We start from the raw sequence: 72,089 nt of genomic DNA, 5'->3' as shown, positions 1-72,089 counted from the left end.
ACACTATTAAACCAGAATGGAGAAGAAATTACATGATTCAACCAAAGCAAAAAATGTAACATGGATCAGCCAGAAGCATGTTTTTATGTAATTTGGAATCTACCTGATTCGAATTATGCAAGCAAGTTGACCCAGGGTAGTTCGAATTACACTCATTCGAATTATAAGAGATGCAATTCGAATTACACTAAAAAATAAAATTATCTAGAATATTAGACCAACTCAATGTTAATCAGATTTTTTATTTCTATTATAAAATATAAAAAAATTAATTCTAAAAAAATCATGTTATTTTTTAAAATTTGTTTTTTATTGTGTTTTCATAAAGTTTGTACAAAATTCACCTATCACATCAACTAAACTTATTTATTTACGTAAAGTTTGTTTATGATCTCAGCAAATTTGTTTAAGTTGTAATACGATTTAAATTGTATTAGTATATTTTTTTTAATCAATTTAATTTTATTTAAATAATTAGATTTTTAAATTATAAAATTGGTATTAGTTTGTAATTTAAAATTTAAATAGATATAATTTAAATTAATGATTTATAAAATTGTATATACTCGTATTATTGTACTCATATGATTAATTATATTTATTCTATTTAAAAAAACGGTTGTTAATTTTTAATTAACAAATAAATACACTTATATTATTTTTAAATTAAAATTTTTTAAATAAATGTACTGTTATTATTTTAATTTTTTAATTTAAATGAACATATTTAAATTATTTTAAATAAAATTTAAAATTAATATAAGTAAGTTTATTTAAAATTTAAATTTTTAATATTTTAAATAAACATACTTTTATTATTTTAAAATTTTTTAAATTTAAATAAACGTACTTATATTATTTTAAATAAATATATTTTTTAATTTAAAAATAATATGAATGTATTTAAATAAAAAAATTAACCACGGTTATTTTTTAAAAATTGAATAAATGTAATTAATCATATGAGTATAATAATACGAATACATACAATTTTATAAATTATTAATTTAAATTATATCTATTTAAATTTTAAATTACAAACTAATACAGATTTTATAATTTAAAAATCTAATTATTTAAGTAAAATTAAATTGATTAAAATTTATAAAAATATACTAACACAATTTAAATCGTATTAAAACGTAAGCAAGTTTGTTGAGTCTATAAACAAACTTTAGGTAAATAAATAAGTTTAGTCAATGTGATAGGTGAATTTTGTATTTATATTACTCCACGCATAAACCGTGGTAATTTAAGGAATTTTATAATTATACAGACTACTCATATACCGTGGGAACCTAGCACGGTTTTTACCCACGTTATTTATGCATAATCCGTGCTTACTTCCCGCGGTTTATGCTCATTTTGTTTCATTCGTAAACTGTGGAACCTAGCACGATTTATGTGTAAAAAGTAAAACGTGGTAATTTACAACGGTTTACATAATAATGAATTAGAACACGCAAGTAGTAAAAGAATTGCAATTGTTGCATTTGAGTAAATATTTCTCCCAACCATTTTATTTAGCTAAATTGCCCATCAAACAAACAAATAAAGTTTGAAATTATTTTGATATTAATTAGATTGAAAATTTACTAAATACTATTATCAACTTTTAATTTTCTAAAATTAAAAATAAATAACTCTAAACTAAGTAATTTGTTTCTTATTCTCTTCATAGTTTAACATTTTATAAGAAAAATAATATCTATATTTGGTTTTACAACAAATTAAAACTAAGCTAATGAATGAGCTCATTTATTTGTACTTTTATAACAAAAGTACTTTCTAAAAAAAACTTATTGTTTGAGCTTTTGTTCTCTTTTTAATAGAAGAAAAAAATAATTAATTTCACTTTTTTCAAAAACAATTGTGTTAGTTTGTGTACAAATAAGTATGTGTGTATAAAAATGTGTATTGTATCTATTTAATATTATTATTAAAACAGAATAATTTTAATTAAAGTTTTAAAAATATAATATATTTATTTTTTACTAATAACCTATGCAACTGTTTTATTTTATTGAAATAAATAAATAATATAAAAGATTTTTTTAAAAGATTTCATAGAATGTGTAAACTAATTTTTGCATTCCATGTGACCAAAATGATAATTTTATTAAAAATATTAGTTACATATTTTTTATATTCAAATAACTTACTTTTTTCTGATTCTAATAAAATATACTTCAATAAATATGAGTAAATGTAAAATAACTTTTTATTTCTACTTTTATTTATTTTAAAGAAAGTACTTCTCTCAATCTTACTAAATGAATTTGGTATTCCTTTTCCCTTCCCCATTTTCATCTACCTATTTAAGTTACTATTTATTCAAGTTACTTTAATCTATAAAATGTACTATTTGAATTAAACAGTCGACAAATTTCTTATACAATAATAGAAATAAAATTTCAAGTTATAGCTAATCGATATTATTAGAAAATAAACGAAGATGCAAATTAAAATAGTTTAATTATTAGGTTTAATTTGGATAAATAATTTAATTAAGTTTATTTTAAAAAAATAGTTTAAACAATAAATATTTATATTAAAAATAATTTATAAATAAATTATTTTTTTTATTTTTAGTTCTAAAAGTGTTTATTTTTAAAGAAATGTAATAAAATAATTTATTATCAAAGAAATTTTTTTTTTAATTTTTCTATAAATATTTAAATAATTTTTAAAAAATTATACTAAATATTAATACTACTATTTTTTCAGAAGCTCAAAAAAATAATTTTTAAAATTTCTCAAATGAAACTTTAGTCTATTGCTCATACATCTAAAAATGTTTGTCAATTTAAGACTTAAAAACATTTTAATTTCAATAAATTTAATTATAATTTATGTTTATATAAATATAGTGAATTATCATTTATGAACGTAGTTTCATTGTTATCATCAAATAGAGTAAAATATTTTAATCATATAAGTACTTTATCTGTAATAGCTACTAGCTAGGCTACCATTCATGTCTTCATCAATTTTTTTTACGGTATTTTTTTTGGACTAATTCATAACGGATTAGAGGTCTATTAAAAAATTATTATAGATTAATAAATTAATGTATATATAAGATAAATTTTAAGATTTTATTTATTGAGTAATTATTAAATTAATTTTTAAAAATTTTAAAAATATATATTTTAATTTTTTTTAAAAGATAATATATAAAAATATTTTTAAAGTTTTACTTTATCAGATAAATTAGTCTCTAGTTTATTTTTCGACAGAATAATTATCCAAATCAGTCATAAAAAATTTTAAAAGTAGACATTTTAGTCTTCAAAAAACTTTTTCGACAGAATTAATTCTCAAAGTTTTTTTTATCAGATATAACAGTCTTTTGTCTAAAAAAACAAAAAAAATAATTATTATTATTAATTATACAATAATATTGTACCATAATTTTATGTTTTTTTTGAATAAAATAAGGATACATTTATTCATTAGATTTTTATGTATGTATTTATAATATAAAAAGTGTATATAACTATATATAGTCACTCAATAATAATAATAATAATAATAATAATAATAATAATAATAATAATAATAATAATAATAATAATAATAATAATGTTCAATAAAATTATTAGAGATTATTTTACAAAAAATTTAAAATTAAAACTATTTGATATTTTGTATTAATATAATTAAAAAATATTTTATTTTAAAAAATATGTTTGTATTAAAAGAAAATATTTTAATTTAAATTTTAAAGTATTATTATTCACCTTATTTGTTTTTAATGAAAAGAGTACATTAATATGTTAGTGTTATTGTCTACATGAACAAAACTAAGTTAATAATAATAAAAGTTGACATATAATAAAAATAAAATTGAATAGAAAAAATTGTCGAGAATTGATCTGTGTATTAATTTTTTTTAAAGATTAAAATATATGCTTTTAAAATTTTTGAAAACTGATTTGGGTAATTATTATACTAGAAAATAAACTAAAGATTGATTTGTTTGTCAAAGTAAAATTTGAAAAATAATCTATGTATTAATTTTTTTAGGACTAAAATATTTACTTTTAAAATTATTAAAAATTAATTTAAATAATTTTTTATTTATTTAAACAGACGAGTGAGTTAACGAGTGATCCAATCTACCTTAGCCATGCCTTCATCTATTTATTTGTTTGTGATTGCATAGAGAATGAGGCACTAGCTATGCATAACCTTCAATTATCAATAATTTAATTACGATTTTAATTTTTAACAGCGAGGTATTAAAAATGACAAACGGAAGTTTAGTACTTGATTTAATGCGAAGACAAAATTTGACATCTAAACCAATACTTTGTTGCCAATTATAAAATGATATTAAACCTCTAATTAATGAAAGGTATGGTAACTATATAGAATATGATTCATGCATGTAAAAGGAGATGAGTTAAGAATCGGATTAATGGTGGAATTAATCTTTAAAATATGAGTATTTTTTAAATTTATTTTTAAAAAAATTTATTAATCAAATCAATTTTTTAAATATTACAGATTAATTATTTTTATCTTTCTTTCATTTAATTAATATAGTTTTTGTTAATAATTAATACATATCTAATTAGACGTTGAATAAATATATTTATAAAATTTTATCAATTCAGTCTATTTTTTCAATTATATAAACTATAATCTTAATATAACTTAATGATACTAAATTGATAAATTTTTATAAATATATTTATTCAGTGTTTAATTAAATATTTTAGGTATTATGTATGATATGAGTTAATATTTCATATTAATTATTAACAAAAATTATTAATTAAATGACTAAAATTCATATTTACAGGATTATATATTCAAAAATTTAATTTAAAATTCATATGAGATTTATCACTCTAATATTTAGTCTTAGTTCAATTTAAATTTTATATTATTTATTTATTTTTAATTATTTCATTTAATAAATTATACAATTGACATCATTTAATTGATCTTTCTTTAATTAAAATGATATGGTTTTTTATGATATTAGTCTCATTTTAAATATTATATTCAATATAAATTTTAATTTTAAAGCAATTTAATTACTATAGATATTAAAAGTAATACCCAAAAATTATTCTATTAACGTTGTTCTTAATGGCTCTAACCGCCCGTTTCCAAATGTGAATGAGAGTGATCTAGCCGCCGGCTACATTAGGGCACGTGCTACAAATTTTTTTCTTAACTATAAATTACTCGATCTATTTTTTTCTTTTCTTTAGTTAATTTCACGCATCATTACTAAGTATTTATTTTTTTAGTTTAACTAACATGTATCATAAAAATATACGTTAAAATTATAATTAATAAAAATTTTAAATTTTTAAATTTCAATAAATATGTATAATAATTAAATATATTAAAAATTTAAATTTTACATCTTTTTCATAAGAACCTTTTTAATTGTTAATTTTAATGACATATTAACTAGATCTTTATAAAAATACTAAGATAAAAAAACAAAAATATTTTATATATATATATATATATTAAAATTAACTATTAAAATTAATCATAATATATTTATATATTATTTAATTTATTTTTAATATATATTTTATATTAATAATTAATTTTTATATACATCTATAATAATTTAAAAAAAAAACTTAAAAAGAAGAACTAGATTATTTGTCGGTTGGGGTAGGAGAAGAGACGGACAAATAAAAAATTGGAAAATTAGTGCTAAAGACTATTAAAAAATTTTAATTAACAAAAAGATTAATCATCAAAATTATTAAAAATAACTAAATAGGTATTATATAAAAAATATCAACAAATAAAGTTTAAAATGATAAAATTATCTTATTATTCTCTTCTCTTCTTTATGTTTTTTGCTCTATATTTTCTCCTTCTCCATCATTTTCATTGCTATTGTGCTTTCTCTTCTTCTTTTTCGGCATATCTTTTTCGTTTTTGTCAACTTCATCTTCTTATGTACAGAAGTCTTTGCCACATTTAGATAACTGTGTTTTATTTTTGCCACTGCTTGAGAATCTTGCTAGAGAATCTTCTGATAGATTCTTTTTAATTTCTAGATTTTTCATGAATCCATTTTCTCATATGCATCATGCAACTTTTGTCAAAATTATTAATTTTTTTTTATGTTATAGATTTTGATAAAATTTATACTTTATTATTTGTTTGAATTGAATAAAGATACTTAGATTTACTTGTTTGTCTATAGTAAACAGAGAGAAGTATCACCAAAGACCTATCACTACAAAAAATTTGTTAGATACTGTCGAATTTACTAAAAATATTCGCCAATAATCTGTTTATCATCAGATTTAGCGTCAGAATAAATTTAACAGCATAAACCTTGCCGGTAATTGTTTATCAGTTGATTTTTTCATTGCTAGGTTGATAAATTACTATTTCATAGTTTATCTTGTGCTCAATTGAGTGGTTTTTATTAACTCTTTACCCACTTATTCATACTATTTGCATGGTTTTACAATTCCTTCCCAGAATTTGTGCTATGATTGAAAACATGCTTCTTTGGGCTTTAAATTTGCTATGTTTAATCTTCCCTTATTACCATTCGATACTTTGATATGTGTGTTAAGTGATTTCAAGGATTACAGGGCAGCTATGGCAAATTATATATCGTTGTGAAGCTCCGAACGTTAGCTTTCTAACGCAACTAATTATCGTTGAAATATTTTTGCTGGTAATTTTTACCGTCAGATTTATCCCCTGATAAATCTGATGGTAATATATTATTTAGTAATACTTAAATTAAAAATCACATAAATCCAAGATTGAATCACAAATATAAATTATAATTAAATTAAAAATCATAATTAGAATCACATTAACCGAAACTACAGATTAACCTAACATTGAATCAGAAATATAAATAATGAATCAGAATCACATTAACCTAACTCCAGATATTATAACAAATCAATCAAAGTAAATAATGAAAATCTTTGAGTTCACACTTCACAGAGTTAACTTACCCCGACAAAAAAAAGGCAAAAACCGACGATTTACCTGTGAAGACTAGCGAAGACGCGACGAACGACGAAGATGTGACAAACGGCAACGACGAGGAGAAGACGATGTTCTACTGCGACGAGAAAAAGACGACGACGAAGATGCGGTGAGGGACTGAGCCACTAAAGGGGTGGGAGGTGGCGTTGAGGGACCGAGCGAGTGAGAAGTAGCGGTCGACAGACGGCGGTGTTCGAGAGAAGAGAGGCTGAAGGTTTGACCGTTTGACGAGAGAAGAGGAGAGGAGAGACTCTGAAGCAGTAAAGCTTTTGAAATTACTGATGGCTAAGATTGGGTTTTCATTCTCATATATGCTATATATATATGGGAGACATTTTAGTCTTTTCATATAAATGGAATCCTTGCTTTTGTTCCGTTTATTATACGGGACTCTGTTCCCCGTCCTTATGGGAGGTAAATCGCTCCGCGGGTACCCGCCCTACCTGGGTTTTGCCATGCCAGTGTATGGTTCATTGGCTAGGTACATGCATTACTGCCACTGTTATGTTGAAATGGTTAATAATTTAATTCCACCAGATGTTAGCAAAAATGATTTCACAAACTTAGTTTTAAATACAAGAAGCACATGCCACAAACTTTTTTTTGTTTGTTAAATATATAAAAGGTAACTGAATGGTAATTAAACACCAAGTTCAGTCTTTAATTATTACAAACTGCAAACAGATTAAAATAGACAAAAGAAGACATAAGCAGAATGCAAACAACTAACAGAGGGAAATTAAACAACATACATATAATTATTAGAAGACTAATTAATTAAGACCGAATAACACTTGAAACGTAACATTATTTATCTAAGCTTTCGGCAGTTCTCCTCGTCCGTATTAAGGATCATATAACACACCAGGCCAATAGAGAAAGCCAACTTTAATTTTGTCCCACACACATATATATATATATATATATAACAGAACATTTATGCATGCTAGATGATGATGGGATCCAGAAGGAAAGCCGCGACGTGATCTTTTAGAAGTTCATTGTTTGTGTATTTATCCTCGAAGTTTTCATAAGCCAACTCACTTGCACGTGCCAAGTTAAGAATGCAGTTAATCACAGGCTTTGGAATAATGTCATGTGAGTTCAGGCACTCTTCATTTATATCCTTCCAACAATCACTTATTTCCTTGGAAATGAAATTGTAGGCCTCTTCCTGTGAAATGCCATATTGTTTCATGCAACATTCAACTGCAGATGCAACATGCTTTCTTTCCTGCTCGACCTACAAATTAAAGAGTGCATGTCACATCCAAAAGTTGAATAACTCACTTATCATGTATCTATATATATTTTGGGTTAAACAAAACAGAGCGCTCATGTAATATTGGTTAAAATAAATATACATTTAGGGAAAAAAAATAAGACTCAGAAAAAAAAAAAAAAGCAATTTACCTTAGTAACTAAAGTCTTGCTCATGCGTAATATACAATTATTTATATATTTTAAAATATGTAACTTATGACATAATTTATATCTTCTAAAATTTGAAATATATAGTTCGATATCCTAAATTTATCAAATGGTGCATAAATGACATTATTGCACTCAAATTTTTTTCTTCGAAATTATTACATATTTTATTAACAAGAATATCACATGCCACTAGAAATGGATGTTGTCAATTATTTTTCAATTATTTGGTAAAATTTGATCTTTCATATTATATTTTTTAAATGAGACAAAAAAACGTGAAAGAATGTATCAAATGATAAAAGATTACACTTTACAAAATAATTAAAGAGGAAAAATCAAATTTCATTCTTCCAAAAACTAATGAAAAAAATATATAAATAATTATATTTTTAATACACCCCTCACGTAAAAGTGTTTTTTTTTAGTTTTTGCATGAATTTTAGATATATGCAAAAATTCACATAAATTTAAAAGAAACTCTTACGAAAAGGGATATGTTATTTATATAATTATTTAAGTATCTTTTCCTATAATTTTAAACGTTTGAAAGAAGTGATTTTATGAAAAAAAATCTCTTAAGAATAATAGTTTTTAAAAAACAATGATAAAATCTCCTATATTATTAACTATGCTAGATGTATATTAAAATAAACCATCAAAATAGAATACATCATGTTAAAATATAAAATACTCATTAAAAATAAGTTAAACTACACATATTTTTGTACACAAATATACAGTGACTGATTTGGTAACTGATTTTAGTATGCAAATAATATTTTTGTTTTATTAATGATTTTAAATTGAATAAAATAAATTTATTAAGAATGATTTCCACCTTATGTAAGGATAAGTCATTTCCAAGTCTGATAATAAGTGAAACGGCATTTATGATTTTGGGATTACTGAAGTTCCAATCAAGCATCTCTTTGGTAGCAAAGTCTTTCATAACAATAAAGGTTGTTAGCATAAGAGGGCATATACTCGTTTGAACTCCGTTAACCTTGTACTCATCGTATGTTGGAATATGTTGCTCATGACACCATTTTGCTTCAATTAAGAAGGCTTGTGCCAATGTAGATATCTGCATTAATAATAATAATAATAATAATAATAATAATAATAATAATAATAATAATGTAATTATTTAAATTAATGAATGAATTAAGTAGAGCCTACAGCTTGTTTAACATTTTCCAACACGAAGCTTGATCTTCCACTCTCTGTAGTCAGTGACACTATATCGACAAAGAATTCTTCTACAAATGTATTAAAAACCACTTTGAAGCACTCTGGTAGAGGAGCAATGTAATTAATATCCCATCTCATGAAAATAGAAAATAAATAAATAAACTTTATGTTTGGGTGAAATAATTAATAATGAGATTGGCCTAATCTTATTATATGGGAAAAGTTTGGTAAATAATATAAAATTGGTGGTTAAAGAGAATAGAGATCAAATGAACCTTTTGATTGCCTCAGTCAAGAGTTGAAGCTCTTCAAACGTGCCAAAGACATCATAAGTATCATCAAGAAGAGATATACATACAAGCAATTTGACTAATATCAATCTCCAAGTACTATATTTTGGCTCAGAAGCTATGCATACTACCCCAAAGAATAACTCAACCACCCTATCTCTAGCATAAGTAACCTTTGTCGCAAAGCCTGTTTTTTTGCACCACCTGATGAATCAAATAACCAATACAGGTCAATATACAAATAAAATGCCCCTAAATCTTGAATCTTTATGTTCTGTTTTTAGAACATGTGCTTTAGTTAATTTTGGCTTGTATTTCCTCTTCTTTTTTTTTTTTTTTCCTTTGGGTTTTCTGTGAAAGATTTTAACGACGTTCTATTTAAATGTATCGAGCATTAGTACATCTCATAATTAAAAACTAAAAATACTTCTTCACTTTGATTTCAATAAATTTGTGAGTGATAATACGATTTACCTGGTGATATTACCAATTTCTTTTTGATGTAGACTTTGTAGCATATTGAAATCTAATTTCGCAAGAGCGAGAAGAACTTTGTCATGGGAAGGATTTTCTTCGTAAAATGACATATATGACCTTGCTCGTATCCTTGAAAATGTCTTGTGAAGAGGCAGCCTTAAGCTTTGATTGATTTGGTCAGCAAGAGATGGATTCAATTGATTGATCATGGACTTAAGTTTATTGTATGTGAATTCATGTGCTTCCTCTAATATATCTTCTCCATGAACCCTTAATTGTGCAGCTTCATACAAGCTCCACATTCCTTCAACATCTTGAACAACAATTATTTCATCGAATTCTCCCTTTTTATTCTTGAATTTGTTGAAAACATCTGTATAACTCACATATACTAACTAATGTGAATCTATTAATAATTGGTATGGATTTTTTTAATGTAATTATATATAAGATAAAAAAAATAGTTCTATACATACCTGATGAAATGTAATATCCTTTTTGTCGCAGCAGACGAAAAAATAATGCAGTAAAGTGAAGGTTACGTTCTTCTATAGCAAGACTATTGTTGGTAAAATTATTATGGATTTGAACTAATATTTCATCGATTTCATCTTCAAAATGAGAAGATATACTCAAGCATTGAATTGAATCAATTAAGCTTAGTTTTTGTAAGATATTGCTGTCATTAGAAGACAAATTCATTTTCACTTTCTCCTTATGCATTTGAACTTCTTGTTTCATGGTTTCACTGACTTCCTGCAAATGCTTTCAGTTTAATATTTAACTCAAAAGAAAGAAAAATCAGCAAATTAGAATATGTTATTTGTCTCTATATATGATCAACTTAATCTAGAGTTGTCATGATGCAACTTTTTTTTACTGTTGTGGGATAATAAAAAAGATTGAACTCTAAAATTTTTTTATCATAGAAGATTTGATATTATATCATAATACTATTTCACTTCAAATTTTAAACAAATAAGAGAATAACTTAAATTATTATATTTTAACAAAATTATTATATGATAATTTGTTGAAAAACTTATCAGTTTGATGTATTCTATTTCAGAGAATGCATGCTAGGTAAACAATGATTATTTTGAACAACATGAACAACCACCAATCAAATAGAGATACATTACATCCTAATTTAATGCTACTAATTTAAATTTACTCTTTTAACCTTATTAATTCACATTATTCACACATTGTTCAAAAACGTTGTTGGTTACCTATACTTTTCCATTTCTTAAATAAAATCTGATACAAATCAAACTGGTAAATAATGATTTATTTTTCGGTTATTTATATAATTTTTCAATTTGGTTAATAAATAAACTTTTAAGTTTTCAAAATTAAAAGTTAATATAAAAGTTCCATTTTTAAAACTATATCGTCCTAGTCATCGAAAAAAGAAGACTGGCTTGATAAGGAACGTATCCAGAGATCGCATAAAGGAAAGATCAAAATTTAGAAATCATATTTGAAATCAAAAGAAAAAAAAGGGAAAAAAAGTAGTATTACTCGATAAATGTTATAATATGCTAGTAGTTTTATCGATACCATACATGCTTATTAAGTTATTTTTTTAATTACTAATATAGAAATTAATAAATTTGTATTGACTTCATATTAGATGAAATTTGCTTTTCAGTAATGAGTTAACTTCAATGAAGTTATATATTATTTTTGTTGTTATGAAAAAAATAAAGTAAACGATTGAAGTTGTGCCATTTTAATATAATAAGTAAGGAAGAGTTTTTATTTGTTTGATAAGCATTTTGAGTCTCTTACATAGAAATAATCAGATAGATACTATCTCTATTTTGAATATACTAATAATTCAAAAAGATACTACGATAATATATGTATAACAACAATATTCATATTTCATCGTACAAAAAATAAATAAGATACCAAAGATTTAGAATCAGCATATTTCAAGAAAGTATTTTGCCAAATGCTAGGAGCAAAATTTGCAGAGCATCGCTTTGAGTTAGATGGGATGTGTGGAATCGAAGTCATCACTGGAACCGAAGCTGAAAAAGACATGGTGGTTTCTTGATATGTATGGTATTGAGCAATGGACAATGTTGAGTTAAGAACAAATCACTATATAGATGTGATTTCTAACGTGTCCTTCACTAATTAGAGGGTTTAATACCCTCCATTGTTGGCAACAAAACATTGGTTAAAATGTTAAATTTTGCTTTCACATTAAATTTCATATCAACATCGGCAACAATTTACTGTGCTACCCCCAAAATTGATGAGGGATGAGCTAAAGCCAACATTACACCTCAAAATTCATATAGCTCATAAAAATAACTCTTAAAAATATAAACGACAAATAAATTTTTAATACTTTAAAAATATAATAAAAATAATAAAAAAGAATTTTATAAATGATAAAAAAAATATTATTTTTAGCAAACAACTTATGTATTTAATTTTATCCAAATTTTCATAATGACATTTGGATAATTATTTAAAAAATACACGCAGAAAATTAAAATAAAATTTAATTTCTAGACCTTTATTTTCATTTGAAAAAAAACTAGTTATTCACATAAAATAAAATTTATTTGAAATATAATATAAAAGTTTTTATATTAAAGTTTTTAATATATAATATATTTATTCTTTAATTAAAGTTTTTATTCTTTAATATAAAATTTAGTTTCTAGACCTTTAATTAAAGTTTTTAAAATATAATATATTTATTCTTTACTAATAATCTATGCAACTATATTATTATAAATAAATAATATAAAATATTTTTTAGCAAATTTCATAGAATGTGTAAAATAAGTTTTGTATTTCGTATGACCATAGTTATAATTCTACTAATTAAAAATATTAGTTACATTTTTATATATAAATAACTTAATTTTTTCTGATTCTAATAAAATATATACTTCAATAAATTAAATATGCCTAAATGTAAAATAATTTTCTATTTCTTCTTTTATTTTTAAAAAATACTTCTCTCAATCTTACTAACAAATGAACCCGATATTCCTTTTCCATTGTTCCCCACTTTCATCTACATATTTAACTTTAATAGTAACTTAAATAAAATTTACTATTTGAATTAAACAGTCGACAAATTTCTTATACAATAATAGAAATAAAATTCCAAGTTATAGCTAATCGAGATTGCAAAAAACTAAATGAAGATGTAAATTAAAATAGTTTAATTATTAGTTTATTTGTAATAAGTCTAAATTTTTTTGTCAATTTAAAACTCTGATTCATTTAAAATTTAATAAATTTAATTAAAATTTATAGGGTAGAGTACTAAATTAGTCTCCTCCTAAATTAGTCTCCTCCTAGATCTGGGCATAATTCTGTTTTGGTCCTTAAAGTTTAAAGTGTCCTATTTGAATCTAAAAAAGTTTCATTTAACTTCAATGTAGTCCTACTGTGAGATCAAAGTTAAATAATTAACGAAATGTTCTACATGATAGCAGTACAAAAACAAGGTCGATAATCTAGAAAATAAGTATAAGTTTCAGAGGCACAAAATCAACCATGGATGCATCAATATATTTATTTATCAATTTTTTATAATTTAAATGAAATATTTTTCATAAAACTAAGGAAAATAATAAATAAATATATTGATATATTTACAGTTGATTTTGTGCCTCTAGAGCTTGTATTTATTCTCTAAATTATCGACCTTATTCTTGTACTACTGTCATGTAGGACATATCATTAATTATTTAACTTTGATTCACGGTGGGACTAAATTGAAATAAATAAAACTTTTTTTTATTTAAATAGACTACTTTAAATTTTTAACACTAAAACAGGATTACGTGTAAATATAAAGGATCAAGTACTTTATCCTAATTTATATTTAAATAAACATACTGAATTATCATTTATGTTAGCTACATTATTTTCATTAAATAGAGTAGAATACTTTAATAATAGATGTCCTGTAGCAGCTATAGCTAGGCTGCCGTTCATGCCTTCATCAATTTGTATATTTGTGATTGCATAGAGAATAAGAAGTTAGACATACGTAACCTTTGATTGCCAATAACCTAGTCACGATTTTAAATTTTAACGGTAAGGTATTAAAAATGACAAACGGAAGTTCAGCACTTGATTTAATGCGAAGACAAAATTTGACCTCTAAACCAATACTTTGTTGCCAATTATTAAACGATATCAAACCTCTAATTAATGAAAAGCACGTACCTATATAAAATATGATTAAGGTAGGTAGTTGTGAAGGCATATTAGATTGGATCAAATATAATTAAAATTTTGATTCGATTTATACTAAAATAATTATCAGATTGAATCAGATTTAATATTTATATTATTTAAGTTTGGATTTAATTTAATTTGTGTATTTGTAAATCAGATTTTAGATATATTTTTAAGGGGATATTTCGATAAAGACGTCTAAAACGTCTTTTTTTTAAAGATATTTTTTTATAATTAAAATTTATTACATATAATCAATTAAATCGTATTATTTTTGTCAAAATTAGGGCAGATAAATTAATTTGATCAAAAAATGGTGAATCAAATTTTGAAACGGTCTAAATTAATATTATTTTTTATAAAAAATGACTACAATACCCCTATTATAAAAAATGATTAAAATACTCTTATTATATATATTAATTTTAAAAATTCTAAATTTTAGCTTTTTTCTTCTCTATTGTCATAGGGTTAGGATTTAATTTTCAAAATTAATATATATATATATATATATTAGTTATTTTTTATAATAGAAATATTGTAGTATTTTTTATAAAAAATATTAATTTATACCGGTTTAAAATTAAATTTATTAATTTTTGGATAAATTGATTTGTCCGATCTAATTTTAATAAAAAATAACACAGTTTAATTAATTATATGTATAAAATTTTAATTTTTAAAAAATATCTTTAACAAAAGATATTTTTGATATCTTTATGTGAGTAGTTCTCATATCAATAAACATAAAAATGTTTTAAAAATTTTAATTTTATTAAAAATATCAATAAAATCCTTTTTTTACTCTTTTAAACATATTTATTCTTAAAATATTATTAAACATATTTTTTAAAATAATATAAATAAAATAATACAACATATATAATAACTATTAGTTAAAATAAACTATAAAAATAATATTTATTTATTTATTTTTGTGAATCTACAAATATACAGATATTTATATAAAATCCATCATCTAATTCTATTAATGTGCGAATCTAATCTAATCCAATAACTTTGTAGATTAGATCAATATCTGTAATTTTCAAATCAAATTTAAATAAATATCACAAATATATAGATTGAATCTGATCTATAAATATTTTTAACTGAATTTTTAAAGTGATCCCTAATATTTATAGTATTTATTAATTTAGTATCTTAAATTCAAATATTATTATACTAATTTTTTAAATTTATTTTTAGATATTATTTTACACCATTAATCTTTCTCCGTCAGTAAATAAAGTATTGAACTAATCCAGTCACGTTAAACGCTACAACAATTTGATGTGACAAGATTTGTTTTAATACCTGTTTTAAAACCTACTCTTTTTTTATAAGTATCAAATTTTTTATAAGTATATTAAATATCTTCAAATTAGATGAATATTTAAAAAAATATTAAAAAGTTTAAGAGGTGTAAAATAAAATTTTCGAAAGATAAACTGATTAAAATCGAAAAAGGTTTACAATAAATTTAAATAAAGTGATAAAAATACTTTCGATTGAATTAAAGGACTTTTGACGTGAAAATTAAAGATACTGAAATGTAATTGGGCAAAGAAATTAAACATTACTTGAAATGTAAATTCAACAAGAAAAGTAAAGTTTGTTGAAATTGTAATTTAAAAAAAAAATAAAAACATGAAAGGAACCCTACAGAAATCGAACTCGAATGCCGACTCAGGAACTCGCTGGAATATGAGTGTGCTTGAGTGTATTTCTGGAGAAAAGTTCCAACCTTAATTCCCTAATACTTTCTAATATTTATAACCCTTTTTTATAACCGACCATTAATGACATGATGCCCCCTTGTGTGCGAAATTTTGGGTAACCGTTCCTGCTCTTTTACCCAACAGCGTTACTGAAAATCCCTAACTCTAAAAAGCCTTCGATTTTCTTCATTCGAGTAACTACTCGATTCTTCATTCGAGTAACTACTTGATTTACCATTTCTATCGAATCCATGCTAAACAATTTCCACTTAATACTTGCACGTGTACTCTTTTGATCTCTGCTTGCATTTCGAAACTTTATCAACGTTTCGAATCAGCTTAACTTTCGAAAGTAATTATTTTGACTAACAAATTGCCCCATAGGATTAATGTATTTGCTTTCAAAGTCACTCCTTGAAAGACAAAACACTTAATCGTAATTCAGTATATAATTACCTTAACTGGTTATAATTGCCATTTACCTTCTCCATTAATTTTGACCCGTTTGACACGTTTTTCACGATCCACAGTCTCTCTCTCCATCACTTTGCCTTCTTTGCAAAGTTACCTCTTTTCTCTTTGAATCTTCCTCACAAAAACGGTTAGGTAGAGAACTTTATTGAAATTGAACTTCTCACCATTATCTTTTTCCTTTCTCGAATCTTTGCTCCTTAAACCCTTGCATTCTGTTCCATTCTCCAACTGCTATTTTTATCTCTCGCTTTTCTCTTTGTTCATCAATGGCGTTCTCATATTCTCACACTGCTTAAGATAAGGGCAAACGTCCAGCCATCCAACAACCAGCTCTTCTATCTTTACACATCTTGAACCAAATCAATGACGAAATCATTGGATACCCCTAACTTTAACTCGATGACCCCAGAATCCTTATTCCTTTCACTGTAGGTGACGAAACTCACTATTTTATTGGCCTTACTGACAACCTAGAAAGAGCTAACAGATGACTTCATCTTTTTCCAAGCGTTCAAGGGAAAAATTTATTGATCAATCAGGACCTTGACATCTCTTTCTTCACCAACCCTAAAACCGCTTTTAGAAATAATCCTAAAATCATCTCCCGAGGGACTGCTTTATGACTTGGCACAGACGTCTCACACCAAAGAAAAGCGCTATCTGGAGTGCTCTTGGAATTCAAGATCTCCTTCGTCTCTCCCGTTTTGCCCCCTCTACACATCCTTTGATGATTGGGACTGTGACTCACTTCTGGAACAGAACTACCAACAACTTTCACCTTCCTTGTAGAATGATGGGTATGTCATTCCTTGATGTGACTGCCATCACAGGGCTTCCAATAAAATCTCCTGAGTTCACCTATGAAATGATTCCTGAGTGATGATACCACAATAGGTTCTATGACTTCCTATAGTGAATTTATTGCCCATCATAAGAGTGCAGACAATGAGCCTATAACAGATGATAAACATGTGGTATTTTTATTTTATTGTCTAAATGTCATAGTCTTCTGTTCTCAAAGTGTTCAGATATAGAAGCTTTTTTATCCCCTTGCTGTCCTGTTGCATGAGGGAAAAAACTTCAACTTGGTGAAGTTGCTTCTAGGGCACATTTTTGAAGAACTTGGCCAATTTGTCAATTGTCTTCGAAATAACTTCTTGATTGGCATGGGAGGTCCTCTCTGGCTTCTCCAACTTTGGCTGAACTCTGTTTTCGAAAGACACATGATAAAGCCTAGAAATATTGGATCTGACATGCAACACATTAAAAGCTTTTGATTAGCCACTTTCAAGCCACACTTTTCAGAGGCTCAATCAGATGAAGATAAATTCTGGACTATTTTTTCTCTTCTCCATTCCTGTAAAAACTTCAATAATGATGACCTCAATTTCTCCTCCTTTTTACATAGAAATTGTGGTCCTGCTTGACTTGAACGACTCCTTTTTCCAAATGATAATCAAGAGGATGAAATTGCCAAAAGGACTTGGACAAATTTATTGGTTGTCCAAGTGATCCGAACAGGGCTGCCACAATACAAAAAAGAACGTTTCAAGGCCACCCTTTACGCACCACATTATGCAGCCAGGTGACTAGGCTTTTCTTAGGCAATTCCAACTCCATTTCCCCAAAACAGCAAGCCTCTTTGCCATGTTAACCTGGTTTCGAAGGAAGCACTTGATGCTCTTCTTCTTTCGAATCAGCAGCACAAAATGGGATATCATTATCTCGTTTGTGACCGTAGTTCGTTTATTACCAAATCTTACTTTAATTGGTGGACTATATACTTTTCAAAATATAGTCGCACCTTCAAAGAAATAAAAAATTCTGCCATTCGAACTGCATCTGCTGCTAAAGGCTCTCCAAAAAAACCTTCAAAAAGAAAAGGCGAAACATGTGTGTCTTTCAGGCAACCTCAAAGAAAAAGTCGACAAACCCCCACAAAAACTTCCAGAAGGGTATATCGATTTCAATTGAATTCTTTGAAATCACCTTTATTTGAACTTGTCCTAACCTTATTTCTTTTCTCAATTACATATACAATCATCGAGCGAAAGCTCTTCTGAAGAAAATGAACCCTCTGTCCAAAATCTTCCTGCTGCCCCTCTAGACTCGGATGATGATGATGAAGCCAACCCGGCTTCTCAATTGATTCAAAAAAAGAGACAACACATTTTGGTAGATTCTTTTTTTGAATATATTAAGTCTATCAGACTTGCACTCAACAATCTTATGCTGCTTATTTCAGATCGAGACTGTTGCTCAATCAATTTCTCCTGCTTTTGTCTCTGATTAACCCATACAAGAAAATCAACCAAGGCCAGAACAACATGAATTTCATTCACCATTCCGAACCATTACACTTGCTGAACCCACTCGGATAATTCCTCCAATTTTAACTAAAACACAAGTGATCGATTTATCAGAGGAACAACATTCAACATCTCAAACTGTAGCCATTGATCACACTCCTTCACCAGTTCAAGCTAGAGCCCTTTGTTGATCTCAAGCGGCCCCTTACTCTGACTCTCCTCCCCAAGTTCCAGAATCTAATTCTGACTCACTTTCTCGAGTGCCGGAAACCATTGCTCCCGAATACAATTCATCTACTCGAATTCAAGAAACTATTCCTTCACCACAAAAGTCTTTCAGTTCACCCAGAGGTGCTGGATTTTCAACTTCTCATGTCTTGGAACCATCTTCCGGAACTCCTGGGATGATTCCCCAACCAAATGACGATGATCTAATTAGATTGGTTAATTAATATTTTGAACCAACTTGTTCAACAAGACAAGGTACCCATTTCTACACCAACACCTGAAGGTACTATAACATTTGGTCTCCCTCTTGAACTGAATAAAAATACTCAAAAAGAGTTGATAACTCTCCTTAGGCTCCTATCACATTCTCCTTTTGAATAGACTAACCCATCAGGCTTGCAATTGATCTTTTCTGAAATTCTAAATTCTCCTCTTGAGTTTCAAATTCTAGCTCAGCATTCTTCCAAAGTCACGAAATTCATGAAGATTGCCAATGACTATGTTGCTGCCCAGAACAAGTTACAAGAAATTAGAGAGAAAACATCCACACTCAATTCTGAAACAGAGGACCCTAATGCATCTCTTCAACCAAATGAAAGCTTCTTGAAAAGAATTTAATCTAAGGATCTCTCAATCCTCTACTGCTCAAGCCCATTATGTCAAAGAAAAAGAAGAACTCGAAGCAGAATTAATTCGGATCAACCAGAGGATTGCTATAGTTGAAGAAAGAATAGCTGTTCTAGACCTTCCTCTTACCACTGCTCAGCGCAAACAACAGCAACTTTCAAGGAGATACATACTACTGAAATCAAACAAGAGGAACATGGCAGGCAATTTGAAAAAATTCAACATGAAAAATATGAGCATACCAAAATACTCTCGGCCTTGGACAGTGAGAGAATTCAACTGTATTCTGACTTAGGAAAGCTCCTAGCACCTTTTATTTCTCCGCCTTAGAATATCAATTATTTGTAATGACATCCTTTTATTTCCAGACTTGCATTTTAACTTTGGTTTGACAGACAATGGTATTGCTTCAAATACTTTTCATTTACCGAATTAACTATATCCCCAGATCGATATCTTTGATTCAATACGCATTTTCGGAATATAATTCGATAATTTGAAAAGGTCCCTCCCAAGTATGGGACCATTTGCTAAGAAATCTTGACTTTTTTTTCATTGGCAAAATAACTTTCAAAATCAACTCCCCAATATTGAAGAATTTCTCCCTTACTCGACGATTATAACTTCGAGCAACACTTTCTTTTTGTCGGATCATATTTTCAAGCGCTAATATACGCTCTGAGTCTAAATCATTTAACTCATCGAACATTGCGTTCCAATAATCGTCAATTGGCAAATCATCTTGCTTCAACACTCTCAAAGTACTAAGATTAATTTCCAATAGCAAAACGGCATCATGCCCATATACCAGTTTATAAAGAGAAGTACATGTTGATCCTCTTAGAGAATTACGATAGGCCCAAAGTACTTGGCTCAAAGCCTCATGCCAAGTTTGAGATCTGCTTCTGATTTACTTTTTAATCAAATTGATCAAAATTTTATTTGATGCCTCAACCTGTCCATTGGCCTGTACATAATAAGGGATTGAAGTAACCATATTAATGTTTCTTGAAGCAACAAAGTTCTTTATTCGCTGACCAGTAAACATAGTTCTTTGGTCAGTACTCAATGTTTGAGGAATCCCGAATCAATGAATTATTTGTTTCTCAATAAAATCTATTATTTCATTTTGTCCAACCTCTATCAGAGGAATCGCTTCAACCCACTTTGTGAAATAATCTATTGCCACCAAAATAAATTTGTGGTTTTTCGATGAGGGGGTGTATCAATCCAATTAGGTCTGAAGCCTAACCTCGAAATGGCCAAGGTTTAATGATCGAATGCAACTCAGATGCTGGAATCTGTTGCATCACTCCATGGCGTTGACACTCTTGACAAGCCTTCGCATAATCAATACAGTCTTTAATCATAGAGGCCAATATACATGATTTCGATATAAAACCTATTTCATTTTCATCCCAACCTGATGAGCACCACATATACCTTTATGGACTTCTCCTAAAACAATGTCTTTATTATCTTGACTTAGACATCTCGAAAGGCTCCCATTGATACCTTTCTTATATAACTCATCAGCCATTAAAACAAAATTCGTTACTTTTAATTTTATCTTCCTATCAACTCGATTACTGGGATTCCTTAAATACTCAGCAATAGATTTTCTCCAATCATTATCTCCCCATTCATCCAAGCATAAAGCTTCTCGTTCATCTATAGGCACTAAAATTTGGCGAATTTCTGCCAATTTTTTCAATATTTTAGGGCCTATCTTATATCTTGAAGCAATCTGGGCCAACTCATTAGCAATTTCATTTTGGATTCTTGGGATATGAACTAATGAAAATTTTTGAAAAGAAGTTAACAACTCCCAAGCTGTTGCCAAATATTTCTGCAACTTCTCATTGTTACACTTAAACTCTTTCGATAGCTGCTATAACACTAACTGGGAATCCCCTAAAATCTGAACTTCCGAAGCACCTTTCTCAATCAAAACCTCAAGAATGAAATCAAAGCTTCATATTCTGCCATATTATTCGAGCAAGGATATTTTAGCTCAAACAGAAATTTCGATGGTATTCCTTCTGGTGAAATAATGAGAATTCCTACCCCCTGCACCATCTTTATGCTTCGATCCATCGAAATATAACTTCCAATAATTGACCTTAACGTCAAGCACATTTGTCCCCTGGTTCCTTTGCACTATGAACTTTATCGCATGATGCTGTGCTGAGAAATTGCAGCTTTGCACTTGTTTCTATACGTCCAAAAGACGTTGTTCTTCATCCCGTTCTGAACCTGCAACATCTCCCCCCTCTCACTTGTGGCGCAAAGAACAATGCTCTCAACGTCTCCACCACAATCCTTGGCAACTCGATGAAAAGTGATTTGGATCCACATGTAGAAGTAGAAGATGCTTTTTTCTTCGGCAAAAATTTGACAAGACATGTTCCTTGCTATTGAACAAGTGTGTTGTGGGGGCAGAATCAAATTGAATGTGAACACATTGTGGATGTACTTATTGCCTTCCGCAGAGTTATAGATTTGGAGCGATTTGCATGATGGTTGAGCAAGGGATTTCTCCGGCATGGCCATCACGGCAGACTCCTTCGATCCATCAGATGAGGGCAATACTGGAGGAGCTATTGGGATCGTACTCGATCTGCTCAACAATGCCCACAGAGAGAGGTTCTATCTAGCTTTTTCATCTCTGAATATAATTGTTTGTTGGGAGGATGGTGGTGCTAAGGAGGAGGAGGTGACGACAGTTGGCTATGATGCCGTTGATTTCTTTAAACTATTGAAAGAAATGCAGAACACTGTGGATCCAACACAAGAGGAGCAGCAGCGATGTAGTGGATCTAGCCTGCGATGAAGAGGAGTGACGGCAGGGTGCGAGCTTGCAACAGAGAGGAGAGGTGCGATGCAGAGGGGTGGCGCAACAACGCTGGGCGCTAACGATAGATGAAGGGCAGGAAGAGAGGGAGCAGATACGGTAGTATGATTGTTGTTAATGTTAGAGGTTTTAAGGTTGAAGATGATGAAAAGGATAATTTTGAAATTTTGAATAATTTTTTAATAATTGGTCATTTTTGTTGAACAAAATTTATCTTATATGAGTATAAATTTAGTTTTAATTTTTCATGGTTAATTTTGTTAGCGTCCGAATCTTTTATGGTGAGAAATTACTATTTACTCTGGCTAACTAGTCTTTGTTTGAAAACATAAAAAAATATAAAAGATTAATCACATATTTCTTTTTTTTTTTTAACAAAAATAAAAATCTTTGGATTAACTTTGTGAAGAGCTCAAATTCTTCAAATGTGTCATAAACATCATAAGGAGAGAGAGAGAGGGGTATCAAAACTGAGTGTGTATAGACAACAAATTGTGAAGAAAATTACAATCAACTTTGGATGCATGGGGATCAAATTAAATTTTGGTTATATACATTCGTAGAATTTTGAAAGAAAGATCATTGATCAAAGTTTGATCAAATAGTTAAGAAATTTGAATATGCATGGTGGACTTATAGACAGATTTGTTTAATAAAATAAAATAATGATGAAATTTATAAATATTTATTAGAGAGGAAACATTATTAGTTGTTGGTATAATTAATTGTTTTACTAATTTTTTCTAATAAATATTATATTCTTTAAAAAAGCTCGTCTAAAGGATCAGAATAAAATAGTATGTTGATATAAAAGGTATTTTTTGTCTAAAGCAGGGAACAAAAAAACTGACACTAGATAATCAATACAAAATTAGCTAACACTATGTTAATATTAAAGTTACAATTTTGCTACGTAGATAACAGTAAATCTAAACAACATGAATAATAATCTGCACTCTCGTTCTATAAAAGATGGGAAAAAAAAAAACAGTCCATCAAAAATTATCTTTTAAAAGATCTTATTTTCACCTATAAAATTTTAACTATCTATCTTCTAACCCTTTTATCATTGTATACCTCCTCCCCAAATTCTCATTGCACCGTCGGTTTCTCCCTCACCAGCCAATTTTAGCACTGTCGATCTTTTTCTCCATCAAGCTTTCTGTTTAAAATAAAAATACCCATCCACATACGTAGTAAAATAAACATCCAACAAATTTCATTGTATCTACTAAAATCCAATCCAAGTTAAATAAACATCCACTTTAAAATAAAAATAATCATTCGTATACCAAACCATCTTTACAAGACATGAGAAACAAACAATATATAATACTGAAAAATAACATAAATATAATTAATTAATAACTAATTAAGGCCTAATGGAAACACCGCTATAGTGCCTCATATTAGTCAAAATCTCATTTTTATTTGACACACTTTAATTAAAATCCCTATTAATTCGGGTAGAATTTAACCCTCAAACTTAGAACCATACAAGATACAACAACAATGGCCAACATATATAAGAAAGCCATCTTTAGTTGATTTCTTTCTACATAAAACCGCTACACGACGATGGGGTCCAAAAGCAGTGTCACAATGTGATCTTTCAAAAGCTCACAATTGGTGTATTTATCCTCAAAGTTTAAATAATAAAACTCAGTTACACGTGCTAAATTAACAATGCAATCAATCAGAAGCTTTGGGATATTTTTAATTAACTTGAGGTACTCTTCATTCATCTTCTTCCAACAATTATCGATATCCTTGTTGATGAATTCATAGGCCTCCTCTTGTGAAAAGTCATATTGCTTCATGCAACATTCCACTGCAGATGCAACATGTTTCCTTTGTTGCTCAAACTACAAATAATTGAGTAATACAAAATGTTGAATTATATGTATCATCAAAATAAATCTGATAAACTAAATCAATTGAAAACTCATATATGTATATTATCTCAGTTTTTAAGTCAACTATTACCAATATATTTAAATGTAAAATAGGTCTAAATACATTAAAACTTCATAGTTTTATCTATAAAAAGTCAAAACGCAAGTTATTTTAAAGGAGTATATATTAGCAGGAACCTACTTGTTGACCAACCTCTCTTTTCAATTTTTAGGCATTAATATAATTTATTAAACTAAAATATTAAAATTATTCTAAATTATATAATATTTAATGTTTGTTTAGTCACATTTTATTATGTTTCACATTTTAGGTTTATGTCTATATATAAGCTATAAGCTATAACAATATACAAAGAGGATTGTCTCTTTTTCTCTCCAATTTATCCTTCCATTCTTACCCATGTTAAAAATTGTCTAACCACAGATATAGACAAACCTATAGATAATAGTTATAAATAAGCATATATGGTCTATGTATAGATAATAATGTTATAAATATTTTTTTCTTTACTTTATTACAGGTGATATAGTGTAATCACCACTTTTATAATAATTTGCTAGACTTTAAATTTATTTATTCCATGGATTATTGTTTGTATAAAAGATTTATAAAATTAAATTATTTTTTATTCATCATTTATTAAGTCTTTTCAACCAATCATATCTATAATAAAAAAATATGGGGATACTGTTTAAAATAAATACATTCTAAAAACAATAGAAAAAGTGATTGAAGAAGTATAATAATGCTTGTAAAACCGCTAGTATATATAATATGTGTAAAGTTTCCAATTTAAGGATAGAGGTTCAATTTTTCACTAAAACCATTTGGTAATCAAACTTAGAATATCCACTTTTTCTATTATATATGTATGTAAAAGATAACATATTGTTATATATTATTTTAAATTACAATTGACTTTTGATGAATATTGTTCTTATTAGCTAGATTCACGTTTTAAGAAAGGTTAAATGGATCAAATTAATATGTCTTAGAAATTTTAAAATAAAAAAATATATTGAGATATAGTAATAATTTTATATCGTACTATTTAGCTAATAATGTAAATTTCTTTATAAAACAAAATTCTTAAGTTTCATATATACCAATACTAATGAGTTACTTAATCTCTGTAAACTTATAATTGATCATAATTTTTCAAGTAAACTATAGTGATTATCTATAACTCTCTCCCTTAATATTTACATCATATAGACACACATACAAATAAGTTGAAAAGCATGAAAACAAAAACTTTCTCAGAAATAATCTCTACCTTATGTGAGGCCGAATCATTCTTGATCCTTGCAATAGTAGATGCAGCTTTTAAGATGGCTGGACAATCAGAAAGCCAATCAAGCGTCTCTTTGGTTGCAAGTTCTTTTACCAAAGCAATAAACACTGTTAAGACAGCAGGGTATCCACCCGATACAAGTCCCATAACCTTGTACTCATCGTATGTTGGGATATGGCCCTCATGGCACCATTTTGCTTCAACAAGGTAGGCATGTGCCATCCTAGAAAACTGTCAGCGCAATAATTAGACTCATTAATTAGCTAGCTGTAGCAACCCTCAATTTTAAAAATATAAATATAAATAAGTTACAATTTATTTTATAAAATTAGAGTTCCTTATTTTTAGAAAATTATTTTTATTATCAATAATTAAACTAATTTTATAATAATTTAAATTTAATTAAATTTATATTATTATTATTATTATTATTATTATTATTATTATTATTATATATACTTACCGTAAGTATTAAATTGCATTATAAGTTGATATATATTATATTCATTGTATTACTATTATTATTACTATTATTACATTTATTGTTATTATTAAATTACCATCATTACTATTGTTAGTATTATTATTACTATTATTAATTATAAATCATAGAAAACAAAAGGTGGTTTATATTTTACATTAGGTTACATATATATTATTATTATTATCATTATGCATTAGGTTACGTGTGTGTATATATATATCATAGAGAAACTCAAGGCGGTTTAGACATAATAATAAAGAAAGTCAAGGCGGTCATATATATATATATGTACGTGAATAACGTAAGAGAGAGGGAAGAGCATAACGAAGAGAGAAAGGGAGAAAACGTAAATTTTTCTGAACTTCGGGCTTCGATTTTTTTGAAATCCGTAATTCCAATCAAAAATCTAATCCGGTAAGAGTATTCGTAACCTCCTCCTCTACACGTTAACACTATTTTTGATTAGTGGAAGTTGACAATGACGTAGTTCCTCTTTTCTTTGGATTTGGCCAACGAGAGTTTTAGGAGGTAAAGACGATTCTGGACATTTTCTTCTTCGATAGCTCAGTCAGATAGCTTCTCCGGAGTTTTGAATATTTTGATTTCGTACGAAGGTATGGTTTTGGTTTCTCGTAGTTAATATTTTATGTCACGTGAAAACTTAGGCTAGATGACCTTAAGATAGGAATGAAATGAATGAATATTTGATGGATTGTGTATATGGTATAAAATGTGAGGTTTAGCTGTTGTCAATAATTTGCTGTTGAAGTCGGTCGGTTTGCAAAAAGATTTAATATTGGTATTTGTTTGATTATGAAATAATTTGTTACTGGAGATGATTTGAGTGACTGAGAGGTGTTTGGTTTGATAGTTGGGACCCTTGAAGGGTGGCAGAAATTTGAGTCTTAGAGGAGATATTGCCAAAATTTCTTTAAGAATTGGAGTTTGATTTGAGGTGGTATTTTACAAAGAAAGAGATTATTATGTGGCTTGTGTATTTGAGACTATTTGTTGACCCTCTGTCGCAAGATGTGACCGGGCACTTTAACTTCCCGGATTCCCCCATGGGCATGCATATATATATAAATATTGAATATTATATTGAGCTTGGAGTTCGTCTCCATGGAATACTATATTATTGAGCTTGGAGTTTAACTCCATGGAATACTATACTATTGAGCTTGGAGTGTGACTCCATGGAACATTATATTTGAGCTTGGAGTTTGACTCCATGGAATATTATTGAGCTTGGGGATGCGCGCACAGAGGGACTGTCCAATGGTTAACTACCAGGACTTGTCGGGTTGGCTGTATAACCGACAGATGAGACTCATCAGCCATAGGACAGGCATACATCATATGCATTTGTTTGTTTGCTTGAGTGTGCATTGTTTTGGTTTGCTTAACTGTTTAATTCTGCTTATCCGCTACTTGTTCTACTTGCTGTAAATGCTTCTCTACCTGTGCTTTTCTTGCTTGAACTATATGTGTATGTTTTCTGAGAAATCCTTCTTGGCGAAGGTGTGAGGAGAGAGGATTGTTCCACCAATGATTCGGAGGAGTAGAGGAGACAGAACGTGAATTATTAGGTTAAAGTTAGATTCCGAATTAGAATACCTTAGACAACTTACCAAATTTCTGGTTTAGTTGAATTCTTAAGCGGAAATCTGAGTGTCGAAGTTCTAGGAATGCCTCTGGCTTTTCCGAGACCTTTTATATTAACTATGCGGGCACCTTTACCATACTGAGAACCTCCGGTTCTCATCCCATACTATGTTGTTGTTTTTCAGATGCAGGTCGAGAGACACCTCGTTGAGCATTTGGGTATCCTCCTTACGAGCGAAGAACTGTCTTTTGGACTGTCATATTTTGTTTTAGGCTATGTATATATGTTTATAGAATCTCCGTATGTATATTTTGTGTTTTGTCCCTCCTAGAGGTCGACTTGGAGATACAGGGGTTTATTTTGTGGTTTGAGTTTTATTTTGGGTTGTATATAAACATAATTATATACTCTGGTCGGCCTTAGCTTCGCAGGTCGAGTCTGGAGCTTGCTATCTGAGTTTTGGAACTCTGATATGTATATATATATGTGTTCAGTTATCTTTCGATTTTACCTGTCCGTTTTACGAATATCCATGCGAGTGTGTCACGATTTTCTGTTTATCAATTTGTTTAGCTTGTTCTTCAAGGCTCCTAGATATGATTTTACCCAACTATATCTATGTAGATATCATTTTCTTTTAGAGGTCGTAATACCTTGCCACCTCTGCTTTACGACTTAAGCGTAAGGCCCTGTGTGGTAGGGTGTTACATTATGGTATCAGAGCAGTTCGTTCCTATAGAGCCTGAGGGATGGACTGATTATGCTTCTGGGCATACTCTGGGTGTGTGTATGTGCTATTAGGATATCTGATTGATATATGTGGCATAAACGTTCATGAGCATGCATTTGGAACTTGAAGCATTAGACTTGCGATATTGAGACTGATCAACTTAATATCACTTGTTTGGTGTGTGAAGGACCAGATGTCGACTCACGGACGCGGTCGCGGCCGAGGTAGAGGTAGGATAGGCACTTTTACTCCTGGCCTGGCAGGGAATGATCCAGTAGACTTCATGGCTGCCCTGGGAAATATGGCTGCGGCTATGCAGGCGACAGCCGAGGCACTGGGTAATCAGATAAACCAGGGTAATCATGGAAACAATAATGATGAGGATGGTCCCATGACACTTGCTACATTTCTGAAAGTTCACCCTCCGACCTTTAGGGGAACCTCAAATCCCACAGATGCAGATAATTGGATTCAAGCTATGGAACGGGCACTGCAGGCTCAGCAGGTTCCTGAGGAGCAATGGGTTGAGTTTGGAACTTATCAGCTGCAGGGTGAGGCTCAGCATTGGTGGCAGGGGACACGACGTATCCTGCAGCCAGATGGCGCTGTGATTCCTTGGGAGGTTTTTCGAACAGAGTTCTATAAGAAATACTTTCCTAATTCAGCCAGAAATGCCAAAGAACTTGAATTGATGCAGTTAAAGCAGGGACAGATGACTGTTGCGGAGTATACTAGCAGGTTTGAGGAGTTATGTCGCTTTTCTCGTATTTGTCAAGGTGCGCCTGATGATTTTGCTGAGTGGAAATGTATTAAGTATGAGGGAGGTCTTCGAAGTGATATTATGAGCTTCGTTGCACCAATGGAGATCAGAGTGTTTTCAGAACTGGTAAATAAAAGTAGAGTTGCTGAGGATTGTCTGAGAAAGGCGACATCAGATAAGAGTGATCAGCGAATTTTTGTTAGGAGAGATCAGGGAAGGAACTTCGCCCCTAGAGGACAAGATTTTAAGCGAGGCGGTTACACCCCACAACCACATTTGGGTCAGAATAACTTCCAGAGATTCAGTAATAATAACAGTCAGGGAAGAGGCAAAGGAAAGCAAGCTCAGACCCCACCGAATGATTTAACTTGTAGGAGGTGTGGAAAGTACCACCCGAATACTCCGTGCAGGGCTGGTTTAGGTGTATGCTATTACTGTGGTGAAGCTGGGCATTTGTCTTGGAATTGTCCAGAAAAGAAAAAGAATCAAGAAGCTGGAAAGGCACAACATCAGGGACGCGTGTTCACTATGACAGCGGATGGTGCTGGAACCGCAGATACTCCGATTAGAGGTAATCACGCACTGATAATCGAAATTTCCGACTGCCTTGCGTAGTAAATAGCACGTAGCATTCATTGTAGTACATTACTGAGTTGTGAGCCTTGTGATTTTCAATTGAGCGATCGACTAAAAACCTCCGAATGGTGAGACAGAACGATAGTTGGTCAGCTTAGAAAAGTGACTAAATTCTTGGAGAATAATAATAAGAGTGGCGCAGCAGTAGTGGGTTGAATTATTTTGAGTATACAACTTAAGTTATACATAAAGAACCGGAAATGTTGAGAGTTATGCGGGACAGTTACCTGAAACCCGGAGATGGTAAGTTATGAGGAAGAGACATGACATAGGTTGAACCCGTAATTGATAATCGGTTATGTGTCAAGAGAAAGAGTAAGTTGTGATAGATTTAGTGTCAGAGGCTGAACCAGTTTCGATTGAATTACGAAAGGTGACACCATTAGAATCAGCAGAACCTGGGAGCTAGATGAAGCGAGTATTAGAAGCGATAAACTCGTCGTTCCAATACCAACCTGCCTTATAACCTTTCTGCATCAAGTTTATCTTGTATATTCCACCTTGCGTAGACTTTTAAGCCATAAGAATATCCTGAATTTGCAAACTAAACATGTCAAATCTTTCTATTTTTCTTTGACATGTTTAAGAAGGGAAGTTACTTAGTACGAGTCTCTTCCATTTTATATCAATTTTCGAGGGCGAAAATTTTTATAAGGTAGATAGGATGTAGCAACCCTCAATTTTAAAAATATAAATATAAATAAGTTACAATTTATTTTATAAAATTAGAGTTCCTTATTTTTAGAAAATTATTTTTATTATCAATAATTAAACTAATTTTATAATAATTTAAATTTAATTAAATTTATATTATTATTATTATTATTATTATTATTATTATTATTATTATATATACTTACCGTAAGTATTAAATTGCATTATAAGTTGATATATATTATATTCATTGTATTACTATTATTATTACTATTATTACATTTATTGTTATTATTAAATTACCATCATTACTATTGTTAGTATTATTATTACTATTATTAATTATAAATCATAGAAAACAAAAGGTGGTTTATATTTTACATTAGGTTACATATATATTATTATTATTATCATTATGCATTAGGTTACGTGTGTGTATATATATATCATAGAGAAACTCAAGGCGGTTTAGACATAATAATAAAGAAAGTCAAGGCGGTCATATATATATATATGTACGTGAATAACGTAAGAGAGAGGGAAGAGCATAACGAAGAGAGAAAGGGAGAAAACGTAAATTTTTCTGAACTTCGGGCTTCGATTTTTTTGAAATCCGTAATTCCAATCAAAAATCTAATCCGGTAAGAGTATTCGTAACCTCCTCCTCTACACGTTAACACTATTTTTGATTAGTGGAAGTTGACAATGACGTAGTTCCTCTTTTCTTTGGATTTGGCCAACGAGAGTTTTAGGAGGTAAAGACGATTCTGGACATTTTCTTCTTCGATAGCTCAGTCAGATAGCTTCTCCGGAGTTTTGAATATTTTGATTTCGTACGAAGGTATGGTTTTGGTTTCTCGTAGTTAATATTTTATGTCACGTGAAAACTTAGGCTAGATGACCTTAAGATAGGAATGAAATGAATGAATATTTGATGGATTGTGTATATGGTATAAAATGTGAGGTTTAGCTGTTGTCAATAATTTGCTGTTGAAGTCGGTCGGTTTGCAAAAAGATTTAATATTGGTATTTGTTTGATTATGAAATAATTTGTTACTGGAGATGATTTGAGTGACTGAGAGGTGTTTGGTTTGATAGTTGGGACCCTTGAAGGGTGGCAGAAATTTGAGTCTTAGAGGAGATATTGCCAAAATTTCTTTAAGAATTGGAGTTTGATTTGAGGTGGTATTTTACAAAGAAAGAGATTATTATGTGGCTTGTGTATTTGAGACTATTTGTTGACCCTCTGTCGCAAGATGTGACCGGGCACTTTAACTTCCCGGATTCCCCCATGGGCATGCATATATATATAAATATTGAATATTATATTGAGCTTGGAGTTCGTCTCCATGGAATACTATATTATTGAGCTTGGAGTTTAACTCCATGGAATACTATACTATTGAGCTTGGAGTGTGACTCCATGGAACATTATATTTGAGCTTGGAGTTTGACTCCATGGAATATTATTGAGCTTGGGGATGCGCGCACAGAGGGACTGTCCAATGGTTAACTACCAGGACTTGTCGGGTTGGCTGTATAACCGACAGATGAGACTCATCAGCCATAGGACAGGCATACATCATATGCATTTGTTTGTTTGCTTGAGTGTGCATTGTTTTGGTTTGCTTAACTGTTTAATTCTGCTTATCCGCTACTTGTTCTACTTGCTGTAAATGCTTCTCTACCTGTGCTTTTCTTGCTTGAACTATATGTGTATGTTTTCTGAGAAATCCTTCTTGGCGAAGGTGTGAGGAGAGAGGATTGTTCCACCAATGATTCGGAGGAGTAGAGGAGACAGAACGTGAATTATTAGGTTAAAGTTAGATTCCGAATTAGAATACCTTAGACAACTTACCAAATTTCTGGTTTAGTTGAATTCTTAAGCGGAAATCTGAGTGTCGAAGTTCTAGGAATGCCTCTGGCTTTTCCGAGACCTTTTATATTAACTATGCGGGCACCTTTACCATACTGAGAACCTCCGGTTCTCATCCCATACTATGTTGTTGTTTTTCAGATGCAGGTCGAGAGACACCTCGTTGAGCATTTGGGTATCCTCCTTACGAGCGAAGAACTGTCTTTTGGACTGTCATATTTTGTTTTAGGCTATGTATATATGTTTATAGAATCTCCGTATGTATATTTTGTGTTTTGTCCCTCCTAGAGGTCGACTTGGAGATACAGGGGTTTATTTTGTGGTTTGAGTTTTATTTTGGGTTGTATATAAACATAATTATATACTCTGGTCGGCCTTAGCTTCGCAGGTCGAGTCTGGAGCTTGCTATCTGAGTTTTGGAACTCTGATATGTATATATATATGTGTTCAGTTATCTTTCGATTTTACCTGTCCGTTTTACGAATATCCATGCGAGTGTGTCACGATTTTCTGTTTATCAATTTGTTTAGCTTGTTCTTCAAGGCTCCTAGATATGATTTTACCCAACTATATCTATGTAGATATCATTTTCTTTTAGAGGTCGTAATACCTTGCCACCTCTGCTTTACGACTTAAGCGTAAGGCCCTGTGTGGTAGGGTGTTACACTAGCTATGTAGGTGGAGACTGTAAATCACCAGATTATACATAATAAAAAAACATTTTTTATTAATATTAACCAATAATTTTAACTAATACTTTATTTTTATATTATTAGGATCTAAAATTTAATATTTAAAATTTACAATTTAATTCAGAATATAAAATATTAACTAAGTATTGACTAAAATATTAACTAAATATTGACTAAGTACTTAATCTCATCCACGGCGGATTCATTCGGAGGTCCACCCATTCGAAGATAAAGAACCTCCCTATCCAACGGAAATACTTGGATTAGTTCACGGCCACCGTGGATGATTAGAACAACTTGAACTGGAGTTTGAGCGACAATGAGAAGCAAAACGGGAATTACGAAAAAAAGTACGATGATGAAAAGAACTGGAAGAAAAGCTCTTGAGGTTAGAAGCCGACCTCCGAAGACGGAGCAATCGAGCAGATTAGGAGAAAATCCTTCTGGGAGGCGAAGATCCGTTTGTTAAAAAGATCATGCGAGCTAGGGTTTCCAGAAATTTCAAAACTCCTGACATGGATCTCTACGACGGAACAACCGATCTAAAGCATCACCTCAACAATTTCAAAAGTCGGATGACCTAGCCGATGCCTCTGATGTGATTCGTTGCAAAGCCTTCCCGATAACTTTGACCAAACCTGCAATGAATTGGTTCGATAACTTACCTCCCAGGTCGGTAACTTGCTTTGACGACCTGAGAAGGAAGTTCCTTACTAGATTTTCAATAGAAAAAGACAAAGTAAAGCACGCTCCAAGCCTGCTAGGGGGTAAAATAAGAAATCAGAGAGACACTCCAAAACTATATGGAGAGATTCAACAAAGATTGCTTGGAAATACAAAATTTATCTACTGAAGTAGTGATAATGGAGTTGGTTAATGGCCTTAAAGAAGGGTCATTCTCCCAATTCATATCCAAACGACAAATGACTTTCTTGTACAAAGTACAAGAACGTGCAAAAAAATACATCAACATGGAAAAAAATTTCCGACTTAGAGAGCCTCCCCCAAGGCCCAACCTGTCCTACCCAACTCGGGACAACGAGAAAGAAGCTCAGAAAAAAAAAGAGTACAACTTGAAAAAACCTCGAAGGTATCATAACTATACCATACTCTGAGTTTCTCTTGTAGATGTCTATACAGAGATATGTCACACCGAAAAGTTACCACCTCATTGGCCTATCAAGCATAAAAAGGCCGGAAGTCTGACAGAATATTACAAGTACCACAAGTTGTATGGATATTCTACCAATGATTATTATGACTTAAAGAATGTCATAGAAAAACTGGTCAGGGATGGTCGGTTAGAAAGGTACCTGGCCGATAGATTAGATAATCCAAGAAAGAGAAAAAGAGACGAAGACAGAGGACGACAAGAACGTCCCTTGCAAACTCCTGAATGACACATACATATGATAAATGGAGGGTTTGCTGGAGGAGGAATTTCAAAATCCTCACGTAAACGACATCTCAAAGAGGTATACCAAGTCGAAGAAGACAACGAAATTTCTGATTTACCAACCATTTCGTTCACCAAAGAGGATGCTCAAGGGGTGACACATGGTTACGACAATCCGGTAGTGATAACAATAACCTTCGCCAATGCAAATCTCCATAGAACCCTGGTGGACCAAGGGAGTTTGGCAGACATACTATTCAAGCCTGCCTTTGACAAACTCGGGCTAGAAGAAAAGGATCTGAAGGCATACCCAGATAACCTTTTCGGGTTGGAGGACATGCCAATCCGACCTCTTGGATTTATCTCACTATACACCACCTTCGGAAAGGGCACGAAGTCAAGGACGTTAAGCTTCGATTACATTATGGCCGACGTTATGTCAGCGTATAATGCCCTAATAGGTCAAACCACTTTAAGCCGAGTAGTAGTTGTCTCTACACCTCACTTGTGTATGAAATTTTTCACTGCAGAAGGAATTGCCACCAAAAAGGGAGATCAAAAGTTGGCACGAAAGTGTTACAATGGAAGCCTTAATTTGAAAGGAAACCTAGGCAAAAAAAGAAGTCAACACTATCAAATTTGGTGGTGTCCGAACTCGGGAAGAATTATGTCCCCAACCTGAAGGGAAGAGAGAAAAAGTGCAAATCGGGGATCATGCCGAAAAGACATTGAGTATAGAGGCCAACCTAAAAGAAGGTCTAAAAGCACAGCTTGTTGAACTGTTACGAAGAAACTCCAACCTTTTCACCAGGAAAGTCTCTGATATGCCTGGTATAGATCCCAAGCTGATGTCTTATAAACTCGTTGTCTTTCCAGGTTTTCGACCTGTTCAACAAAAGCGTCGGAAGCTTGGTCCTGAAAGGGCATAGGTCGTGGAACAACAGGTGCAGACACTATTAGAAGCTGAATTCATAAGAGAGGTAAAGTATCCATTGTGATTGACTAACATGGTTCTGGTAAAAAAGCAAAATAGAAAATAGAGGTTGAGTGTCAATTACACCGACCTCAATAAGGCTGGTCCCAAGGATCCATATCCTTTCCCAAGCATTGATGCCCTGGTTGATTTGGCCTCAGGATATCGGTATTTGTCCTTTATGGACGCATACTCGAGATATAACTAAATTCTAATGTATAAACCAGACCAAAAAAAAGACTTCTTTTATCACGCTGAAGGCTAATTATTGTTATGTGGTAATGCATTTTGGATTAAAGAATGCCGAAGCCACATACCAGCAACTAATAAACAAGGTGTTCCCTTCTCACCCCCCCCCCACTTAGGAAAACTCATGGAAGTATATGTGGATGACATGCTCGTCAAGACCAAAGACGACTTTGCTCTTTTGTCCGACCTTTCCGAGGTATTCTCCACAATAAGGAAGCATGCAATGAGATTAAATCCTTCAAAATGCACCTTCGCAGTAGAGGCCGGAAAATTCTTAGACTTCATGCTCACTCAAAGAGGCATAGAGGCATAGAGGCTAACCTAGACAAATGCACAACCATATTAGAGATGAAGAACCTGACTTCTCTCAAAGTAGTCCAACAACTAAATGAAAGGTTTGCAGCATTATCCAGGTTCTTGGTAGGGTCAGCATTGAAGTCTTTACCATTGTATTCAATACTAAAAAAGGAGAGTCAATTTGAATGGACCAGGAATGTGAGCAAGCCTTTCAGGATTTTAAAGCATTTCTGGACCAACCCTCTATACTTATCCGATCCATCACGGAAGAAGAGCTCGTCCTTTATTTGGCAGTGGTGAACCGAGCTATAGCTTCCACTCTAATCCGAGAAGATGAGAATGAACAACAACCTATCTACTTTGTAAGAAAAAACTTTACAATGAGCAGAGCTAAACTATCAAAAGATAGAAAAGTTTGCATATGCTCTTATCCTCACCTCTCGAAGGCTCTGACTTTACTTTCAGGCTCACACTATAAAGGTCCAAACTAATAAACCCGTGAAGCACATCCTACAAAAAATGGACATAGTAGGAAGGATGCTACAATGGGCTGTAGAACTGTCTGAGTTCGATTTGAGATATGAAACTCGGACAGCAATCAAGCCCCAGTATCTCGCCGACTTTGTGGCTGAGTACACTGAAAGCCAGGAAAGTCCGACAACTTGGAGCTTATATGTAGATGGATCATCCAACAAAGTCGGAAGAGGAGCATGCGTCATCCTGAAAAATGAGCAAGGAACTCGGATGGAACTATTATTAAGGTTTGAGTTTCCTACTTCCAATAACCAAGAAGAGTATGAAGCCTTTCTTGCCAGCTTGAAGCTGGCTAAAGAAGTTGGGACAGAAAGATTGATAGTGCTTAGTGACTCCCAAGTAGTAACTTCCTAAGTTAACGACACTTGTCAAGCCAAAGATCCCAACATGAAAAAGTACCTAGAATAAGCACAAGAACAATTAGCACAGTTCTCGAAAAGAGAAAAATGACACATAGCCCGAAAATCAAATGCCCGGCAGATGTCCTACCAGGGGGCAACAATAGGAGTCTCATCCAAAAAATTCTCTACGCACCATCAGTGTCAAAAGGAGATGCAACTCGGACATAATCGCCATATCCATCCAAAATTTAGGATGGATGACTCCCATAGTTAACTACCTTAAATTTGATATCATTCGTGAAGATGAACAAGAAGCACAAAAACTCATAAGGGAGGCACAAAATTACACCTTGGCCCACAGCGTTCTATACAAAAGAGGGATATAAACACCTCTATTAAAGTGCGTCCCAACCACTAACACCAAAAAGGTCCTATAGGAAGTACACAATGGCATATGTGGTAATCACTTACGAGCCCGATCACTAGCCAAGAAGGTGATCCGAGCCAGCTTCTTTTGGCCGACTTTGCAAAGAAAAGCGGCTGAGTTCATAAAAAAATGCACGCTTTTCCAGAAGCATGCCAACTTTCATGTCGCACCTCCCTAAGAGCTCATCAGCTTCACCTCACCATGGCTATTCGCAAAATGGGGTCTCGATCTTCTTGGACCATTCTATCAAGCTCTAGGACAAGTAAAATACCTCATAGTAGGAATTGACTATTTTACTAAATGGATTGAGGCAGAACCATTAGTGACCATCACAGCCCAGCGAAGTCAAAAATTTCTCTACAAAAATATTGTCACAAGGTTTGGAGTTTCCCACTCCATCACCACAAACAATGGAACTCAATTTACTAACTCAACCTTCAGGAACTTGGTGGCTAGCCTCAAGATAAAATACCAATTCACATCGGTAGAACACACTCAGGCCAATGGACAAGTTGAAGCAACAAATAAAGTTATACTGGTCAGGTTGAAGTGCCGACTACAAGATGCAAAGAGAGCGTGGGCAGATGAGCTTCCTCAAGTCTTATGGGCATATTGGACAACTCCTTATTCCACAACAGAGGAGTCACCTTTTCGGCTTGCTTATGGCGTAGAAGCCATGATTCTCGTAGAAATCGCTAAAGAATCTCCAAGGGTTATATTCTACAATGAAGGAGTTAATATCCAAGCACAAAAGGAAACAATCACTTAAGACCTAAAATCATTATCAAAATGAAGAAATGTTTTTTTGCAAAAATTCTAAAGTTGTTTAAAAACCACAACTAAAGCAAAATTAAAATTGTCCAAAACTAACTACCAAGACCCATAGGTCGGGCTATACATGTAAGAAAATTACAATAGATGGAGCTCCTCCTAGTAATAACGTCCTTGGACCGAGAAGAAGAGGATGGGATTGAATTAGAGAGAGGAGGTTGTTTATTAGGCAGGGATGGGGTAGCCTCATTATCCGTTTGGACAAATCTCTGAGAAGCCACCTTGGACTGGGGACCCGACGCCTTATGGTCGGGCACAGGAGCACCCTCGTCCTCCTCGGGGGCAAGGACTATCTTCCCGTCTAACACAATATTATCAAAAAAGATCGGGAAAAGGTCAATCTCGAGAGCAAGAACTCAAAATTGAGCCTTCAGATTCTCCACTATCTCGTCCATCCCCTCAGCGACACTATCCTCCAAATCCTTGTAACTATCTCTTGCCTTAACAATCTCGTCCACCAAGTCTAGCCTTTCCCTAAAGACCTTGGTGTAACTCTCCTCAGATTTCTTCTTTAAGCCCTCAGCCATAGCCAAAGTTGCCTCGGTCTGCTTAACCTTTTCCCAGGCTTTGGACAGAAAAGACACCAGGATCTCATTTTCAGTCTCCAACTCTTTCTTCGTCTCCCTCAAAAACGCCACCTCAGCTTGTAAGTTAGCTAGGGTACTCTGAGTGGCCCCTAAAGGGGTATTCTTTAGCTCCTTCAATAAGGCTACGTAGAGCCCGACTGTCTGAACCCCCTCCTCGGGCCATGACCTGGAGGTGAGATTCTATAGCAACATCATCTAACTTATAATACTATAAGAAATGATGTGCTTCTTACTCCAGGCTAAGGCATCAAAACCCTGTTCTTAAATTCCTGAGCTCAACGTCTTGCACTTCTTGGTGGCTGACCTAAGATTTGAAGAGGGTGGATGGTTTACTTGTTTTGAAGAAGGAGGTACTTGTTTCTCCAGGTTGGAGGAGATCGGCCGAGGACTCGAGTCAGGCGTAATTTTCATAGAAGCAGAGGCACCTGAGTCTGACTTAGAAGGCGAGGCCATACCTTCGGTCTCTTGTTATTGAAGATTGTGAGCGACATCACTTTTTCTCGCAGTCTGTAATATTTTCATCGCGGCCGATCGACTTAGGAGCCATCTTTTCTACACGACATCAAGAAATCAAAACAAAGTCAGAAATGAAATGCTGGAGTAACAACAAATCAAAACAAAATAGAAAGAAGGTTACCTAGCTCGAATTGGAGTTGGCTGGGATTCCCTAGAAATTTTTTGGTATCCAAATAAGGAGCACGGCCCCAGCACTCTTGGAACAGGCCAACTACACTCTCTTCGAGCTCATCTAAATTGTCGAAATTGTACTTAACTATTACCGGTTTCTCCTCCCAGTATAAAGAAAAATAGGGTTCATCGTTCTCATCAAAGAAGAAAGGTTGGGCATTATCAACAGCTCAGATTTTGAAGAAATAATTTTTAAAATTAGGGAAAGACCTGTCAAAGATGGCAAAAACCTTTCTCCCCCTGAACAGCCCGAAAGGAGACCCAACCTTGTTTCTTGGAACTAAAAGACTTGGTAAGAACAAAGAGATAGAAGAATACCTTCAGAGAAGGTCGGACATCAAGCTCTCGACACAAAAGCTGGTATATTTTTAAAAATTCCAAAAATTAGGGTGCAGTTGGGTGGGAGCGACATTGCAAGACTAGAGGATATCAATTTCAAAATTGGAAAAAGGGAGGCGGACATCTAGCTTATTAAAAAAGTAATCATAGGCATAAAAAAAGTGATGCTTCGACCTATCAAGTCGGGGGAAGCATACCCTCTCCTCGGGATTAGCAACAATTATCTCAAAATTTCTCTCATCCTCCCGACTTACATACAGCCTATGATGTCTACGAAATTATTCAGCATATTCTCTATCAATTACAGGAACGGAAGTAAGGATAGTTATATCTACCTAGGCCAGGTCGGATGAAATTTTGGTTGATATGTTATGAATTACAGATCGAGATATAAAAGGCATACCTACAAATACAACAAGCAAATTGTCACAAAAGAACTCGGACACCAATCAAAAGAAATCGGGTTATCATCAACAATTTGAAAAGGTATGAAATCAAAAATTTCTTGCACACAAAATACCACAACATACTTCTAAATACAGAAATGGTGTCACTCCCAACCACTTTAAAGTGACACTATTTGGAGGCAAACACAGCTACATCAAAGATCATAGTAATAATTCAAAGAAAACATTAAATCTTTATCACCAACAACATTTCAAACCATCATCATTAAAAGCAAATACAGGTACTACCTAGAGCAATTGAAATAAATCAGATAACAAGAAAAAGGTAAAAAAGAGTACCAACCTCGAAGAAATAAAAAGGTAGAAGGGTACGATTGAACGGCGAAAATGCGAACGGTGGCCCTCTCGAAAAATGAAAACAAAATTCTATAAAGCTTTAAGATGAAGGAATCTTGAATTGGGAATGGATGCACGAAAGAAGTTCAAAAAAAGTGAAAGAAAGAGAGAGAGCAAACGTTTCAGAAACGGAAAAAGAAAGAAGAGAAAAAAAAGTGAAGAATTTATAATACACAAGGGGCAAAAAGGATATTTTGCACCCCTCTTTAAAAGTAACACACGGATCCTCAGAAAAATGCCGTGTAACGTACGCTACGTCATTAAGGAATAATGCAACGTTTTAAAAATTTTGAAACACATCGAGTACCTTACCTCTTGAAGGCGATGTACCCGACGAAGGAAACTGGAGACAAAAATGCTCGAGCCCGACCTTATGAAGTTTGGACTCAAGCAGGGACACTATTTATACTCTAGTCGAAAAACATAAAGTCATGCCCAATTAGGAAAAAGGCCCACCCAAAAAGGGTGGCCACTTCTACTTGCCCGACCTATTAAGAGGTCGGGTACGACAAGGGAGGTCCAGTCCCACTTATCTGAATAACTACTTCCCTAAATCTCTCCTACTATCTCTACCTCATCTAGAAGATAGATCTCAACATACCCCTAAGAAAAAGGGAACGATTATCCACCAACAAAGGTGAAACTACTTCAAAAAGGTGGTTATCTATTCTACTATAAATACACGGACACTTCTGAGGTATATTCAAGTCCCAATCTACTAAAAATCTGCTTAAAATTGCATGTACCACCTCCTACCTCTTCACGAGAACCTCGGCACCAGAACAAGTTGGTCACTACCTTGAAAAGAATCTGGACTTCATGTTCAAACTCAAATCACTTTCAAGTAATCCCATAACAGGACCAACACTTTTTATTAATATTAATCAATAATTTTAACTAATACTTTACTTTTATATTATTAGGATTTAAAATTTAATATTTAAAACTTATAATTTAATTTAGAATATAAAATATTAACTAAGTATGGACTAAAATTAATAAATTTTATTAGTTAAAATATCAACCAAAATATTAACTAATATTAATAAAAATTGTTTCTAACATTTCTCGAAAAGAGAATTATAGTGATGACTTTTGTAAATGACCATAGGACATTTTAACTAATCTTGAACATTAATTTGTATGGGACCAAAATTTGTTTATATATATAGAATAAGAAGCTTACAGTCTGTTTAACATGTTGCAAGACGAAGCATGATTTTCCACTCTCAGCAGTCAATGACTCCATTTCAACCCAGAACTCTAAAAGTGCATTAAAAACCACTTTGAAACACTCTGGAAGAGATGCAATGCAACTAATGTCCCATCTGAAAAAAGAGAAAAAAAAAGAAGCTAAAAACTAAATATGAAAGTGAAATAATCATCAGTAGGTCGAATTATTAGGAGAATAATATAATGGCTAACAAAATGAATTCAAAAGCTTTGCATTGAGATAATAATATCTTAATGAAAAATTGGTCATCAATTGTTTACTAAAATATCTACCTTTGCATTGCCTCTGTGAAGAGCTCAAGCTCTTCAATTGTGCCATAAACATCATAAGTATCATCAACAAGAGAGAGAATTAAGATTGCTTTGGCCGTCATTCGTCTTGCAGTGCTGTATTTAGGCTCAGGGTTTACACCAAATGGCCAAATGAATACTTCAACTACTCTATCTCTTGCATAAGGGACTTTTCTTGCAAAATCTGATTCTATCCACCACCTGTGTAATATTACTAACAAGTTATATATCTATTATTATTGTTAGAGATATAAACATTCATGTTATCTTCTTCTATCCATTTAAATTTTTTAAATAAGTGATTTTATGATAAATATAGTGGTCATATATAGCAAATGCTTTATAATGACAAAAACAAAACGTTTTTCAGAATACGATGAATTGAATTATGCCCATTTTTATAACCTATTGAGAGCTTCTATTTACATGTATGCATAGGAGTAATTTATGATATATGCATGCACGGGATAAATTTTTAATTATGAGTAGACTTGAATTTTCTATTTTAATAGAAATCTATTTATATTTTATAAAAATTGATCCCATAGTCATATATATACTAAAGTCATTTTACATTTAAGTGATGATATATAAATTATTTATAATTTTATCGTGTAAATATTATGGTAAATGTTATTTTATTATAAAATTAAGTATATATATATTTTTTTCAATCTTAATGTTACTTCTTACAACGGTTTTCACAATAATTAATAAAATGACTCATACTAATAAAATCTTTTCTTAACAATATTAATGTCCTCTTAACTATTCGATTTATATTTTATAACAGTTGTCGTAATAATTAACAAAATTAATCCTACAACTAAATATTTTTTTAGTAATGTTAGTTGTTTTTTAAATTATTCAATTCGTATTTTTTAAAACATATAATTTACATGTATATAGCAATTAACTAGAAATAATATTTGAAGTTATAATAATGATGATAAATGTTAAAAAATATTGAAGCCTTACAAAAGAGTAGTAATAAAGAGGATGAGTTATAAAATCAATAATGTAAAGCACACTGCATGTTATAAGATACTTAAAAAAAATCAATTCAAATTAAAAAAAAACATTAAAAATAAAAAAAAAGTTAACTTTTGAATTGAATTAAGTAGTTAACTAGTGTTATTTTATTTTAATATTTATATTTTAATTTTATCTAATAAAAATATATACAATCTATTTGTACTTATCAAAAAAGTTGATAATATAAATATATGAAGTTTTAATTTTTGAAATAGAAATTAATAAAAATACAACGATGCTATGTGCGCATATAAAGTATTATTACTTATATAAAATACATATTAAAATATAAAATATACATTGAGAATAAAACAACACAAATATTTATACCTAAATATATAATGACTAATTTTTTGTGTATATATAGCATTTTTAGTAAAGATAATCTTTGATATTATATAAATAATTACGAATCTTAAAATATTTGTAAATGTATATTTTTTTGTGATTAAACTTTAATTATTTCACAAATTATTTTTCTATTCATATTTATAATTATATATTTAAAATTATTTTACAATATTTATTAATCGCTACTATCATTTATTTGAGTCTGTGCAACGCAGGGATTTCATTCTAGTTTATATCAATAAAAGAGCACGTGGCTAGCTTTATAAGTACTTACTTGGTGTTACTACCAACTTCTTTTTGATGCCATTTTTGTACCATATTGAAATCTAATTTTGCAAAGTTTAGAAAATCGCCTTTGTCATGCGAAGGATTCTTTGTGTAGAAAGACATATATGATTTTGCCCTCATTCTTGGAATTGACTTGTGAAGTGGTTGTTCTAAACTCTGATTGATTTGATCAGCAAGAGATGGACTCAACTGATTGACAATAGACTTAAGTTTATTGTAGGTGAACTCGTGTGCTTCTTCTAGTATCTCTTCTCCATGGATTCTTAATTGTGCAGCTTCATACAAACTCCACATTCCTTTAACATCTTGAACAACAATAATTTCATAGAATTCTCCCTTTCTATTCTTGAATTTGTTGAAAATATCTGTGTGATTCACATACATACTAACTAGTGTGAAACATTTAATTTATAACTAATTGATATGAAATTTTTTTGTTATTGAAATTATATAAAAAATAGACAAATTCTATACATACCTGATGAGATGTGATATCCGTTTTGTCGAAACAAACGAAAGAGTAATGCAACAGAGTAAATGTCGTTTTCTTCAACAGCAAGGCCATTGTAGGTAAAATTATTATGGATTTGTGCTAATGCTTCATTAATTTCACATTCAAAATAATAAGATATACTTAAACGTTGAATTGAGTCAATTAAAATTAATTTTTGTGAGATGTTATTATCACTAGAAGAGAGATACATTTTTACTATCTCTCGATACTTTTGAACTTCTTGTTTCATAGTTTCATCGACTTCCTGCAAATAATTTAAACGAATGAATTGAAGTTTTCACGGAACATGAAAATATTTTAATTAGATTTATATGATATCGCAAAAGAGTTCAAAAAAAACATTTCAACTATACTATATAACCTTATGTTTGGGAGTTAATATTATGGACGTGGTATATCATAAAGTTAAAGAAAAATAAAAAGAAAATAAAGAAATTTATTAATGATAAATACATAAATTTTGGGATGGTAAAAAACTTTTTGAAAATAAACAAAGAAAAATAAATAAATTTATGAACGATATATATATATATATTGTGTGATGATAAATGCATAATTTTTTTTAAGGTAAACACAATATTTTGAATGAAGTATACGAAGAAAATACATAAATTTATTGAGAAAAAAACATAAATTTTGTTAAGATAAACACATACAATATTTTGAAGAGAAATAAATAAATAAATAAAACAGAACATACAGGAATTTATTTATGATAAACAAGAAAATTTTGTTATGATAAACAGTAAATTTTTTTTGGTGAATACATATAAAATTATTGATGATAAATTTGGAAATGTTGTGATGATAAACACATAAATTTTTTAAAAATATTATGTTAAAACACAAAAATTATATGATAGTAAACAGACAATTGTTTATTAAGAGAAATAAAGAAAGAATACGCAAAAAATTTATTTATAATAAACATAAAAAATTTATGATTATTAAACACACAATCTTTTTAAAGGTGAACACAATTTTTTAAAGAGAAATATAAAAAAATATAAAATTTATTGACAATCAACATAGAAATTTTATATTAATAAACACAAAAATATTTTATGTATAATAAAAATTATTCAAAAAGATACCACGATAATATATGTATAACAATACTCATATCTCATCATACAAAATTAAATAAGATGTATACCAAAGATTCAGAATCAGCATATTTCAAGAAAGTATCGTGCCAAATGCTAGGAGCAAAATTTGCATAGCTTCGCTTTGAGTTAGAAGGAGCATGTTGACTTGAAGTCATCATTAGAACTAGATGATGATAATGTATGGTACTAGATAATGAACGATGTTAAGGAGTTAACAGCCAATAACTATATATAGAATATGGTTCATTCATGCAAAGGGAGATGAGTTAATGTCCTTAGCATTTTCAAATGTGAAGCTGAAAGGGACATGTATGGTACTAGTTAATGAACGATGTTAAAGAGTTAAGAACCAATAACTATATATAGAATATGGTTCACTCATGCAAAGGGAGATGAGTTAATGTCCCTAGCTGGATGCCCATTTTCAAATGTGAAAAATGTATGGCCCAAGTGGACAGCTAAGCTATGTACGAAACAAGATTCCTTTTTATTTTGTCTTGTTAAAAAGTGAGTGAAATCTCTAGAAATTCCTCAATTAGAGGATTGCATATCCTTTTATGAGTTGTTCAATTTTGATGGGAGGAATTTAATTGTGTTATCTTGATTAAGAGCTAATTTGAAAAGTAGTAAAAGTTTTTTTTAATTATAAAAAGTTATATTATGCGTGTTGATATTATTCGTGAGAAACGCTTCTAACTTTTTAGAAGTTAATTGAGAGTTTTTAAAAAAAATAAAAAAAATATTATTTCTTTTTTTTTAAGAAGTTATTTTATCACTTTTATTAAAAAAAAATTGACTTTAAAATAAAAAAGACCATTGTGCTACTTTCATTTTTTGTTTTGTGAAAAATGTTTTCAGTTTTTACTGAAAATATTAGCCCTCTACCACTATTTTTACGTAATATTTTATCTGCTAAAAGTATTGGCCTTCCACCATTTTCACACAATGTTCTATTTACTAGGAGTACTAGCCTCTAACCGGATTTTTTCTCAATAGGGTCATTCCCTTATTTTTGCAATATATCATCACACCTTTATATATCTCTTCATGTACGAAATGTTTGTTTGATCTTTTGTATGTTCTTTCTAAAAAATTCATGAAAGTGACAAGTCAAAAATTTAAAACAAATTGGAATGAACAAAATACTATTATATTCATAAAAATATATAAAGAAGAGATGGTGACTGAAAATAGATTTCGAACACATTTTAACAAAGTTGATTGGACAAATTTGAAAACAAAATTCTTGAAAGAAACTGATTTGAATTATGAGTATAAATAATTTAAAAATAAATAGGATTAGATTATGTAAAATCAACATCCAATATTAAAAGATATTTATTATCATCATTATTTTAATATCTATTCTCTTGTATAAAAAATTGTATTTTTTGAGTCATTAAAATAAGTACTTTATAACTAAAAATCTAAACACAAAATAACTTATTCATAAACTGTTATTAATAAAAAATTTTATATTTTAAACTCTTTTTCAAAAAAACTTATTTAAGAAATTTACTCAAACTAAGCCTAATGCTAACTATTCTTTTAAGTTCCAACCTTAGTTAATTAAACCAAACTACTAAACTATGGTAAAATTCTTTTTGCAAATTAAAAGAATGTTTAAATAAGTCCCAATTTGTAATTTTAAATTCTTTTTTTCCAAACCACTCAATTCATCAATCAATTTCAACTACAAGAAATTAAAGAAAAAAAAAGCTGAAATGGAACAAAAACAAAACGTGGTCATTTAGGCATCTGCAACGGTACTCTTCCATTATTGAAGCATAAACCAGCAACCACTACTCCAAGTTTAAAGACAGGACCCGTTTCACCCGCACAGATTGATTTTTGTGGCGGTGTACGGACATACTGGTGCGATCACCTCTAATAACGTATGGCTAAAAGACAACTTGATTGTAATTAATAGCTAATGATGCATGAAATGCAGGTCCATAAGAAAATGGATCTTCACTTAGTTTATACATATGTGTGTAATCCTCGAGACCAAAAGATTTGAGAACAGAGTAATGAATAAAAACAAAACAAAAAAGTTTATATACAATGGGTTATTTGTAATTCTTGCCTAAGAAGTTCGGACCAATTTCATATTCCCAATAACTTAGCCACAATACGTGTGTGTTTGGATTGTGGTTTGTCAAACTGGAATTTGAATAGAAGTGATTTTATAGAATTGATTTTGGGTAAAAATAAGTTTGTGTCAACATAATTTATGTTTGGCAACTCTATACCAAAATTGATTTTGATAAAATAAATATTGTTTGGATAATATTAGTTAAAATCAATTTTAAATAGATAATTACTTAACAGGACATGATATTAAATTATAATGTTATTTTTTTATACATGTTTAATTTTCTTTTTTATACTTTTTTTTATATTTTTTTATATAGTATATTTTTAATACTCTTAGTACTCTTTTTTAGTATGTTATAATTTTTAACTATTATTATTTATGTTTAATTTTTTTGTTTAATTTATTTTACTTAATGGAATCAATAAATTCTATTATAAAAAATAATAATAAATATAATACACAAAAATTATAATTATAAGAATATATGTCAAATAAAAAAAAATAATAAATAATATAAATAATAAATAATAAAAAAAGAGTAAATAATAAAAATTCTATAATAATGCAATAACATATATAAAGGATAAAATTGATAAAAAAAAATAAATGTTAAAGGTAGTGACTAAAAGCACGTTAGTGCAACGGAGAAGTTAGAAATTATTGCTTTTTATAAACGTGATTTTATGAACAAAATCACTTCTGCTTTTGTAGAAAAGAAAATTAACCAAATAAAATAGTGAAGCTTTCAAGAAGTTCATGTGCTTTTTTTCCTTCGAACGTGTACCCATAGTTAGAGTACATAGGTTGAACGTAGGAGTAGAACCATTACATGTTTATATAAAAGAAAAGAATAATGTTACACATTCAAGTCTTTTTGTTAACCAAATCCAATCAAGTTAACCAAATCCAATCAAGTTGGTCTAAGATAATAAAATCAATAATGATTAACATTATTCCAAATCTTATTGTTTAACTTGATTAGACTTAGTTCATAAAAAGACTTGAATGTATAGTATTACTCAAAAAATAATTACATAAAAGAGTAGCCTTTTAAATTAATAAATTGTTGTAGTCTAATGATTTAGGAAGGTGCACAATGAAAGACGGCACATAAATATACTAAATCGTAATATCGACTTGATCATGTGAATATTTTCTTTGTAGAAAGACATATATGATTTTGTCTTTATTCTTGGACTTGATTTGTGAAGAAGTTTTTCTAAACTTTGATTAATTTGATCAGTGAAAAATAGACTCAATTGATTGACAATAGCTTAAATTTATTATAGGTGAATTCTCGTGTGTTCCTCTAGTATCTCTTCTCTATGTCACTACAAGAAAATTATCCATTTAGCTACTTTTGAAAAGTGTAGCTAAAAAAAAAAAAAATTGATGTCTTTAGCAAGGGCTGCGTTTTTTTTTTTTTTTCTTTTTTGCTTTGGAGACGCTTTGGTGGGGATATCTATTCGAGCGTTGCCTATTCTCAAATATTATGCTTTTCTGTATCAAAAGCGTATTGAGAACCAAAGGCTACGCTTTTCATCACTCATGCTTACCAGAATTGAAAAGAATAGACTACACTTATCTTTATTACTGCACACTTTAGAAACGTAACAACATTATATACCTATAGCTACTTTAATAAAGCATGCTTTGTGTTTTCTACCTCATTTGAATTCTCAGTCCTTTTTCTTGGCTTCTCCGGCTTGCTGGTTATATTCTCTTGGGCTAGTTCAGAAACTGGTTCACTTAGAACATTCTTATCAGCAATAACATCTACACCTAACTCTTTATCAGTATATGTGCTTAATGAGGGATCCACCAAGTTGGTTAATGGATCATTAAAGTTGTCACTATTTATAATTGGAAACATGTTGTTAGAAGCATCTGTAGCGTAAAAGGAACTGCTATTGATGTCTGCATGACCATGCCATAATGCAGATGGAATTCCTGCACTCAAATTTGCATGCAGCTGTTATGTGTGTGAGCAGTTGCTAAGAAACTGGTTCATGAAATCAACTTCCTCAGCTGTGTATGATCCACAAGGGAACTCCATCCTACATAAATTTCCTCACCGGGCTCCATTTTCTTTCTTTGGGAAGCTTATTAATATGATATAATATGAGTTTCTTTTTTTTATAGAGTATGAACCAAAATAACACTATACGATATTCTTTACACAGGAACTTTTAGAAGTAATTCTCTAAATATTTTACTAGAAACTCATTGAAGTGAAACATATAAAAGCAAACAACGAATAAATAGTGCACATATAAAAAGTTAAATTGCAACTTCAAAAGTAATAAAACAAACAAGGTGGAGCTACACATGTTCATAAAGTGAAAAGAATGAAAAGTGAGTATCGTACCTTGCCATGACACTATTACTTTTGTTTTGACAAAATCTGCTTGGGAGCTTCAAGCTGTTTGTTGCCAGGTAAAATTCCAAGAGACTAAACCAAATGAAAATATAAGAACGATAATATACTATTCCAGAAAAAGTTAATAAGAACTATGTTGTCCAAAGAATGTTTCAGATTCCAAATTCCAGAAAACATGTCATTGCTTCACTCTCTTCAAAAATCACGCCATTTAATTAATTAATGATTCATTCACAATTTAATTAACATTTGAATTACACTAGAGAGCAGCTCTATATATAGTAGTTAACAACATTAACTTTGCATCAGAAATTTTGCACCAATCCCCAATGCAATTGACGGACCAAACAGCAATAACATTTAAAAGCTAAATCACATAAAAATCAACAAAATCACTAAACATGATTAGGAGATTGATATTACACCTTGGTAGCTATATTAATGAACTATTAGTTTTTCAATTAAGCTCTTAATCAAGTCAATTACTCACGAGCAAGTAAATCACACTGCACAAACCCTATAATTTCAGCCAAATCATGTACAAATATATTATTACCTCAAATGCAAAATCACGTGTATGATGAATCAAAAAACAAACAAATTCCCAAATTAAAAAACCTTGAAACAACAAAATTAGAAATCAAAAGCCCTAAAAATCCACAAAATTAGAAATGCCAAAACTCCAAAAAAAAAACTAGAAAATAAGAAAAAAGCACCTATCTGTGGAGGTCATATCTACGGCGTCGTTCATGTTGAAGCAGAGGTGTCGCACGAGCTCGTCTCCATCGTCCATTGTCGACGTTGTCGTGCGTGTTGATGCAGAGGAGCCACGCTACCAGAGAAGCCAATAATGCAAAGGAGCACAAGAGCTTGTCTCCATCGCTCGTGCTGATGCAGAGGAGATATGCGAGCAGAGGAGAAACACGAGCAGCGGAGTCCATCTTGCGTGAGAGGCATGTGAGGGTGGCGAAGAGGTCGGGGTTAACGGGAAGGGGGCTTGCAGAGGGCGGAGAGGGCGGCGGCAGAATCGCGAGCGGGGATGGAGTGTCATTATGGTGGAGTTCGCCGAGGGTTTATTGGAGTGAAAATCGATGGATTGGGATTTTTGGGGAGGGAGGTGGAACGGTCCGTCTAACAGAAGGAATATGAAAAAGAAAAACAATCTTATAAGGAAATGCGCGGCGAACATAGGCACGGTGGACAAATTTATAATTATGGTTTTAATTTGTTTCTGCAATTATTTCCATCATCCAAATACTGATTTGACACAATTATATGATACAGTAGAGACTTGTACAATTGTGATAACACATAAAATGGTGAATCACATTTACAGGTGAGTTGCAAATACATATATATACAGCATTTATACTACATCTTAGCTTCACTAGATTAGCACTTTTCTAACAAACTAAAATCATCTCTAGTAGCCGACTCATTACAGTCTTTATTTATTGTTCATTTATTATAAAAAGTAATTCTACATCAATTTTTGTGTTATAAAGAGTAAATAAGAATTTAAAATATATCTATCCTTTTTATTAGGAGGAATTAATTTTAGTCTCTATTATGGTCCTACTTAATTAATTAATTTAAATATTTAAAATTAATGTAACTATTTTTTTCAATAATATTATTTAAATTTATAAATTTAAAAATAATTCACTATTAAAAGATATTAATATTAAAAAAATTTATATGTAACAATAGTACACAATATATAATTCGAGATTACACTAAAAATTCATATGTAACAATAAAAATTATTTTATAATATGTAAAAAATTAAAATTATTTTTTATGTAACAAATTTAATTAATTATAATTTAATATAATAATATAATTAATATTCAATATTAATTTAATTATTTATATTAATTATAATTTAAATAATTAATATAAATTATTAATTAAATAGAATTATAATTAATAATAAATTAAAAATAATTTAATTATTTAATATAAATTTTTAAATAATTATATTAAATAATTAAATCATATTTAATTTATAAATAATAATAATATTTAATTATATACGTAAAGTAAAATATATGTATAGTTAGCATATTATGTAACGTTAGTTATTATATTAATAAAATATTATTTCATTTTTTTAATTTAATTGACCTATGTTAGAATATCATTGATTAAAATGAAAAAAAAACTAAGTCTCTCTAAACAGGGTTTTGCTTGCTTTGAAAATTGTGAAGGAACTCATTTTTATTTTGCTCCAATAATTAGTCTTTACTTTTGTTAAGATAAATAGTAAATAGGGCCTTCATTTGTTTACCGTTGGACATGCTCTAATAACCAATATGCTGAGGTGTCATCTAATATAATTATCAACACGACTAACTAATCCTACGCATATCAACTCCTAACTTACATTACTCTATTATCAAACTTAAAGGTCAAGTGACAACCACGTCATTTCAATTTTTTATGGATTAAAACTCTCTTTCTTTTCACTACAACGATCATAAGTTGCAAAATGACGATGTCGGTAAAGATTTTCACAAAAATGTCGCGTTACAAGTATAGTTCTAAATCGACAATTAAACATCAATCCACGTTTAATTAGGTTTTCACAAGTACAAACTCCAATAAAAATAAACCGAAGTATTTAAACATCGGCTCGTCTCTCAAAGAATTGCAGGAAAGCGTAGTTTATTATTGGTTATGGAAAAGTATATTTTTGGGGTTTTGTAATAAGAAATAAGAAAGTAAAATGACAAGAAAATAAACTAATAACTAAGAAAGCTCTTAGCAAGGAAAGAGAATTAGAAGTCATATCCTCATTATCATCCTCAATTGTGATGGTAAATGTAAATTGCCTTCACTTAGTTAGCCTCTAACCAATGAAGAAAATTCAAGTGCATACAATTAACTTGAGTTCACAAGTCCTAGTCAACTCATAGTGAGAGACTAGATTTAGTGAAGTTCAAGCTAACCAGCAATCTTCAATTACCAACAACAAGAGACTTTGACAATTCAAGAGTCTCCAAATCATCAACCCAAGCCAAAAACATAAAAATCTAATTTAAAATCCAACCAAGCATTTTATCAAGCATTTTATCAAACACTAAGAAGGTACAAAATAAAAGCCTAGAAAATTAATAAGAGATAGTAAAATATAAGACTAACACATGCAAGGAATCAATAACCAACAATTAAAGAAAGAAGTCATAAACATAAAATACTTCAAATTGCATTAAAAAGGGAATTAAATCTAACAAGAAGGGTTCATAAATTAAATTTGAAAAATAAAGAAATCAATAAGAGAAGATAAACTAAGACGCTAGAATAATAAAAGGTAGAAGAAAACTAAATCAAAGCAAGATAAAATTCTGAAGCTAAGAAGAAATAAGACTAAAAATCCTAAAACCTAGAGAGAGGAGAGAGCATCACTCTTTAGAAACCTACATCTAAAACCTAAAATGTAAATGAATGAAAAGTGTATGATTCGTTCCCATCCAGCTCCACTCTGCAGCCTCTTGTCTTCATTTTCAGGCGTAAAACTGGGTCAAAAGCAGCCCAAAAATCGCCCCTAGCGTTTTCTCATAACTGAGGCACGTGACGCTTGTCATGCGTAAGCGTCAGCCACGCGTACGCGTCGTTGGAATTGAACTTGCCACGTGTACGCATCGTTTGTCTGCTGCACCGGTCACGCGTACGTGTCATCCATGCGTGTGCGTCGGCACCAGCTTCTCAAATTTCCGAATTCTTGTGTTCCTTCCACTTTTACATGCTTCCTTTCCATCCTCTAAGCCATTCCTGCCCTAGAAAACCTGAAATCACTTAACGCACGTATCACGGCATCGAATGGTAATAAGAGAAAATTAAAAATTAGCAATTTTAAGGCCAAAGAAGCGTGTTTCCAATCATAGCACAAAATTAGGAAGAAAACTTAAAAACATGCAATTTACATGAATAAGTAGGAGAATCATTGAAAAAATCTACTCAATCCAATCCAAAATATACCATAAAATAGTGTTTCATCACAAAAACATCAAGAAAACCCTTACACTACGTGGTTTCTAAAGGGTTTGGGCGCGAAACCAATGTGTCGTCGTTTAAGTAGTTTCCACCATGTCATGCAACACTACATGATTTCCAAAGGGTTTGGGCGCAAAACCAATGTGTCATCGTTTAGGTAGTGTCCACCTGTCATGCAATTGCGTCAGATCAGCATTCTGGTGACGAAGATGATTGCAAAAGCAAGTTGGAGCCACGATTTTAAATTTAGGAGTTCTAATTTCGGGCCAAATTTCAGAGACCAAATTGAGATTTAACTCATAGAATGTGTGATTTGGAAAATTATAAATAATTTTTAAAAATTTAAGATAGAAATATTATATTTTTATGTTTGGTTTAAAGTTTAAAAAGTTATTTTTAAGTAGGTTTGATTTCAGAAAATTAAAATAGAATCATTTCAATTTTTACTTTTTTTCTTGAGTATATTTGATTTCTGTGGTAATAAAATTTGAGTACAAAGTAATACTTAAAGTTAAAAGATGAATTTATAGCTATTATATTAGGTAACGCTTTTAAAGTGTACCTCGTCTTTTAAAAAGACGCTTTTTAAGTGATGAAATGTTATTGTTGCCTAATGTGCATTACAATGGCAGCTATGGAAAAAGCTTAGCCAATTAGTGCAATAGGCTATAATTTTTCAAATGTAACAAAAAAAGTGTGGTTAAAAAAGTGAATTTCGTGTAGTGATGGATTCTTAATTGTGCACTTCCTACAAACTTCACCTTCCTTTAACATCTGCAACAACAATAATTTTATAGATTCTCTCCCTTTCTATTCTTGAATTTGTTAAAAATATCTATGTAATTCACATACATACTAATAACTAACTAGTGTGAAACATTTATTAATCCATAACTAATTGATACGAATTTTTATGTTAACGAAATTATATATATAAAAAATAGACAAACAACTACTATATATACTTTATAAGATGTGGTATTTTTTTTTTGAAATAAATGAAAGAATAATGCAATAGAGTAGGAAAGCTTCAAAAGTTATTTTTTTGAACTTTTAACTTATGAAAAGTAGTAGTATTAATATTTGATACAATTTTTAAAGTTAAATTATAGTTTTTTAAGAAGTTATAAATGCTTATAGCGAAATAAAAAAAAGATTTCTTTCATAATAAAAGGCTTTTTATTATATTTCTTTTAAAATAAGCACTTTTAAAACTAAAAAATCAAATATAAAATAACTTATTTATAAGCTACTTTTAATATAAGTATTTATTATTTAAATTATTTTTTAAAAAAATTTAATTAACCTATTTACCAAAAATAAGCCTAAATGTCATTTTCTTCTACACTAAGGGCTTGTTTGGGTGAGCTTCTAAAAAAAGATCTTTTTTCGAGTTATTTTTTCTTAAAAGATCTTATAGAGAAGTAAAAGTAATTTTATGTTTGGATATCTCATGTAAAAAGGCCTTTTTATCTATCAATTATGTTTGGGTATAACAATATAAAAGTATTTTTTGTTTATTTATTACATGAAAAACATCCTTTTTTTAAGGAAAAAAGATCTTTTAAAAAAAGATGTAAATTACAGCTTCTCAAAAAAGATCTTTTTTTTATTTTACTAGTGCTTTTATTTTTACTACTAGAAATTTGCTAAACACGTTAAAAAATAAAAAAGATCTTTTTTTTAACAAAATAATGGCGCCCAAACATGCACTAAGACCATTATTGGTAAAATTATTATGGATTTGGGCTAATATTTCATTAATTTCACATTTAAAATAATAAAATATACTTAAACGCTGAATTGTGTCGATTAAATTTAGTTTTTGTGAGATGTTATCGTCACTAGAAGATAGATACATCTTCACTATCTCTCGATGCTTTTTGAACTTCTTGTTTCATAGTTTCATTGATTTCGTGCAAATAATTTGAAGAAATAAATTGAAGTGTTTAAGAATCATATAAATGTTATTAGAGGGTCATTAAAATTTATTATTTTTTATTATTAATTAGCAATTAATATTTAAAAGTATAACATAAAATATGTTGTTATCTGTTAAATTATTAGACTAAAAAAAGTGAGTTATTAATAGTTAAATAATGACCAAAAATAATAATTTCTAATGTTGCTAACATTTTTTATGTTGTAATTAAATTTAATATAATATCTCAAAAGAGTAATGAAACAAAAAATATTTTAATTAGGTGAATTCTATCCAATTATTTTTTAATTAAAGAATTAGTTATCCCTTATAACATGTAAAATAGTTATTGAATGAACGATAATATTAAAAAGAAAAAAGTCAGAATTTACCTTATTTAAAAGATTTTAGTTACAGTAAATGTGGTATTTTTATTCTATTTTTCTTTTATTTATTATTATTTTTTTGTTGAATCCTTATATTTGATTATATTTTATTGACTTTTTGAAAGAATAAATTGCTGCCTGAATATTCTTAAGAGTTATACTTTTTTGTTATTCCTGTATTGTGTTTGGTTTTCCTTTATTGATATCTTCGAGGCATTTTCACTTATGATTCTATAATAATCAATTTTATAATGTTAGTTATTATTGGTTAATGGTACATGGATTTTGTTAATAATCGAGAGTTCTCTTTTTTACAAATTAAATTTTAGTTTTTATTATAATTAAAAATTTTTTTAGTACAAGTTAACTTAGTCTAGATTTTTTGGGCTAATTCTAGAAGAAATTAAGTAGCTTTGTGAATAAATATATTTTTTTAATATAGCTATGAAGATTGCAGTGATGATATACTATACCACTGCTATTTTTTTAAAACTATACTCTAATATATGTTTAAAATTATACTCTAATAACAAGGATTTAGATATTTTCATCTAAATTATAAGGATTGATTTTGAATAAAATTATATGTTTGTTTGGTTAAATATCACAAATTTATACTTTTGGATTATAAGTAATAGCATACTATGAGGTTTGAAGTTACAAATTTTGTTAGTTTTATTTTTGTTATCAATTTAAATATTTTAATTTTTTTAAAATTATTTTCCTCTTTCTAAGAATATATATGGAGTGCATAGAAATTTCAATTGCTTGGAATAACACAATGTGACTTATACATGAGCCACTTGTTTTCCTTACAAAAAAAAAATTAGAATGAAAAATATAATAATAAAAAAATATAATTAAATAAAATTGGTAAAATTAATAAAAAGAATAAAAAAACAAATAATTGTATTTTTTATTGATATCTTTGTACTTTTTACTGAAAGAAAAAAATACAAAATACTAATTCAGTATACAATATCTATATCCATCTTTCATATGGCAAACGTAAATGCAATATAATTAATTTAAATTGAGCTCCACCCACATATGAGAGCAACACTAGTACTTCTTTGTGGTGTTAAAAAATAGTTAGAAGTTAGAACAGAATAACTTCTTTTTTAAGGTTGTTCATTATAAAAAAAAAATATTTAATTGTCCCCATTTTTTTTATCACGTTTGTGTTACTGGGCCGATTATTCTATGTATATTAGATATTACAAAAAATAAAAAAATTTGTTATCAGTTTTAAAAATAATTTTAATACACTAGTAATGTAAGAAATTTTATATAATTATATAATTAAATTTATATATTTAGATCATTTTTAAAATAACAAATTAATAATTAATAATTTTTTTGAGATAATATATCGCATAAAAATGATAGAAAAATCGTTAAATAATTTAATATATTTAATTAAATTATTATGGGATCACTATACTTTTATGTAATAGTCGACCTCTATAAAAACTTTTATATGAACAAAATTTGAATTTAAAAAAAATAGTTAGTTTTGCACAACATTGGCAAATTCAAATGAGGTGGAATTCAGATTGGGTCAAAGTTCCATTCTTATTTTTATGCTATGGATTGCATTAAGGAAGGATTTGTTATATTGGTTGGCAAGATTTAGATAGGTAAGTCTAAGTCAAACCAAATTATATTTTAATTAAAATAAAAAAATACACAAACTAAATTATAAATTATTTAAATGGTGTATGAATCGGCAGTGGTAGCATGTTTAAGAAAAATGATTAAGTTAAAAGTGCTATAATGTTAAGAACTAACATTCATGTAGGATTTGTGGACGTATTTTCCAGAACTAACAATTATGTGGGGTTTGTGGTTTTTAATCATTAATTAGTCATTAATAATATTTTTAATGGTGTAAAATTGCATCTAATAATGTAGAATCATTCAATTTTCTTTTGATTGTTAAGTGTTGGCCAGAATTTAATAAAAATGCTGGCTCTAACACTCCTCATCTAACTATTTTTGGAAGGCTCAATCAGTATGTGAGCATTTAATGAAGTTGGCATATATATATTCATTTGATTGATATGAATTGTATCAAATACAAAACGTTGACACCTAAAAAAAAAAAGACTTTTTAAATTTTTATGTATTGTTATTTTTTTTCATTTTTCTTATTTTGAATTATATGATATAGATTTAAATTTATATAGATTTTATAGATATTTTTTAATTACATAAATTTTATTTATCTTACAAATAATATATATATATATATATATATAATTTTTATCATTTGTAATTAGACTATAATTATTGTGTATAAAAAATTAATGTTAATATAAATTAATTTTCTAATTTTTTATATTCAGACATATATATTAAAAGAAAAATAAAACTAAGAATAATTTGAAGAGTGGTCTTCTTTATGTTTGTTCAGTTGGACAAGAGAAACCAACAAAACACGCTGTTGGTGGCTCCCAATGGTTCGTTGTCACTTCTTTATGTTTAGAATTCTTAAGGAAAAAAAGGAGCTTATTATGTTAATATTTGTAATAAAATTTTACCATAATTATATTTATGTATGTGTATTTTTCTTTTTAGCAGTCTGATTTTAATAATATTGTTAAATTAAATATTTTTATTTTTGTTCTATTTTTTGGATAAACAGTTCTGTTTATCATTTATGGTAATTTTTTCAAAAGCTAAAACTGAATTATTACACACAAAAAAAAAGTCTTTTTTTATCTGTTTATATATATATATATATATATATATATATATATATATATATATATATTAGTTCTCTTTATGCTGCTATTGCTATATGTTGTTCTTTCAATTTCTGTTGTTTAAAATTTTTGGCCCAAAGTAAAAAAAAAAAAAAACAATTACTCAAAATAATTGACCTAATAAAAAAATTAACAAACTAACTTAATTTTAATTCAGTCCTATATATATTTTTTGAATGACCAAAAAGGTAAAAAAAAAAAAAAAAACACTTGTTGACTAGTTTCTCGTGTGCAGAAGCTTTTTGACTTCTATACCATAGCATTGGCCAAAAGGTAACTCATTCGTCTCTTCTCCCCCAGCCCCTTTCTCCCTTTCTTTCTTTCTTTCATTCAGAAACAAATTGAGCCAATATATATATAGGTGTAGTTTATGGTGGCCACAAGTTTTAGTGTCTATGGTGGTTATAGATTTCACAAAATAATATTTTTAACCAAATAAAATAAAAAATTGAAGTACGTTTTAGTTTTATTAATAAATAATGACATGTTTATGAGTGTAAATAAAAGAAAAAAATTAGACAATTTATCATATTTTTTTGACAAAAAAATGATCTATCATTTTTTCTCGTCGTCGAAAATGAAATCGCTACCAATGTCCAAAATTTAAAAAATGATAGTATCTAAAAATACTTACATTGCATTAATTTTTTTCTCACGTTAGTAAATAATTATTTATATCTTTTATTTTTAATTAAAATAATCATTTTATTCTGCAATAAAAATTTTGAAGTCTAAAGTTACTGTTATTAATTAAATTTTAATATTAGTAAAGTGAAATTTAAAATTATTAATTACAAAAAAAATAAGTAGATAATGAAAATATTAATGCAATGTAAGTATTCTTAGATACTATCATTTTTTAAATTTTGGGCATTGGTAGCGACTTCATTTCTGACGACGAGAGAAAACGATAAATTATTTTTTTGTCAAGAAATATGATAAATGGTCTAATTTTTTTCTTTTATTTACACTCATAAACATGTCATTATTTATTAATAGAACTGAAACGGACTTCAATTTTTTATTTTATTTAATTGAAAATATCATTTTGTGAAGTTCATAGTCACTGTAGACACCAAAACTTGTGGCCACCATTATATATATATATATATATATATATATATATATATATATATATATATATATATATATATATATATATATATATATTCTAGCCTCACCATCGCCGCAAGCAGTGGCACATCGCCGCCGCCCGTCGCACTCAAAGCCGCCGTCCATCCGTCCTCCGTCCATCTAGCTTCCCTCGTTCTCCAAGTCTCCAACTCCTATTCGCTTTCACCGATTGCAGCTTCTTCCTCGAGGAGGTGGGCTCGGTGTCTGTCGTCTTCGTCTGTTAGCCGTTGTCTGGTAGCTGTCACTGCGTCAAGGAGGACGACCTTAAACTTCCGCCGCTGCCGCCATTGTCTTCTGAACAATGTATCTGTTCGGTCTTCGCCCTTGGAAGCTGGCTCGTCGGTCGTCAGTGGTGAAGTGAAGAAGAAGGAATAACAGTGGTCGTGGTCTGTTCTTCATCTGGTCGCCTTTTTCTTCATCTGCTCGCCTTTGTCCGATCGCCGTCGCACTCAACTTCTGTCCGTCATTGTCTACCCAGAATGTCAGTGCTCAAAAGAAGGTTTAAGGTTTTTAATTTTTCATTTAATTTATGCAGGAGTTTTTTATTTTTGCAAAAGAAGACATGCTTTAAAGATAACTTGTTCCTAAAATTCCAAAAAACAGACTTGCTTTCCCTTTCATAATTTAACAATCATGTGAAAAACAAATTCAACCACAGCTTACAGAAAATAAAAAAAATCTTTTATTTTAATCATGAGCAACAATTATATCAATTATTAACAGTTAAATTTCTGGTTAACTTTTGATTATAGACATAAAAAGATTGTCTTGTATCTAGAAATTATGTTGTTTGAGCAAGATATAATTAAATTGTATATGAATTATAAATTAAATTAAATAGAGATTAGATTATATACCTGATTTCGCTCCTTTGAATTGATTAAAATAAATTTGATTTAAGTTAGATCGTATATCTAATTATATATCTATTGTATTGAAATGATGATTAACACTTAAACAGAAAAAAATTTAAAGTATGCTCACGTTTTGAAGTATAAAGAAATGTGATAACTATAGTATTTATAGTCTCAATCTTATCAACTCATTTGTACTATGTTAGGGTTCTTTGTCTACAAAATCCATACCCAAAAATTCAAGTTTAAATATTACAGTTTATTTAGTATATTAGCCGAATAAAATAAATCTTAATTTACAAAGAATATTTGTGATAAAATTTTATCTTAAGATGTGTTTGGATAAAATATTTTAAAAATTAATCACGTTCTAGAGTATAGAGAAATGTGATAACTAACGGTATTTATAGTCTCGATCTTATCAACTCGCTTGGGCTATTTTAGGGTTTGTTGTCTACAATACAAAGCCCAAATCTAAATATTGTAGTTTACATAGTATATTAGCCAAACAAAATAAATGTTAATCTGCAAAGAATACCTACGATAGAATGGTAAAATTTTATCTTAAGATGTGTTTGGATAGAATGTTTTAAAAATTAATCATATTCTATAGGATAACTAGTATTTATAATCTCAATCTTATCAATTCACTTGAGCTATTCTAGGGTTCGTTGTCTACAAAGCTCAAACCAAACAATCCAAGTCCAAATATTGTAGTTTACATAGTGTATTAGCCGAACGAAATATATCTTAATTTGCAAGGAAGGAATATCTTGATAGAATAGTAAAATTTTATCTTAAGATGTATTTTGATAGAATAATTTAAAGATTAATTATATTCTAGAATATAAAAAAATGTGATAATTAATAGTATTTATAGTCTCGATATCATTAACTTACTTGCACTATTTTAAAATTTGTTGTCTACAAAATGCAAGTCCAAGTCCTATAACCTAAGTCCAAATACTGCAGTTTACAGAGTAATAAAAAGGTAAAATTTCATCTTATAATATGTTTGGATAAAATATTTTAAAAATTAAATGTTTTTTTAATACAATAAATAAATTCTATAATTAAGTTTCTTTTAATTTTAAAATAATTTGTTTGGACAAACTAATTATATAAGTTATATTTTAATTGGTTTACAGTTTTCTTTATTAATTTAATTACTTTTCTAAAACAAAACGTTTTTAAATATAACTAACATAATTAGTTTGTCCAAACAAATTATTTTAAAACTAAAGGAAACTTAATTATAGAATTTATCTATTGTATTAAAAATACATTTAGTTTTTAAACTGCAATATTTGGATTTGAGTTGTTGGATTTAGACTTGGATTTAGACTTGCACTTTATACACAATAAATTCTAAAATAACACAAATAAATTGATGAGATCGATACTATAAATACGGTTAATTATCACATTTTTTTATATTTTAAAATATAATTAATTTTTAAAATATTCTATCAAAACACATTTATGATAAAATTTTACTATTCTATCACAAATATTTTTTACAAATTAAGATTTATTTCGTTCACTTAATACACTATGTAAGTTACAATATTTGGATTTGAATTTTGGGTTTGGACTTTATAGATAACGAACCCTGTAATAAGTCAAATGAGTTGATGAGATTGAGATTATAAATACTGTTAGTTATCACATTTTTTTATATTTTAAAATATGATTAATTTTTAAAACATTTTATCCAAACACATTTTAAGATAAAATTTTACTATTCTATCACACGTATTCTTTACAAATTAATATTTATTTTGTTTGGCTAATACACTATGTAAACTACAATATTTGAATTTGGGCTTTGTATCGTAGAATAGCGCAAGTGAGTTGATGAGATCAAGACTATAAATATGTTAATTATCACTTTTTTTTATACTCTAGAATTTGATTAATTCTTAAAACATTTTATCCAAACACATCTTAAAATATTAAATATATGAGACTCTAACTTCTTGAACGGGTTGAACTGGCTCCAAAATGAGACCAAGGTCCAATTTATTGGCCCAATACTTAATGAAGGGAGAGCCCTTTCTTTCCCCATTCAGCAAAGAAGGACGCGGAAACAGCCAAGGGAAAGAGAAGGTTCCAAACCCTAACCTCCATTTCAAACCATCATATCTTTTCACTACGAGTTCCGATCGCCGTATCGTTTGTGACCACGCAACCACCGCGTCGAGCTCCACGAATCTATCGGAACAATTTTATTGGTAAGCCTCACTTTCATTCCAGTTGCTCTGCCCCTTTTGATTTTCGAAAATTATTAGAATGGCGGTGTGATTTTGCTTCTTTGATGTTATAGGACCCGATTAGTTTGAGAAAAACATTCACTCTTTCTTATATGATACTTAGGTAAGGTGAGAATCATAGAACTCTAACTAATTCCTTTAATTTGTGTATTGGGTATTAAGTCTTAGATATATGCATGTGTGCTAATGTGAATTTAGGTATACATGTATATTGGAGTTTGATTTGTGGGTATTGGAGGCTTGATTGGAAGCTTGGGAAGTTGAATTGTGGTAAGGAAGGCTTGTGAGCTTGCCTTGAGGGTTGCCTTGGTTAATACATAAAAATCGGCTAAGGTATGATTTAGGTTTTTCGTATTTAATATATAATGTCTTGTGAAAACTCGGGTTAGATGACCATAAGATAGAAATGAATGCATGTGTATGTTAAATTGTTTAGTGCCTTGGAAATAATTGTGAACTAAGTTGGGAGTTGATTGTTGTTTGATATTAGGGATGAGGTATAGAATATTAGATGATGCTTTAATGATGACTGGTAAGGAGTTAAAATTGAATATGTGTATATGATGAATGGTTGATGAATTTGTTAGTTAGTTGAGGAAGGTTATGTTTGAAATGGTGTAATATCGAGGAATGGCTGATTAGGGGGATGGTGGTGCTATAAATGGTTTATTGTGGTGCTATTGTATGAGTAGAATGTGTAATACCCGGTCTAACCGAAATTAATTAAATAATAAGTTAAATAGGAGCGAATATGGTTGGAAGATTTGGCAATTGGAATTTGATGACTTAAATATGATATTTGGATTCAGTGAATTTTTCCGAGTCGGAAAACATAGTTTTCTGCGTAAAAGCGCGTAGTAGAATTTTGACTGGCAGTATCGGCTGAGATCTGTCTGGTACTGCAGCTGAGAAAATTGATTATGAGTAAATAAGACTAAGAAATGAGGAATTATTATTAGGGGAGGTAGAAATATTTAAAGTGCGATTTAGAGCGCTAATCTTAAAGGTTTTGGCCCAAAATTGGGTCAACAGACAAAAATAAGTGAACCGGGCCTAAGTGGGCCCAAGACCCAACATATATAAACATTAGTTATGAGCATTTCAGCTCATTTTGCCCTAAAGAATGAGTGTTGGGCGCTGAATTGAGAAGAGAGAAGAGAAGAGAGAAAACCTAACTCTCTTTGATCTTCAAACCACCATAACTTGAGCTACGAAACTCCGATTGACGAGCCGTTTGCGGCCACGCATCGCTCTTCTCATCCTCTACAATTATATCTAAGTTTTATGGTGAGTATTCCATTCATCTCTGCTCAGTTTTTGAAATTCTCCACTGTTACACGTTTTTGGGTAGTTAGTGTTGAAATCTTGTGATTTTGGGTATTTAGGGATACTCCAACATGGATTCCAAGTGGATTCTATCCCTACTTCATATGGGCTGAGGTAAGAAGTGCTCAAACCCTTGTGATTTGTCATTTTTATGAGCCCTAGGTTGATGTATATATGTGATATTGGTTATGTTAGTGTATTTGATGATCTTGGTGCACAATTGGGAGATTGGTGTTGCTTGAGGAGCTTTGGTGAGGCTTGGGACTAAGGTTGGTGGAGACTTCTAAAGAAGAGGCTCAATTGATTTGGCTACAAGAGGTACGGTTTAAGTTTCATTTAAGTACCGTGTGGTGTGATGAGAATTCCTAGGCTAGATGCCCCTAGGATTAAGTTTGGATTGTGTAAATGGTTAGTGCTAATATGCATAGTTGGTATGTAATGTGAATTAATAATTGGGTTGAGAATTGTGTGGCCTTGTATGCTTGGTGTATTGAGAATTTGATGCATTGGGTAATGAGTATTGATTTTTGGTTTATGTATTTAAATTATGAAATTGGGCCAGAGGCCGTGAATTTTGGGCTGGAGGCCGGAAAGAGGTAAGTGAGGTAAGTTGATGTGTGCATTGTATGATGATACAAGTGATTGGATGAATTTCAGATAATGAATATATGAATGATTGGGTTGGTTATTGAATAATAAGGTTTGAGGAGTTGAAGTGTGGAATTTGGTAATTTTGGGTGAAATTATGTAGATGAGGCATGTTTGATTTTGGTTGAGATATATTATGTGGTCATATATGTGAGTATGATTATTGATGCCTTGATGGTATGATAACGCATGAGAGATATGTATATTGTGATATATGCTTGAGGAATGATTAAGGTTGATTTGGGGGTGAAACCACGTGATAGTGAGTATGATATTAATTATGTATAATGATGGTTGATTGAAAATAGTATTGTTAGAAATTGGAATGAGGAAGGATGTATGACATGTTGATGTGTTTGTAATTTAGCCATTTGTTTGAAATGGGTAAAAATGGTTATATGGAGGTTTTGCGAATCGTGGTAAAGTGTTAATGTATGAGTTGAGGAGGCTTGATATTGAATTTGATATATTTTGATTGCTTTCAAAGAAAATGGATGAAATTGGCATGTTTTGATTGATTTTGAAAAGAGTTGAAAATTGCTTGTTTTGAAAATGGCACTTTGTGGTTTTGTATGAAAAACATGGTTTTTGGGCATACTTTGATGGGACATAACTTGGACTACGGATCTTTGTTTTGGGCCAAATCTCTTTAGAAATGAAATTGGATCCGGGACGTCCATGCCGTTCGAAGAACGGGTGAAAAACGATTTAAAATGAGGAAGTTATGTCTGTTGGAAGATTGGGGGTTGAATCTGTGAATTCTGCAGCTTTTAACTTAGAAAATTTTTAGCAGAATGACCCCCGCGCGTAGGCGCACTTGGCGCGTATGTGCCGTTCTTCCAGAAAGTGCCATCCACGCGTGCGCGTTATGTGCGCGGGCACGCCGAATGTGCTGCACCCAATGCCCAACCATTTTTCAGAGGGTTGTGCCTGAACTATGCCAGTTTTGTGCCTGGGGCATGAGAGCACACATGCGTACGCGTGGCAGAAGCATGCGCATCACTTGGGTATTTTTCAATCCACATGTTAGCGTGCATGACGCATAGGCGTCGATGAGTTTTGTGGCCATCCACGCGTGCGCATGGAGTACGCGTACGCGTGGCCCTGTTTTCATCCCAAAGTTGATTTTTGAGTTTTAAAAACTAAATCTCATACTTCTAAGCCTCCGATCTCACCCCTCATGTATTAAATCATTATGATATGCCTATCAATGAGAAAGGAGTTAGGGGATGTGGTAACTTGCGAGTGAAACAAGGGGAAAAGTTATGATCAATGATGATCAACGATGATTATATGAGATATGGAGGATGACGGTGGAAGTACCGTGTATGCCATGAGCCGAAGGGCTATATTTATTGATAAATGGCTGGTTCTTGATTGAACTATGAGCCGGATGGCTGAGTTATTGTCGAGTTACGGCAAAACCATTATTGATTATGGCTGAGTATAAATGCATATATGATTAATGAATGAATGTGTTAAATGGATAATAATGGAAAATGTTGAAATGTGATGTTTAACCCCGGGTAGTAGGCAGTGGCGTTGTCCATTGCTCCGGGTATGAGACGGAAAAGGATGTTTATGATAAATGAGTTTAATTATGGAGTTTTGAATGAATGTATTTGTGATACCTGGGTAGTAGTAAGGGTTGTGGTTCGTCCCACTTGCTTCAGGTTAATGTTTGAAATTTGATAACAATGAGGATTGATAATATGAATTGAGATTAAATGAATATATGTTTGAGATACCTGGGTAATAGCAAGGGTTGTGGTTCGTCCCGCTTGCTCCGGGTCAATGCTTAAGATACCTGGGCAGTAGCAAGGGTTGTGGTTCATCCCACTTGCTCCAGGTCAGAGATTGTGACGCCTGGGTAGTAGCGGCAGTAGTGGTGAATCCACTCGCTCCAGGTTGTGCTTTTAAACACCCGCCTGGGTAGTAGCCGCGTAGTGGTTATTCCACTGGCTCTGGGTTGAGCGGGTAGTAGCAAGGGGGTTGTAGCTCAAACCTATTTGCTCCGCAAGGGGTGTTTCTTTCCAATGGTTAGCTACCAGGACATGTCGGGTTGGCTTAATAACCGACAGATGATATCATCAGCCATAGGGCAGGCATTCATCATTTGCATATGTTTGAATTGTTTGGGTTTGCCTATTTGTTTTGGATTTCTACATCATATATGCTAAGTTACCTGATTATGTGCTACTTGTTCTACTTGTACCTTAATTGTGTATTACTTGCATGTATTGCTTGTGTTTGTACAATTGAGTGGCCCCTCATGTTGGTGTCGGTGGAGGTTGAGGGTTGTTCTTGATGAGATGAATTAATGATGCGATTGCATGATGATGATGATCATTGGATGAGATAATTTGAGCCCCATGGGTAGACGCAGTGGTGTGATTTCACTAGCTCCAGGTGAGGGTATGATGTATTGATATAGAGTTGTTGATGCAGATTAACTGGTAATGGTTTTGCTTATGATTCTGAGTCTGATTCGTGGAAGAGTCAGCGAGTTGGGAAACATGTGTAACATGAACTAGATTTAGTATCCCCTTACGACAGTTGCCTATTCATGGATTAGTGAGAATCTAGGCTGGATACTTGATGAAAAGGAGTTTAGGATGCTTAGTGAGTTTTTATTGCAGTGCATTGTATTTATTTGGCACTTTTACCGTACTGGGAACCCATGGGCCCGGGGTTCTCATTCTGTATACATTTCTTGTTTTTCAAATACAGGTTTAGGTGCTCAGAAGTGAGATGCGGTTCGTCTGAGAAAAGGCAAAGATATTTATTTTCTCTACTTTGTATTTTGCTTAGAATCTCTCCACCTTTGTTTTGAAAAGATTATATTATGTATTGAACTCTTTTAGAACTTGCCTATAGAGGCTCTTATGTTTCCTTTGGGAGAGATTAGGATATACTGTTGTCAACTACTTTCATACTGTACCCTAGCCGGCCTAAACTTCGCGAGTCGCGACTAGTGTCTATTACTTATGTTATATATATCTATCTGTTATTTATCTCTTAATCTCCTTTATGCCTTGTTCGTATATCACTTTCGGCTTCACAGTTTAACTTTTCGTTGTCGAAGCATGAGTGATACGTCTTCGCGATTTTATTTCTACTCTTTTCAGGCTTCTCGATTAATACTCCTTTCGAAATTAACTATATTTATATATTAAAAATCTACCTGAGAGTCATACCACCGTAATATCATTGACTTATGACTCGAGCATAAGGAATTGAATATTAGGGTGTTACATTATGGTATCAGAGCAGTTCGTCCTTGTGAGCCTGAGGGATGGAACTGCTTATACTTCAATGCATACTCTGAGTCTGTGCCTGTGCTAGTTAGGGTATCAAACTGATACATCTAGCATGAAGTCCATGAGTGTACCTTTGGTACTTTGAAGCACTATACTTCCGATATTGAGACTGATCAACTTGATATCGATTGTTTGGTGCGTATATGAACCAGATGGCGCCTCGTGGATCCGGTCGGGGACGTGAGAGAGATCATACTAGTACTCAGGAACTAGAAATCAACCCAAATAACCCGGTAAACCTTATGGCGACGTTGGAGAATATGGCTGTTACTATGCAGGCCACTGCGGAGGCTCTTGGACAACAGATAAATAATAATGGCAACTGGCAGAAGTGGAGCTCAGGGCCCGATGACACTGGCAACTTTCTTAAAGGTTAATCCACCTAAGTTCAAGCGAACCACTAATCTGACTGAAGCTGACACCTGGTTTCAGGCTATGGAGCGAGCACTGCAAGCGCAGTTGGTGCTTGAAGAGCAGTGTGTTGAATTTGCTACCTATCTGCTCACGGGGGAAGCATCGCATTGGTGGCAAGGGGCTCGACATCTCCTGCAGCAGGGGAATGATCCTATCACCTGGGGTGCCTTCCAAGTGGAATTTTATAAGAAGTACTTCCCGAATTCTGCTAGAATGGTCATGGAACTTGAATTACTGCAGCTGAAGCAGGATACAATGTCCGTATCTGAGTATACGGATAAATTTGAGGAGTTATTCAAATTTTCTCGTATGTGTCAAGGAACCCTGGGAGACTTTGAGGAATGGAAGTGTATTAAGTATGAGGGAGGACTTCGAAGTGAAATCCTGAGCTCCGTTGGACCGATGGAGATTAGGGTCTTCTCCGAACTTGTGAACAAGAGCCGTATTGTTGAAGAATGTGTGCGAAAGGCTGTTGAGGCGAAGAATGACCGTCGGGAGTCCCACCGCAAGGAGCACAATCGAGAATACCCAACAAAGGGTCAAGAGTTTAAGAGAAGAGGATACCCACAACGTTTTCCCCAAAGGCGAAATAACCTTGCGACGAATAAGAATTCCAAGGAAAAGGTAGGGAAAAACAAATAGTGGCTGCTTCGGATGTTTTAAGCTGTCAGAGATGTGGAGGTCATCACCCAAATAGACCGTGTCGTTATGGTTCAGGTTTGTGTTACAATTGCGGAAAGCTAGGACATTTGGTCAGAGATTGCCCACACCGGAAGGACCGGGAGACTGCCAGGTCTGATTTTCGTACCTGAGGTAATAAGAAAACTGATAACTTAATTCTTTACCACTTTAGATAATGCTGAAGGCTGGTATTCACTCATAATACATGGTCGAATGAAAAATTATGATCTGTTCTAGATAACCCTAAGTTATCTTAATCGAAGGTTTGGTGAGCATAAATGATTTGGTAGGCCTTTAACGAAAAGCAACCTCAGAGTGGAATGACTGGTGGACGATGTCAAAGCCATCATCCGAGAACTCCGTGTCGAGGTAGATTGGGAGTTTGCCATGGTTGTAGAGGAGTTGGACATGTGTCCTAGAAACATCCTAAGAAGGTCAACCGGAATACTACCAAGGACCAACAACAAGGTCGTGTGTTCACTACAACAACGGGTGATACCGTGAGATCCGACAGTTTGAAAATTGGTAAGTGAAAGATTGGTAACAACGTGCTAAAAGTATGATTAAGTTGGTATGTGATTTTGGCTATCATAGATAGAAGTCTAGTGAATGCCAGTCATGCTAAGTTGTGGTTGAGTACTTGGGGGAGTAAGTGATAGAGCTCGTACTAGACGAGAGATCAGAATAAAACAGCAGAAACTTGTGGAAGCAGTAACACATGATAGCTACGAATAGGAGCTGTAAAAGTTTACTATAGTATCTTATGTTTGAATACTAGAAGGGTTAAGCGGGTTACTGCAAGTAATGATCCCCAAATAGTATGAATTGATTGGGGCTGCGAGCTTTGATAGTTCTAAAGCGGATGAGGAAATTATCATTAATGCACAATTGGATTTAGATGATGAGAGAGTGCAAGTTGTGGTGTTGAGAGATGAGTACTGTGATGTTTGGTCATAGTGACCTTGGTTTTAGTTTGGGATTTATAATGATTGGTTTTGAAAGACGAATGTGAAAACCATTAAATTGAAATGTTGATGCGGTACTGAGATTGGTTTGAGGGAATCCGTGACAGGTGGTAAACTCCAATTTTTGGGGAGGTACTGTTGAAAATTTTTCCCCAAGAATTTGAAAGAGTGTTGCTTTGGTTTTGAAGATGATTTTTGATATGAGTAATTTTAACAAAAGAGATGTGTTTCAAATGCTTTTATAGATTATTAAAGGAAATGCGGACTCTTATGATTTTGTTAACTTGCTATTTCAAACTCATTTGATTTCTAGAAATGAAAGGGGTTTTTGATTGATAAGCCAGAGACCTTATATCAGCAAGTCATGAAGAAATTTGAGGGTTTGAGAATAAGAAAGTAAGTTTGGAGATTATGCTTGGAGTTGAACTGTGATTAGAGGAATTGGCTTGGCAGAGAGAGAGAGAGAGAGAGGATAGTGATGGAGTATGATTAAGGTATGGTGATGATCGTTGATTGATTATAGTGATGTGGGATAATGGCTATGATTAACGATGATGGCAATCTTATTGATGACATGATTCGAGATTTAATAAGGTGTGAGTTGATGAGACGGTAAAAGTAAGGAACGAGGCTGTTGGTCGGCGTTGAACGAATGACCGAGACCCTCAGGGATAGAGAAATCAGAGTGCGGCAACGGAAGCGTGCAGAGTAAAAAGGACCTTGGAACTGTTATGCGTTTGATATAAAGGCAGACTATGCTCGCGTACTCGTAGCGATGGATGAAATTTTCGAGGGCAAAAATTTCTGTTAGGGGGATAGAATGTAATACCTGGTCTAACCAAAATTAATTAAATAATAAGTTAAATAGGAGCAAATATGGTTGGAAGATTTGGCAATTGGAATTTGATGACTTAAATATGATATTTGGATTCAGTGAATTTTTTCGAGTCGGAAAACATAGTTTTCTGCGTAAAAGCACGCAGTGAAATTTTGAATGGCAGTATCGGCTGAGATCTATCTGGTACTGCAGCTGAGAAAATTGATTATGAGTAAATAAGACTAATAAATGAGGAATTATTATTAGGGGAGGTAGAAATATTTAAAGTGCGATTTAGAGCGCTAATCTTAAAGGTTTTGGCCCAAAATTGGGTCAACAG

The 72,089-nt window shown here is 31.0% G+C and overlaps 2 protein-coding genes and 1 long non-coding RNA gene across 3 annotated transcripts; all 3 read right to left on the bottom strand.

The window, feature by feature from the left end:
• Nucleotides 1–7,877: 7,877 nt before the first annotated feature.
• Nucleotides 7,878–12,455, bottom strand: LOC112705328 ((-)-germacrene D synthase-like). The gene is made up of 7 exons (XM_025756161.2): nucleotides 12,315–12,455; nucleotides 10,874–11,153; nucleotides 10,395–10,770; nucleotides 9,906–10,124; nucleotides 9,619–9,763; nucleotides 9,278–9,523; nucleotides 7,878–8,248 (listed from the first exon to the last, which is right to left on the bottom strand). Exons 1-7 carry the CDS (start codon nucleotides 12,447–12,449, stop codon nucleotides 7,952–7,954), a joined length of 1,698 nt encoding a protein of 565 aa, XP_025611946.2. The 5' UTR covers nucleotides 12,450–12,455; the 3' UTR covers nucleotides 7,878–7,951.
• Nucleotides 12,456–24,243: 11,788 nt separating this feature from the next.
• On the bottom strand, nucleotides 24,244–46,101 carry LOC112707277 (probable terpene synthase 2). Its single transcript, XM_025758954.3, has 7 exons — nucleotides 45,816–46,101; nucleotides 44,624–44,903; nucleotides 44,132–44,510; nucleotides 42,454–42,672; nucleotides 42,134–42,275; nucleotides 26,028–26,276; nucleotides 24,244–24,699 (listed from the first exon to the last, which is right to left on the bottom strand). The coding sequence occupies exons 1-7, from the start codon at nucleotides 45,924–45,926 to the stop codon at nucleotides 24,403–24,405; spliced, it is 1,677 nt and encodes a 558-aa protein (XP_025614739.1). The 5' UTR covers nucleotides 45,927–46,101; the 3' UTR covers nucleotides 24,244–24,402.
• Nucleotides 46,102–50,053: 3,952 nt separating this feature from the next.
• Nucleotides 50,054–51,492, bottom strand: LOC112707276 (uncharacterized). Its single transcript, XR_003156018.3, has 2 exons — nucleotides 50,963–51,492; nucleotides 50,054–50,318 (listed from the first exon to the last, which is right to left on the bottom strand). It is a non-coding gene; the product is annotated as an uncharacterized lncRNA (long non-coding RNA).
• Between the last annotated feature and the right edge of the window lie 20,597 nt (nucleotides 51,493–72,089).

This window comes from Arachis hypogaea, chromosome 8 (assembly GCF_003086295.3).
Source record: "Arachis hypogaea cultivar Tifrunner chromosome 8, arahy.Tifrunner.gnm2.J5K5, whole genome shotgun sequence".
Classification (NCBI taxonomy): domain Eukaryota; kingdom Viridiplantae; phylum Streptophyta; class Magnoliopsida; order Fabales; family Fabaceae; genus Arachis; species Arachis hypogaea.
This window is presented reverse-complemented; position numbering and strand designations above follow the sequence as displayed.

Bases quoted from the DNA above. Each gene is read 5' to 3' on its own strand.
- LOC112705328 (XM_025756161.2), bottom strand. From the start codon at position 12,449: ATGTCTTTTTCAGCTTCGGTTCCAGTGATGACTTCGATTCCACACATC. The intron at 11,154-12,314 runs GTATCTTATTTA...AAGCATTTGCAG, and splicing joins ATGCTGATTCTAAATCTTTG to GAAGTCAGTGAAACCATGAA. The intron at 10,125-10,394 runs GTAAATCGTATT...TTGATTCATCAG, and splicing joins GAAATTGGTAATATCACCAG to GTGGTGCAAAAAAACAGGCT.
- LOC112707277 (XM_025758954.3), bottom strand. From the start codon at position 45,926: ATGATGACTTCAAGTCAACATGCTCCTTCTAACTCAAAGCGAAGCTAT. The intron at 44,904-45,815 runs GTATACATCTTA...AATTATTTGCAG, and splicing joins ATGCTGATTCTGAATCTTTG to GAAGTCGATGAAACTATGAA. The intron at 42,673-44,131 runs GTAAGTACTTAT...AATATTACACAG, and splicing joins GAAGTTGGTAGTAACACCAA to GTGGTGGATAGAATCAGATT.